The 69,629-nt window shown below is 41.8% G+C and overlaps 6 protein-coding genes and 1 long non-coding RNA gene across 11 annotated transcripts in view; 4 read left to right on the top strand and 3 right to left on the bottom strand.

The window, feature by feature from the left end:
• The window catches only part of lipea (lipase, hormone-sensitive a), a 13,106-nt gene extending 3,664 nt beyond the window's left edge, over positions 1–9,442 (top strand). For all 4 annotated transcript variants that reach the window (XM_048230209.1, XM_048230212.1, XM_048230211.1 and 1 more), the window contains 8 exons: positions 244–334; positions 874–1,019; positions 2,693–2,878; positions 3,551–3,709; positions 4,141–4,285; positions 5,031–5,258; positions 7,511–7,896; positions 8,589–9,442. In XM_048230209.1, the coding sequence (XP_048086166.1) occupies positions 244–334; positions 874–1,019; positions 2,693–2,878; positions 3,551–3,709; positions 4,141–4,285; positions 5,031–5,258; positions 7,511–7,896; positions 8,589–8,909 (1,662 nt within the window). In that variant the 3' untranslated portion in view covers positions 8,910–9,442. The remainder of the gene's footprint in view (positions 1–243; positions 335–873; positions 1,020–2,692; positions 2,879–3,550; positions 3,710–4,140; positions 4,286–5,030; positions 5,259–7,510; positions 7,897–8,588) is intronic.
• Positions 9,443–10,990: 1,548 nt separating this feature from the next.
• On the top strand, positions 10,991–13,499 carry LOC125285638 (trypsin-2-like). Its single transcript, XM_048230169.1, has 6 exons — positions 10,991–11,030; positions 11,540–11,696; positions 12,030–12,286; positions 12,824–12,960; positions 13,151–13,252; positions 13,452–13,499. Exons 1-6 carry the CDS (start codon positions 10,991–10,993, stop codon positions 13,497–13,499), a joined length of 741 nt encoding a protein of 246 aa, XP_048086126.1.
• Positions 13,500–15,365: 1,866 nt separating this feature from the next.
• Positions 15,366–29,392, top strand: LOC125285050 (probable ATP-dependent RNA helicase ddx6). The gene is made up of 14 exons (XM_048229253.1): positions 15,366–15,633; positions 17,155–18,306; positions 18,678–18,741; positions 19,207–19,311; positions 20,307–20,436; positions 24,524–24,670; positions 24,818–24,912; positions 25,560–25,682; positions 25,838–25,966; positions 26,107–26,223; positions 26,471–26,534; positions 26,658–26,759; positions 27,061–27,300; positions 27,581–29,392. Exons 2-13 carry the CDS (start codon positions 18,116–18,118, stop codon positions 27,273–27,275), a joined length of 1,482 nt encoding a protein of 493 aa, XP_048085210.1. The 5' UTR covers positions 15,366–15,633; positions 17,155–18,115; the 3' UTR covers positions 27,276–27,300; positions 27,581–29,392.
• A 3,082-nt stretch (positions 29,393–32,474) lies between these two features.
• Positions 32,475–39,239, top strand: tomm40l (translocase of outer mitochondrial membrane 40 homolog, like). Its single transcript, XM_048230217.1, has 10 exons — positions 32,475–32,894; positions 33,531–33,739; positions 34,414–34,481; positions 34,778–34,870; positions 35,600–35,701; positions 35,979–36,084; positions 36,282–36,404; positions 36,930–37,006; positions 37,283–37,385; positions 38,201–39,239. Exons 2-10 carry the CDS (start codon positions 33,532–33,534, stop codon positions 38,338–38,340), a joined length of 1,020 nt encoding a protein of 339 aa, XP_048086174.1. The 5' UTR covers positions 32,475–32,894; position 33,531; the 3' UTR covers positions 38,341–39,239.
• Positions 39,240–44,201: 4,962 nt separating this feature from the next.
• Positions 44,202–52,999, bottom strand: LOC125285372. Of its 2 annotated transcripts, XR_007192019.1 has the most exons (3): positions 52,846–52,999; positions 46,287–46,410; positions 44,202–44,762 (listed from the first exon to the last, which is right to left on the bottom strand). It is a non-coding gene; the product is annotated as an uncharacterized LOC125285372 (long non-coding RNA). The 2 variants fall into 2 exon arrangements; XR_007192018.1 differs by lacking the exon at positions 52,846–52,999 and having other exon boundaries at positions 46,287–47,506.
• A 4,224-nt stretch (positions 53,000–57,223) lies between these two features.
• Positions 57,224–58,902, bottom strand: LOC125285479 (apolipoprotein A-IV-like). The gene is made up of 4 exons (XM_048229935.1): positions 58,832–58,902; positions 58,641–58,696; positions 58,347–58,497; positions 57,224–58,142 (listed from the first exon to the last, which is right to left on the bottom strand). Exons 2-4 carry the CDS (start codon positions 58,678–58,680, stop codon positions 57,563–57,565), a joined length of 771 nt encoding a protein of 256 aa, XP_048085892.1. The 5' UTR covers positions 58,681–58,696; positions 58,832–58,902; the 3' UTR covers positions 57,224–57,562.
• A 4,129-nt stretch (positions 58,903–63,031) lies between these two features.
• On the bottom strand, positions 63,032–64,629 carry LOC125285492 (apolipoprotein A-IV-like). Its single transcript, XM_048229954.1, has 4 exons — positions 64,559–64,629; positions 64,368–64,423; positions 64,074–64,224; positions 63,032–63,869 (listed from the first exon to the last, which is right to left on the bottom strand). Exons 2-4 carry the CDS (start codon positions 64,405–64,407, stop codon positions 63,290–63,292), a joined length of 771 nt encoding a protein of 256 aa, XP_048085911.1. The 5' UTR covers positions 64,408–64,423; positions 64,559–64,629; the 3' UTR covers positions 63,032–63,289.
• Between the last annotated feature and the right edge of the window lie 5,000 nt (positions 64,630–69,629).

The following is a 69,629-nucleotide window of genomic DNA, read 5'->3' as shown; positions in this document are numbered from 1 at the left end:
GTGTGTGTGTGTGTGTGTGTGTGTGTGTGTGTGAGGATGTATAATTGTTATGTGTGACAAGAGTTTCTTTTTTTTTTTCAATATTTTTTATCAGGGTCAGATATAATGTTTTATACTTTTAGAAGTTTTGCATAAGTGGGAAACCCTGGGTACAGAAAGTGAAAATCCTAATATCTATTGTTCTATCTGAAACGAGATGGTGTGTGTGTGTGTGTTAAACTCTTGTTTTACACTCTGCTTTAGTTTTCCCCAGCCTTGAGGCCATTCTTTCAGACTGTGGTCATCAGTATGGTGTCCTTTGGAGAAAACTGGAAGAAGCCGCAAACTGGTATAGGTCAGTGCCATCACTGCTCGCTACAAAAAGTACAAGCTAACACAGCTACTTCAGTTGATTTTTAAAGCTACATTCCATGTAATAGCCTGAAGCTTAGTCTAATATGTCAATTAATATGTGAGTTTTTTTTATGTAGAGGTTTGTCAACAGAAGGTGACATTGACAATTTTGTTATGCGTTTGGTGTCTTTTTAGGTGTATATTTATATAATATGAAAATGCTGAAATCTTTGAGCCCTTTGCATTGCATTACATAATTTTCATTTAACAGTCTCTTTTATGATCCCTTAAATGAGGAATAACATTCAAGCTACAATGCATAGGAGACCTTAGGTAACAATAAATATTATATGTATTGGTCGTTTCCACTCCGTGATGTCTGTTGTCTCTTGGTCCTCATTATTGAGTTGATTGTGTTGCAAGTGAAGGCACTGTAAACCTAACACAGCAGTGAAACACTGCAGAACAGTTAGGAAATGTAATGCTCTCTTGTGGGAAGAGAGTTCCTGAGTTAAATGAACTTCCTGTTATTGTTGTTAGGGAGGGCTGCCTTGTCCATACTCACGTCAGGGAAGTACGTGGTTGACCCGGAGCTCCGAGGGGCCGAGTTTGAACGCATTACCCAGAATTTGGACATGCACTTCTGGAAGTCCTTCTGGAACCTCACGGAATCAGAGTTACTCTCAGTGAGTGTGTGTGTGTGTGTGTGTGTGTTTGTGTGTGTGTATGTCTGTCTGTGTGAATGCAAGAGTGTTTATTTAATTTCTTGTCATTCTGGAAAAAATCCAGTTCTCAGTTCAATTCAGATTCACAGAACCACATGATCAGAATGCAGTTTTGTATGTCATAGTTGTGAGTAGTAAAATCCATGTTATATTTTCACACGTAAATTAGGTTTCTGGCAAATAGTTGCAGTTACCTTTTGGCAATGTAGCAGCAAATTTGCACCAATGTGACATGCAAATTAAGTTTGCCATTATTGGCTAAGGTGGTGGCAAATCACTGGCGAACACATTTGCCACTAGTGGCAAACTTCTCATTGTTCAACGTAACAGAGAAGGTCCGCACACTTGCTCTCCGGTTTTTTTATTTATTTGATTTCAATCCCCCAAAGAGATAAAAACAAAAAACTTCTCTGTTACGCTGGATCTTGGACTTCTGGCTCCTGCACCTTAATTTGGATGTGCAGATGTGAAGTAAACAACAAAGGGATTAATCTGTTGGTGGACTGGTTTTGTTGACCTTCTCAAGATTGGACATACTGAACTGTACAGGAAACAGTTGAAATTATCCTGTACTTTCTGTTTGTGGTAATTGTGACTGATGTGCAATGTGCATCCATTAAATCTTTTTTAGGAGGGCAGAAAGTACAGCTTTATATTAAATATAGATCACATTTATAGGTGCAAAAAGCATAATTCATCTTGGATTAATTTGGATTGTTTACATTACAATCCAAAAATACCCACATTACATAAGGCCTACTGTATAGATTAAACATTCCGTTGAAGAGCAAAGAGATCACACTGAGATTAAAGCTACCTCTGTTCCTAAATTTGATGTAAGGCTTTTTGGAATAGGGAAACATCACCTAAAAATGACAAAGACCATTGTCTACTTAGCTCTGTGCCTTCAGTGGCCCATAAATGGTTTTCTTGTCAGAAGAGAACAGTGAGTTATTCAGCGAAATGTCACTGATCACAGCGGCCACTATTCCCCTGTATTCTATTGGAAAAGATCTCTGCCCCACAATGAAAGACACTCTGATTTTTGAATCCTTTTGTATTTTATGAGTTGAGGAAACTAATCTCATATGGGCCTCCACTAAAAAGAAAACTAAGTTGTTGTTTTTTTGCAGCTCTCTAATTTTGCTTCTTTTTTTTTAGTTCCAGTCTCCCCAGAGTAACTCAGGGTTAGGTGCCTGGTGCAAGGCCACAACAGCGGCGGTCAGGAATCAAACCCTCTTTTTTACTTTTCAAGCTAATGCATGCTAGCCCAGCTCCTTAGCCACTACGCTACCACCAAGTAGAAGAACGTTGAGTCCGCACACCAGAATCTGCTGATTTAACCCTTGTGACGGGAATGTTGGGAAATTAACATTCTAAAGAATATCTGGGTTCATTGAATTCAACATAGAATTTTAGAACCTTCAATTGTTGTGGAACTTAGAATGTTCAAAAACCTACACCTTTAAGGGTTAAGCAGATTCTGGTGTGCGGACTCAACGTTCTTCTACCTGCTTGTGCCTTCCTGTCCAGCGCCCAGTACTCAACTATTTGGATGTGCATGCTGCACCCTTGAACTCTCGCTACGCTACCACCACCCATTGACATTCGTTTTTTTCTTTTTCCCTCACCAGGGTTTGTCCAGTATAGTAGCGCAAACGGTCCAGGTGAACCTGACTCTGACTATACCTCCGGTCACCCTGCGGATGCCGCTGGCCTCTGACTCGCGCCTCTGCGTGGCCGTCCACCCACCCGTGGCCCACTGGGGCCCAGGACACGTCAAGATGAGGCTCATCTCACACACACTCCGAGAAGGACAGGTGAGGAACGTGCAATGGTGATGGTGCTGGTGTTGCTTCTGGTAGTAGAAATACTAAGTAGTGGGAACTACAGTAGTAGTAGTAGTAGTAGTAGTTACTGTAGTAGTAGTGGTGGTGGTAGTAGTAGTGGTGGTAGTTACTGTAGCAGCAGCTGTAGTAGGATTAGTAGTAGTAGTAGCAGTAGTAGTACTAGTAGTAGGAGTAGCAGTTACTGTAGTAGTAGTAGTGGTGGTAGTTACTGTAGCAGCAGCTGTAGTAGTAGTAGTAGTAGCAGTAGTAGTACTAGTAGTAGGAGTAGCAGTTACTGTAGTAGTAGTAGTAGTAGTGGTGGTAGTTACTGTAGCAGCAGCTGTAGTAGGATTAGTTGGAGTAGCAGCAGCAGCTGTAGTAGTAGTTGGTTGGTGGTGTTGTGGTAGTAGGTGTAATAATACATGTAGCTATAGTTGCTAATTCAATAGTTACAGAATGAGTAGGTCATCCAGCAGAAATAGCACCAGTAAAAGTTTATGTAGGCATAGCAGCCTCTGCACTGCAGTTGTAACAGTTCAGAGTAACCAGTTGAAGTGGCACTGTGAATGAGTAGTATTGTTATATGTAATGGCTGCACAACTCATATTGTTGAAGTCTTCATGACCCTTCATGTTGTGTGTATCTTCCCGTATCTGTTTTTAGGACAGTGAAGAGCTGTTGGTGTATTCCCGACCAGAGGGCTCCACCAGCTCCGTGTCATTCCCTTCGGCATTCCGACCTCAGCGAGGCCCCCTCTCTCCCTGGCTCCTCGTGCACTTCCATGGTGGTGGATTTGTTGCCCAGACCTCCAAATCTCATGAGGTGCATTTTTCACCCCCTCTGTATGATTAGCCAACAGTGACCAATAAGCTGTGTCCAGAAAAACAGGGTGCCTCAGTTGAACATTAGGCCTTAGGAGTCAACTGGCACAATAATACAATACTGTCACTGTGTACTGCACACTACACTATGATACGTGATAATTGTGGGACAGAACAGGACAGTATTACCTTTCAAAAATATTTATTTAATATGCCAACTGTCATAATATATAATGATGCTGACATTGGTTAGTGGCAGTTGGCTTGCTGCAGGGATATCTGTATAGAATGTCTGTACTTTTAATGAAAAGATGTTCGTTCATTTAAGTATCAACTAATTATTTATTGATGCATTTTCACTCTCCCTCCCTCTCTTCCCACTCCTTCTCCTCTCCTTTCACCTCTCCTTCCACCCCTTCACCTGTGGTGCAGAGCTACCTGAAGAGCTGGTCCAGGGACCTGGGTGTGCCCATCCTGTCGGTGGACTACTCCCTGGCCCCCGAGGCCCCCTTCCCCCGGGCACTGGAGGAGTGCTTCTACGCCTACTGCTGGGCCCTGCAGAACTGCCACCTGCTGGGTAAGTGCCCTTACTGCACAGCCTAACACCTAAACCACTCACCTGAGTAGCACCTACCTGGTGAGCTGTCTTAGCTTCTTGCCAGTGGGCAGCCGTGGCCTACTGGTTAGCGCTTCGGACTTGTAACCGGAGGGTTGCCGGTTCAAATCCCGACCAGTAGGAACGGCTGAAGTGCCCTTGAGCAAGGCACCTAACCCCTCACTGCTCCCCGAGCGCCGCTGTAGCAGGCAGCTCACTGCATCGGGATTAGTGTGTGCTTCACCTCACTGTGTGTTCACTGTGTGCTGAGTGTGTTTCACTAATTCACGGATTGGGATACATGCAGAGACCAAATTTCCCTCACAGGATCAAAAGAGTATATATACTTATGCTATATATGCTATATATACCTACCTGGTGAGCTGTCTTAGCTTCTATACCAGGTGGGTAGTCTTAGCTGCTCACCTGGGATGTGTTTTCTGAAAGCGCTGTTAAAAAAGTGGTGAAAGAGAGAGAGAGACTATCATTTTGAACACTCTCTTTCTCATGGTCGTTGCTCAGTGATGGTTTTGGGAAACATGCCCCTGAGTAATTAGTGGACAACTGTTCAACTCTCACTTTCATTAAGCTACTTGAAGGGGTAGAGTTGTGCTGTAGTATTTTTTTATGCATCATCAGCTGTGCAGGTTGATGGATGATGTGGTCATTTCAATGTACAATAATGTTAGCATCAGTACTAAAGGCTCGTCTGTGGGGGTTCCCGCAGGCTCTACGGCGGAGCGCGTGTGTCTGGCTGGGGACAGCGCTGGCGGTAACCTGTGCATCACGGTGTCCATGCGGGCGATATCCAACGGCGTGCGGGTGCCCGACGGCATCATGGCCGCCTACCCCGCCACCCTGCTGACGGCGGACGCGTCGCCCTCCCGCCTGCTCACGCTCATAGACCCCATGCTGCCTCTGGGCGTGCTCTGCAAGTGCATCAACGCTTACGCCGGTGAGTTCCACTTGAATTGGTCAACTGTAATGTCCGCTATGCCAAGGGACTGTTTCTGGGGGTTGCTGACATTTGGTATTATTGAGAGGTTCTTGGGGTTGAGGTATTGTAGTGATGGTGGGTGGTGGTAGTGTAGTGGTTAAGAAGCTGGGTTAGCGTGCAGTAGCCTGAAAGTTGTTGGTTCAATTCCCGGCTTCCACCGTTGTGCCCTTGAGCAAGGCACTTAAACCCCAAGTTGCTCCGGGGACAATGTTATTCCTTTGTAATATAGCTGACATATGTAAGTCACTTTGGTCAAAAAGTGTCTGCTAAATGTAATCTATCTATAAAGCAAGAAGCGTCTGTGTGTCTGTCCTAATGTCTGTGGCACGCATATCTCGCTGACCGTTTGTCAGACTGATTTCAAACTTGTCAGGTGTCTTGCTACGGGCATGAGTAAGTGCAGTGACAAAAGATATCGTTAAATATATCAGTAAAAGAAGCACACATTGGCTTTCGCCGCTAGCCACTCCTCCTCCCACACAGCACTGTACTGTAAGCTACCAGTGAGGATAGACTTTGGCAGAACTGGATCAGTGTAGGTTACACGGGTAAAAAGTTAAGCGAGTGTAAGATGTGTTAACATGTCTGATCTCAACAATAAAGACCCCCTGTATGCGGTTTGCTTGCATAAAATGACTCCGCGGATTTTGCAACAACACGCCAACACACACAGGTATGCAGTTGCTCTTCAAAATGATGTAAAAGATGATGTGCAATAAATGGACACTTTGAATAGCCCAGGCGACTGTCTTTAGACTTAATTAGCAAACATAATAAGCAAACAACAATTCCAACTGCAAGGTCCTAAATTAAAACGAGCGATAATGCTCCCGAATTAAAGAACGTCTCAGAATGCCACACATGCAAAGCATAACCAGCGACAAGCAACGAGTGGCAGACAGAGTGTGATGTCACTTATAGGCCACCAGACTGTTTTTTAGTCACACCGTTGCAAATTTCATATGATGATGCATCATTCCACAAAATGGTTTGTTTTCTCTATCATCAAGTTATTCAATAGGCTAAGCAAATAGCCTAAAAAACAGCTGTTAGGATTATGTCATTTTGATTTGTAAAAAATGTCATATGCAGCCATGCTTAAATTCTGCTCACTTCACATTTATTATATTATTATATTATCTGTATTCATTATTGAATGCTTACCTGGAATTATGTTTTTCCCTATCATCCTATTTTTAAAGCAGGCCTACCTGCAGGCATGCAATTGGGCTACAGGAATAGCATGTTTGAACGGGCACTGCACTAGTGTAATGTAATGTAATGTAATGTAATGTAAAGTATTGTTAAAGGAACACGCCAACTTTTTGGGAAATTACCTACCCTCTACCCCATGCCATCTACCCTTAGCCTGGAGATTCCAGACCCTGGTAATCTAGAAAGATTAGGGGTCTGGCCACAAATAATGTAGTGGCCCAACTCGAGGGGTGGCACCAAGCGTGCATTTGAAAATATCACTGCACGCAATTGGATAACACAATACGACCAATGTTTACTAACTGATTCCGGACTTCGACGCAATTGGATAACACTACGACTGTCATCTGTTTAGCTCGATACACCGATGTGATTGGCTCCCCGCGATACAAGTGGCAAAAGTAACGTGCATCATTACCCATTGCCAGAGTGTCTTGCAGGGACAATTCAAATTGTGCTCTTGCGAGAACTCTGGAGTTTCCAGGGTAATCTACCCTAGAGCTACATAAGAGAATACATATCCTTCTCTTCTCCGACATTACAGTAGAGGAGGTGGACTATGAAGGCAGAGGAGCTTAGAATCCAGTCCTGAAGTGTTTTGGCATCACCCACACATAGAACTGCTAAATCTATATTCATTTAACATTTATAGCCATGTCAATAATCATTCACATGCTGAAGAGCAAACAGCCATTCCACAAGATGAAGCATGGGTAGTAGTTAAATGCATGGTGTTGTGTTCTGCAAAAGTTACACAATGTAATGGAAAATGATTTGCTCAACCTTGGAACAAGAGTGTCCGCATACTACCACTGCAACATATGCTTACACCCTTTTTTTTTGGTTGAATTACACCACGGAACACTTCAATTGTGCGCCTGGTGTCAGCCTGTCACCTCTGGAGACATTTCCTTCTTCCCCAATCTCAGGGTTTTTTGTTCTGTATCGTTATTCTCTGCTCATCCTCTCCCGTCCTCCTCTTTGCTGCCTCTCAGGTGTGGAGGGCCAGACCGTTCAGCCCTCTGAGGACCTGGGCGCTCTGGGAGCACTGGGCCGCAACACCGCCCTGCTGCTGACCGACCTCACCCAGGGGGCGTCCAGCTGGTTCCAGTCCCTCCTGGACCCCGTGTCCCTTTCCGTGTCCTCCACGGCGCAGCAGGGTGGTCAAAAGGCAGGGGAGCAGGGCGGCTATGACGACGACGATGACGGCGATGACGGCGGCGACGGGCTGGGGGATTACCCAGAGGGCTTTTCGCCCCTGCGCTCCACACAGCTGTCGGAGGTGCGCACGCCGAGCGCGCCCATCCTGAAGAACCCATATGTGTCGCCGCTCCTTGCGCCCAGCAATCTGCTCAAGGGACTGCCACCTCTTCACATAGTGGTGAGTGAAATGGAGGGGGGATGATAGGAGGATGTAAATAAAGGAGAGCAAAAGAAAGAGGGAGAACAATAATGTAAACAATAATAATAAAGGAAAAGAGCTAGATGGAATATAGTTAGATGGAAAATGCTGCCTTTTAAGATGTCTAACAGGGGAGCGAGGCATGTCCAAATCATATATTTCTGTGAAATGCTGCCTTCTGAGATACCTTCGTAGGCAGCGTAGATGTATCCTTCATGCTGCCTTCAACGGCCATCATTCTATTTAATTGTGAGCAGCTATTGCTGAAGCCGAACGTTACGTTTTTTGCCTTCTGGTATCCTGAAAACGGTGTTCTGTGTTGCTATCTTGCTAGGCTGTCCGAAGCAAAGTTCGTAGCTGGTACCTTGATGCCTGCTACGGCAAGGCAGCGAGACAGCAGACAGCTGCCTTCCGTTACGGACATACCCACAATGTAGTTATTGGGCTGACGCGTGGGCTGCCACAAAGGAGGCCAAAGTGGGAGATTAAGGGGGAAAGGGAGGGTATAAGAGGATATGAATGCTTAATTCCTAACCAGGGCAGCAACACAGATTGTTCTCGTTCTCACTCTCGCTGCCTCAGGGTGTTTGGGTTGAGCAGATTGACGCATTGCTGCATCAGCATTTTTCACAAACGCGTGACCTCTTGACCCTGTGTTCCTCTCTCCACAGGCGTCTGCTCTGGATGCTATGCTGGATGATTCTGTGATGTTTGCCAAGCGCCTCCGAAGCATCGGCCAACCAGTGACCTTGACCGTCGTGGAGGACCTCCCCCACGGCTTCCTCAGCCTATCACAGCTCTCCAAGGAGACTCAGGAGGCCTCGGAGATCTGCACGCAGCAAATAAGAGATGTCTTTGAGCAAGGCCCGGTCACTGTGAACCACGGGCGGCCAAATGCACACCTCAACAATCACAACGCAGCAGTGACGGACCCCTTCGGGTTGGCAAGAAGAGATGCGGACCGAGAGGGGGAAAGTGACCTGAGTGATTAAGTGATTAAATTGGAGGACCAGCTTGTTCGGCAGAGTGAGGCTATATGTGGAATATATACGCCAGTGTGTTAAAAGGGACCCCCATGCATTATATGCTGATGTAGCGAGTAGAACATATAAGAATGTAAATCATTTAAAAAGACATGGAAAACAGGAAGTATGTTAGACTTTCTTGCCTTTGCACATGACCTTCTATATTGATTATCCTTTTTAAGAAATGTATTGGAACTAAATGTTGGGCTTTTAGCCTCTTCTGAAATGGCCAGCTTAAAAGGCACAGACAGCCATAGCTGTCGATGCCCTTTGGAGGCAAACACCTCTTTGCCTTAAGCTATCAGCAATACACTAAAAGTCTTCATGAAAGACTCGACAGTTTACTCCCACTGACATTTCTGTGGGTGTCTGCACTGGTCTTAAAATGTAAAAATGTTAAATGTTTAAATGTGATAATGTTTAAAGTTTAAGTAACTTATTATGTTGTGATTTATTATTGTAATGTAAAAGGAGTACAATTAAATATTTTTGTTAATTGAGTTGATGATTAACTCATAGAGTTATGCAAATGAAATATGCTCTAGTCTAAACGACCTTAAAAGATGTCCATTCTGAGCGCTCCCACCCAAACATTTGCAGCTTGTCTATAAACCCTTCTTTCTGAGTTTATCATGTATCAAAGTCAAAGTCAGCTTTATTGTCAATTTCTTCACATGTTCCAGACATACAAAGAGATCGAAATTACGTTTCTCACTATCCCACGGTGAAGACAAGACATATTTTACCAATTTTAAGTCCACAGACAAACATAACATTCAAGTAAACAAAAAAGTAAGTAAATAAGTAAATAAGAGGGCACATATAATAATGAAAAAATAAGAGCAGCAAAATTTTGTTGAAATTGTGCATAGACAGTCAATAAAAAACTAGTGCAAAGTCAGGCCAATAAGAGGCTTGGGTAGTTCTGTTTGACCTGAGTAATAAAGAAAGTGGCATAGTGGTGCAAGTTATGTAAGAGCAGCAGAAGTGTTGTGTTTTCAGGACAACAACACCAAGTTGTAAAGTGTACAAGTGTGCAAGTGTTCAAGTGTGCAAGTGGAGTAGTGCAGGCGGCCATTGTGGGTCCAATGTCCAGGATGTTATGTAGCTGAGGGTGGAGGGGGGAGAGGAGGGAGAGAGTTCAGCATCCTTACAGCTTGGTGTATGAAGCTGTTGGTGAGTCTGTATGAGAACAATACAGCGTGCACCTTCTGTGTTTCCCAAATCACTCTGAAAGTACACAAACCCCCAGGTGTAGCTCTTCTGGACACGGTGCTGTGTGGCCAGCCAACTAAGGCCCCAGGCCCCATCTACCAGCCACATGTCAAATTCACCAGACACTCAATATTAAATTATTACTTTGTGTCTGATATCTGACGGTCACCTTCCACTTACCACTTTAATATTTTACCAGCATGTGGCTGGTGCTAATTTCCATCCCTGGCCCTGGCACCTCTGCCCTACACCCCCCTCCCTCCCTCCCCTCCCCATCTTGCAGCATCAACAAGCATCTACCGACCTGCAGATGCACTTACAATCATTATAGGGGAAATTAAATCACGTCTGTTGAATTAAAGTGGTGAGCATCCCAATCCAATTTCACAAAGGCCTCTAGGGCAATCGCAGTGTCCATTTGTCCTACTGAATCAGTTTAGGCTCCATCCCCATATTCATCACCTAACAATAGAGTGACAAACTACAATTGGCAACATCCTTACCAGAGAATGCCCCATAGGATGTGACTGCATGCTCTGCAGATTTTGGTTTTGACTGGTACTTTTGTTATCAGGAACATGCCCTCCGATGTGGGAATTGTGGAGTTACTGGGCATATGTGGAATTTTATCATTCTTTGGATTATTGATTAACTGCCATTCCATGTTTAATCTGACATTTTTGGCACCACCTTCACTGTTAGAACTCAGAAGTGGGACTGCTGACTTGGGTCAATGTCATAGGGGCGTGGTAGAGAGAGGAAATTATGGAGGCATCTTAAATGCAAGGGGTGAGACCACCACTCCACTGAGTCATCTGCAGACCACTACAACTATGCACCTGTACATTCACGTGCTCATCCTAGGGGCCTCTGGTGAGTATGTGAGGTTTACCTCTACGGAGTGGGGACTGTACAGTGTAGGAGCTACTCCCTATCAGTACTTCATCAGGTCATTCCTATTTTGAATAGTGGAGAGATTTAGCATAAAATCTAACAATGAGTCATGTTGTATGTGGCTGAGGGGTATTTGACCAGGCAACTGTAATACTACATTTTGGAAACAATGGAAATATTATGCAGATGACATGATACTTTTTTTTATTGTTTTCCTCTTTATTCATTTTCAAATTGCTAAGTCTGTTGTGGACCTTGTTTGCCCACCTCAGAGCATAACTTTCACAGAAGTCTAGCAGTCTCAATCTTGACCCTTGATATGATGTATTTGTGTGTTTTTGTCAATGGCTCTGCACTTCATAAACCATCAGGCTCTTCAAAATCAGTTTACCTACTCCTACTGTTTGGCTATTCTTTTCTCCTACTCTTCATCTCTCTTTTCCATCTGTTCTTCCTTGTACACTCTCTCTCTCTGTCATACCACTCAGTGGCTTTTGGGCTGGATGATGATAAGATCGTGGGAGGGTACGAGTGCAAGCCTCACACCAGGCCTTGGCAGGTGTCTCTCAAGAACAGCTGGCATTTCTGCGGAGGCACGCTGATCTCTGATCGTTGGGTGGTCTCCGCGGCCCACTGCTACAAAGAGTGAGTTCTACACTGTCACTGTTCTCAGATCAATTAGTGGGGGTGAAAGTATATGCAGCTGAGTTTGATTTCGTCTGTGTAGAATTTTTGCATAAGCGAAGAAATCCATGAAGGACTTGTGGTGTGCAGAATGTAACCAATTATTGTCAGGGCCTATCTTCTATTTCTGTGCTCTCTTTCTCTCTTTCCCCATTTTTGATATTTTTTGGTTACACATTTCAACCCTTTTTGTTCTTAATCTTCTGTTACTAATGCACTTTGCATTTTAATCTCTTATTTCACTGTGGTTATAAACAGCGAATAAACTTAACTTGCCTTACCTCCCTCCTCCAGTGCTAGTGAGATCATTCTGGTGCTGGGTGACCATGAGATCCGCTACAACGAGGGGTCTGAGCAGGAAATCTCCGCCGAGCTGGTCATCAGGCATCCTGACTATGACCGCTACAACATCAACAACGACATCATGCTGGTCAAGCTAAAGGAGCCTGCCGTTCTGAACGAGTTTGTGCAGACCATGGCACTTCCCACATCCTGTGCTCCCGCTGGCACTCAGTGCCATGTCTCTGGCTGGGGGTCTACCAATAGCCCCTGTAAGTAGGAGTTACATTAAATTACATTTATTTATTCAGCAGAAGTTTTTATCCAAAGAGATCCACTTACAAAAATGAGGAATAACATTCAAGCTACAATATAGAGGATACCTTGAATTAATACTACATCAATCAATCAATACTGTTAATACTGTGTAAGTTAAAAGTACTAGTCAAAATGTAAGATGGAGAGAAAAGCATTATAGGCAGACAGAACCAGTGTAGGCAGACACAACCAGTTCTATATGATGTGTTCTAAGGCAGAATTCAATCCAGTTGACACCATTTTAACTTCAAGTTGACAGTTTAATGTGCATGTATGTAGCAACATACAGCTGTTGTTGATATTGTAAACAGGTACACCGCAGTGCTGCTAAGATGTAGACTTCTATATCTTCTATACTTCGATGACTTCTGGCTCTATAAAAAAACTTTATTACTCATACCAAAGGGTGACATCTCAATCCTAAGTGCTCTTCAGGAAGAAAATTAACTCTTCTCTCCTTTCTACAACACCACCCTGTGCTCCTGGGCTAGTTGGCTGCAGGTGGTGTCTGAACTGCCTGGATTTGCCCATTCTGTCCCTGAAGGACTGTGAGAGGTCGTACCCCGACAGGATCACCTCGTCCATGTTCTGCGCTGGTTTTCTGGAGGGAGGGAAGGACTCCTGCCAGGTGTGCATACAGTATATGTTTATAAACCACATGCAAATGCATCAATAGTACGTAGAGTTGCCTAAACCACATATATTAGCCAGCTGAACACACTCTTTGACTTCTGAAACAAACTTCTGTGTTCTCTCCCTCTCTCTCTAACTAACTCACTCTCTCTCTCTCACACACACACACACACACACACACACAGGGTGACTCTGGTGGTCCCTTGATCTGCAACAATGAGCTTCAAGGAGTAGTGTCCTGGGGTTGGGGCTGTGCTGAAGCAGATCGTCCTGGAGTCTATGCTAAGGTATCTCAACCACATTATTTCATGCTGTTTTGCAAACCACTTTTGTTTTATAAAATGGTACATAGTCACCCAGTGTTTCAGAGCTCTTAAGACCAATCATCTCATTGTGTGTCAGGTTATTTCATGATTAAACACTATATCTTGCTTTGGCAAACAATGCATACATGTGTCAGTTAATGGTTTGATGTTTCTCTCATAGGTCTGCCAATTCACAGACTGGATTAAATCTACTATGGCCTCCCATTAACCCTCTATACCCCAGTGGAATTCTACAACAATGCTTCAGATTCCTGGGAATTCTAAGAGAAAAGGGCAATTTGAGAAACATTTTAAATAACCAAGAATAACTAAAAATCTAATGAAAAGTGTCAATTGTAAGTTTCTTTCAGTTTAAAGATTAGAAATTGCTCTTTCAAATGATATATGATCCATTAAAAATTATATATTCATGTTTCCCATAGACAGCCATAGGCCTACTCACTTACAGTCTCAAAGTTTTTCACTAACAAAAAGTTATAAATATGGTTCACATATTTCTGTATTAGAAGCTGGGAAACACGATACTATATGAGTACTGATTTCATTGAAATAGACTGGCATATCTTGCACTTATTTGGGATTTAGCTGGACAGTGAGCCTTACAGCTAAAAAAAAAAAATGATGAGGATATGAACTAACGTAGGCCATGAAGCATAGCGTATGAAATCGTGACTCATTTGATAAGCATGTCACCAACAACAGGGACTGTTAATCCTGACATGGATTTACGTTTTGTTTTATATGCACATCATGTTATATAATTTATCTAAACTTGACCAGTTGATGATAATGAACCTGTTGCACTCGTTCACTAACCTTCAACCTATCCTGTGCTAACATTACGAGTCTCAGACTAACGTTAACGTTACATCAGTGAAGGTAGCAAATTAGCAGGCTTTTTTTGTAATCACGAAGATGACGAGACATTGGCCTACTTGTATACAAATACATTTTCCTGACATCCATAAGCAGAAAACACAACGGTGGTTCTCGCTTTGGTTATTAGTCAACAAAAACTCATTTAGAGAGACATACATAAGTAGTAGTTTGCAATAACTATCTGTAAGTGGGATAACGATAATGTTAGCTTTACTGTACATGCCAGAAAGGGGTAATGTTAATGTGATATAACTGCAAATAAACCTGGCATGGGTTTATCATAAACTTTATTGTTAATTAGGCCATGACCCATCATTGAATTATGCCTATATTTTGCTGGTGCTAGCTAAACTCAAACTGACTTTCACAGTGACAGCCATACAATTTTTTTTATGCCAGAGAGGCAGCTAAATCAGTCATGACAAACGGGAGGATGCTAACGTTAAATGTATTACACTTTCATGTTTTTATTTTGTCAATTTCTTACATCAATATGATCGTCACTTACATCAAAACATGGTGGATGCACATCAATACCATCTCATCTAATGAGAAAAGACGCGGACGCTTGTTAGAAGCCATAACTCCAGAGGCACCGTAAGTCCTCAGCCGGTCAGTCAACAGGCTAAACTCAAAAATACCGGAGAAAAGTCAATAGCGACCTAGCCATTTAAGTGTGTCAAAATAAAAGTCTGGTGTTTATTTATCCACTAACGCTGTATTATTTCATGTATGAAGGTTATACTGTAGCAGATGTCTCTTTAAGAATTGCGGCCGGCCGCGGCCGTTACAGGAGAATACAGAACGGCCGTCGACGGCCGCTACGGGGTATAGAGGGTTAAAGCATTGGACCGGTTGAAGGAAATGGCTACAGTACTCTGATGCTTTCTGCACCTGTTTTCGAAAGAACCACAAAGACCTTGTTTTGTGTTCAGATTATTGTTCCATACTTTACCAGTTCCAGTGTTGTGGTACAAAAATAAACAGATAAACATAATTTGCATTCAAACCTACTGACATTTTGGTCACTCATGTGTAGACCTACTGTCACACTGTATTCCATTTCCTACATAGTCGACATTCACTTCAGTTTGGAAGCAACTGAACCATAGACAGTAAACAGACTGAACTGGTAACTGAATAAACACAAAATGGCTTAAAAGATAGTCTACTACTAACAGTATTTCCAGTAGTATTTCATGTATTCACTGTGACGCTCCACCACCTCGATAGATGGCAGTAAGACCAGTAATAAGCTGATGTTGCTGCAATAAGTAGCGACGAAAGACGACGAAGAACCGTAGGAAGAAGAAGACGACGGCGACCATGTTGATTTAGCAAGAACAAACACAATAGAGACCAGTTGGTTAACGGGAGTTTGAGATTTCGTTGAACTATACACACGAAAATTCGATCAGCATCGATAATAACATCAAGATAAGAGTTACAGCAGAGATAAAAAGGTAACATATGTCGACTCACGTCAAATTTCTGTCTTGTTATTGAATCTGAATGACTTCCCTAAAGAGATATTATTGCTAACTGCAGCTAGCTATTAACGTTAGCCAAGAGTAATTGGTAAATTAAGCTAGCAGCTAATGCTAGCCTCGGCAGTCTAACGTTATCGTGGATTACTCTCTTCAAAAGAGATTTGCTGTCTGAATTTCCTGTCATCACGAACAACACAGCTTCATTTTGACCCTTATTATGCTGCGAAGACTTCAATCCGTAGCTTCTACCCTTTGTTCCCAGTTTTGCTAGTAATTTACTAGTGTTGTACGTGAGGTCACTAACGTCAACATTAAATAGGCAATGCAATGTTGAACGTAATGTTACACAGATACTTTTTAGTGCTGTAACGAAAGCGACGGATTTAGCTGAGGCTACCACACTGATCAGATAGACTAGCCAGATAAAACAACGTTACGTTTAGCTACTTTTAGCTAACCAATATTAAGTTAGCTGCAGAGACGGTATTACCAGAGCCCGTCTAGACATTCTCTGGTATTACGATGAAATTGTATTGTCGTATCGAAGTGTGGATTATTAATGCGACTGGTGTATTGAATCAGCATGCACTTTTAAATTTGGATTAAAATGAGGAGCCATCTACGTTAGTCGGCACTGAGGTAATTGATGTACAGTTAGCATACGTTAGCTTCGCCATTCTATTGCGTCGATTTCGACAGCACTTGCAGCTACTTATCAGGTCAAGAGCTAATGGTCTGTATAATACCGTTCATATGAATTACTAACGTAATGCAGTCCTTACTGTATGTAACCGATGTATCTTTTATTTCTAAATTAACCTCGCATTAAATGTGTCCAATGGGGGTTAGTTAACGTTCACTAGCCGCTAGCTCTGTTAGCGGCCCAATGTGGATAATCGGAGCTAATTCATTAATAACATTAGCTATCCAAAGGTTTTGACCTAACCTTGTCCATGGCAATTACACAAATTACTAAATTGCCTCACCTGCAATTAAGCAGGCCAATTATTACAATGTGCGCAACGCCAATCACAGAGGAGATGGTTTTTTCACCCAGCGCAGATGCCATGGCAGTCAAAGTTTGCCCCCTGCTGCAGAACTTTTTAACAGATTTAACATGAAGTGCTTGGCGCCGTCTCGAGACGTGGTTTTTGCATTATAAATATTAGATGGGCTCTCAAACATGGCTCTAATACACGACATAATCAGACGCCTGAGATGTTCGCTTAACATTTTGGTATGCTGTATTCTGTCCATGGTTTTAGTTGCAGATATAATGCCAGTATAACACTTTCAGAATAACATTACATTGGCAGGCATCCTAACAGGATATGTGAGCTGCCAGCAAGCATGCAAGGTCATTAACAGTGAGACTGTCCTTGGCCATGTTTAGTGGAGTTGATGAACTGATGTGTTATTTAGAGTAAAACGGTCTTCCATGTGGTGCTAATTCTTTTCTCCATTCTTTTCTCCATTCCCATCCTTCCTTGTCAGGTGACTGAGATCTGAGTTTCTGGCCTGTTTAGTGGAGGAAACGCGACTCGCTCCTCACCTTGTACACACACACACACACACACACACACACAAACACACACACATATATATATATATACACACATGCTAACTGACATACAAGCGCACACACGCACACAGGTGAAGTCTGTGGAGAACTACTATTACAAGAAAGACTACAAAGTTTAAGTTTGGGCCGTATTAACGCAAAGGGAACTCTTGGCGTTTTGGACTACTGTATCCCAGGATTGTCTCTGTTTTTGAAGCATCAGGAATTTTTGGTATCAGGAAATCCACTTGCAGCATGTCTGCTTGAAAGGAGACGATTCACAAATTCACCAATTCATTGTCAATACAAAACAGGAATAAACAAAGAAAATCCTTTGCAGTTTTTGAAAAGTTTTGAAAAGCAGGAAAAGACTCTATAACCAAGAGAGAGCAACAGCTGTTTTGATGAACTAACTTTATTTTTTTGGAAAACAGACTGAGGAAAAAGAGAGATTGAACTGTTTGAGACAAGAACGTGAATATTTTTCAGACTCTCTCTTCAGTATTGCCTTAGCTGTTCTATTGCAGGATTTGTACTTTTGTGAAACTTGTCTACATATAATTTTCTATATTGTGGTCAGGTCTTCTATATTTATGCATATAAATGCTCATTTCTCTTCTTTTGGAAGAGCTGGAGTGAAACTTATTTTTCATGACGTCAGTTGCTCTTATTGAAAGAGTCTACACTGTACGTCCACTTGTCTATATGTAAATACTAAAGACACTTCTAAGTAAGTTCGGATTTAAGAAATAGAGTGCATTATAAATGCTTTATTAGCTTTTTTTGGTATTAATACTCCACAAAGGGTATTGGAACCTTACAGAGAGAACAAAAACTTTAAGACAAAGGAGTGAACTGAAAAAAAAAAAAAAGAGAAGGAGGATTACAAAAGAAATGGCAACAGCAAGAACAGAAAGCATGGGCCCTGTGGTGATGGGTCTGAACAAGCAGAACGGGCAGCTACGAGGACAGACCAAACCTGTCTCCCAGTCAGGACCCCATGCTGTGAGCACGCCGCCTGGAAAGATGCCAGCGGGAGGAGGTGCCCAGAAACCAGGGGGTGGCACCCAGGAAGGCGGCATTAGGTGGGTCCCTCCCGCACACTTGTTACCCCCACTGCTTAGGTTACTGTTTATCATTAGGCACCTAAAGCTTTGCGTTTGTGAAGCGTATGTTGCAAAAATTTAGCTTCCACTACTGTCAGTGGAACTGGCTACACCAGACGTGATGGCGATGCATACATTTGAAAAAGATTAGACCAATCATTTAAAACAATTTCTATACTCCATTAACCGAATGCTTTAGTTATGCACTTGGTGTAACCTGCCTCTAACCTCAAATATTAATGGTTTTGATCTGACAACAAGTGATCATGCCAGCTCTATCTAAAAAGAAAACTTAAATCTGTGCACAGTGCTGATGTTTGGCATGTCTGCCTTGTTTTGTTTCAAATTAGGTTTGGTGATGACTGGAAGAAGAGCTTACTGCTCCCCCCCAAAGACACTAGGGTCAGAACATCTGTAAGTATATATTTTTTTGCAGACCTAAACGGGGTCCGTATCCCAAAAAGTAAGTTGCTAACTACGATGCATCTTCCCTTGTAGCGTCACTGCCAAATGTGAGTTGACCATATTTGAGTCGTGCGTAAACTATACAGAAATACGGTGTCATTCGGTTGTATTTCGGTCACATTTTAGTAAGAGCTAACGAATATGCTCTTATTTTTTTAATTTTCCTAAATTAAAAACATGATGTGTGACAAAATGAAGTCTATATCGCTTAAGTGTTTGTGCATGCGCAACTGAAATCTATGGACTCACTTTTGGCAGTGACACTACCAAGGTAGTTGCTATCGAAGTTAACAACTATGCTTTTGGGCAACAGACCCCGGAGCAGTATTATTGTTATTGCTACTTATCACTTATGGGCTGAAATACCAACCTTTTTTTTTTTTTTTTTTTAAATCCCTCCTCCTGTCCTCCCAGGATGTGACTTCGACCAAGGGGAATGAGTTTGAAGACTACTGCCTGAAGCGGGAGCTTCTGATGGGGATATTTGAAATGGGCTGGGAGAAGCCCTCCCCCATTCAGGTAACCATTCACAGGGCTGAATCCTCTACACTTTATGGTTGTTATGGTTATTGTGTTTAGCAGAGACACTTTTGTCCAAAATGACATGAAGAATATGAACATTACAGTAGTTAAAATTAACAGTAGATAATAATAATAATGTCAATACAATATCAATAATGAAAATAAACAATAGTTTCAAAAGAAGTTGAAAAGTCTACGCTAAGCACAATAATAAGTAATAATGGGAACTATCAATAATAATATGAATATATGAAAATTAGTTTTACAGTGACATATATTTATAGTTGTCAAACACGGTGGTCAATATCAATGGGAACATGGCCAGAGCCACAACACATAGGAACATAGACCTCTGAAGTTCGCCTACAAAAAAGAACCAAAACGGCCATCTTTGCCCATATAAGGAGATCCGGTTGTTAATTAAAGCTAACTACTTATGGCAAGTTGCATTGCAAGTTAGCTCTGGGGTAGCAAAAATCTAAGTGTGCCGCCTTCACTTACCGGAGATCACAGTATCCACTCGAAGGCAGAGGACAAAAGTGTGTTCAGGAAAACGTCTGCATTTCAGACTTTTTCATCCCCACGAGAGTTTAACAGGTGCGATAATATAAAATCCCCAGATACCGGTTGTCAAAGACGCCAGCTTTTTTGTAGGCAAACTTCAGAGGGCTATTGCCCAGCAACGTTACTCAAAAAGTTGCCTTGTGTATCATCAGCTTAACTTCTTTGAGAGTTTCTGATGCCTTCAGGCACAGAAATGTTCCATGCTTTAAGTCCTGCAGTCAGCTCGCCACTCATTGGCCATAACATCTCAACTCCCAAACCTGTTGCACTCATCAAGACTTATACTCCCTACCATTGTTGTGTATTGTCCATGTCCAAACTGTGACATGTTTACAAACTATCAAGCAATGGTTTTCAATGACACATTTTTGTAACTTGAGTCGCATTTATTAAACTGACCTCCAGTTGTGTCTGTGTCCCCTTTTCAGGAGGAGAGCATCCCTATTGCCCTCTCTGGCCGTGACATTCTTGCGAGGGCCAAAAACGGGACTGGAAAAAGTGGGGCCTATCTCATTCCCCTGCTGGAGAGGATAGACCTGAAGAAAGACCACATCCAGGGTAAGAGCTTGCTTCACATAGCGTTTTTTTTTTTTTTTTTTTTCACGGTCACAAGTACGATAAAAAATGAAAACAATGAGTTTTACCTTGCTCGAGTAGCTACATCCAGCAGCTAAAGTAGCCAGGCAGCTACAGCGCTTCACGGGAGCATATTCGTTGTTAGGCACAACCCCCCCCCCCCTTAGCTGTTCTAAAATCAGTGTAACCTACGGAGGGCTTATTGCTTTTCTAGCGGTTACTACATATATACATATATCTGGTAAGATTTCACGGTTACTACATTCACGGTTACTACATTCATACTAGATTTCATAACGGGTACTACATCTATCAGGTAAGATTTCATGATATAAAGGCACAGCAATGAGAAATGTTACGATTTATTCATAGATAATCATTCTTCCGCCAAGAAATATTTTTTCTTCTATCAAAATGGTTGCCAAGCAACATCGAGACGCAGCTACTCCCAACTTCTGTATCAAGTTGTGGTAGCGCAGTAATATAGAACGAAATGCGGTCAAGGTGTATGTTTGTGCTGAATTTTACAACGGCATCGAACACGATTCAGCCAATCATCATCAAGGACAGGAATGATCCCTGCAATTGCATCCTTACATTTCGATACACATTTCAAAATTCGGGCTGGGATAAACGTTTTTTTTTTTAAACGATTAATCTAGCGATTATATTTTCGATGCATCGATTAATCTAATGATTTTTTTTTTTTTCTCAGTTCGATTCGATTATTGATTATCTCACCATTAATTGACTAATAGCAATTTATACATGTTGATTTACATACAAAAAACATGAATTCCTTAAAATTGCAATATCTGTTTATTGCTCTTAAAATTCCAAAATAAAAGACTATACAAGTGGAAAGTAATGCATTCTTCTAAAGCAGTCAGAGGTAGCAGTCAATAAAGTTCAGTAGTGTATAGGTCTAATTGAGTGCCTGTCACTTTAAGACGTTCGTGAGGGAACCCTTGCAATTAACTAACACAGTTAAAAGGCTGCTGATGTGTGGATGCAATTCATAACGTAGTTCAAATAACAGTTTGTACTTCTCCTTGGTACAAGCACTTTTGAGTCTTGGAAAACACTTTTCCATTTACATCGGGATTTTGCAAACATTCAGTGTTAGAGTCAATAAAATGAGCCCTGCATGAGTAACGAAATTGACAAGTAACTGTAAGTAAGCATGCTAAACTCGACATCAAACAGTATTCTAACGTTAGCGTTTAGATACTGCTTGATTGCATAACTTAACTTAGTACTAAACCATGTTGTGATGAGACTCTTAGCAGAGTTAACTTTAATGCAGCAGTTTATAACAAATTTACGCAGCATGGTCACGATGCTAAGCGGATTTAATAGCAATTTAGCCCCGCCTTGTTCTATGCAATGCTTCTATGTGGCAACAACAATCCTTCAACAATCGTGAATATTTTGTTAAATGCACATGCAGAGGAGGGGCAGCGGGCTCGTTACTAGAGAGAGCGGGCGGGGCAAGGAAAGGCTGCGTGCGTAAAAAGTGCAGCTCAATGAAAGGGTTTTATCTTATCTTTAAATATTTTAAATAGTACAACATAGAATATCAATGTGTGACTGATTTCGTGCGCCCCGCCACAGATTAGTCAATGTATGGGAAACACTGAAGGTGTAAAATTACAAATATTTGGCGGCACACGTTATGCTTGACAAATCGACACGAATATTTGGCGTCATCGATTACGTCGACGCGTTGTCCCAGCCCTACAATTGGTCCCAAAGCAGTTACATAGTAAAGTAAAAAAATATACTATCAGTGCCCCTCACAGTGTAGGCCTAAGTAAGAGGGCAAACATCATTAATACCTCAGGAAAACATGAACTGTTGGTCATGTCACAATGTAACTTTTACATTTACATTTATTCATTTAGCATGTTTTTATCCAAAGTAACTTACAGAATAAGAAATAACATTAGTATAACGTCGGGATCACATTAGCCAGCGGCAGCGGCAAACGTAGCGCAACGCTGAGACCATAATAAGTTGTATCTCGTTCCTAAGCAACACAAACGGTTTGTCAATTGAATACGCTCGCGTTGCGCTTTGAAAGTTGAACCAAGTTCAACGCTCAGGTTGTTCAACGCTAGCGTTACGCCAGCCTTGCCACTTTTCCGTTGCCGGACCATAGAGAACAATAAGAAACCTGCCACTGGCTCATGTGATGACATAAGTACTAGTCATGTGGTAGAAGATGGTAGAGGAGAGATGAAGGGGAAGTGCATGGTAAGTGTTACGGCTCCCACGCAGTTGAATTCCGTCAACGCATGCCATTGGGTGTTCTCGAAGGTGGCTATGCAAATTACTTGGAAGTATAACCGTAATTTGATTGGCTGGTGCCTTCTGTTCTATACAACAGGGGTTTTGCATACCCTCAGAGAACGTCTAATTTAGTGTTGCATGGTGCACCAATACTACAAGTATTGCAATAGCCTGAAAAAAGTTATTTTTATTAGCATTTTTATAGTACATTTTATTAGTATCGATACTTTTAAGAATGACCCGTGTTCTTTTGAAGTAACCTTTGTGTGCACAAGGCATGCTTCTAGTGCCTCCTCCCCTAGCCTGTGGCTGTGCGTCTTTTTTCCTCACACACATATGAGCAGCTGTCGTGCCATAAACAGCGAGACATGGCTGCTAGTTTCAGTGATTCTGTGGTAACACATAATAATAGGCTAATATCAAATTGATTTGCTCGCTTACACCTCTCAAGTTTGTGTTGCTAACCTACCTAGGCTATGAGATTTAGGTAATTTAGGTCTACTATTGGGTTTAATGTCATTTAGAAATAAGCTACAACCTTGGCAGACTTTTACATCTGTAGAGAGCTCCTTGCCAACTAATCCCGCTAGCTCAAATCTTGTCTGTTATTCGTGTTGTGCTCACTAAAATCATTAATGATCATTGCAAGACACTTATCTCTTCTATGATCCCAGAAAGATTTTCTTCAACTTGTTAGTTTTTTTTGAACATCTATTTTATCTAATAACATAGAAAACATAATGAATTGCATCCACATATCCTTATCCACTATGTGCCACTATTATTATTTACATGTAAAAATCAATATGAAGTATTCAAATTACTAAAGATTTTTAGCGACTATCTTTTTAGTAATTATGCAGGTTATAATACTATACATTATTAACAAAAATATACACTTTATATGAATTCCAAAATGTATGAAATGGAAACATATGACATAAGCCATCATTTTCCATATGTGTTGCCATGAAATGAAATAGAAACATATGACATAACACATCATTTTCCGTTTGTGTGTGTGGAGAGCGTCAAGCAGAATCTAGGATGGCCACTGGTGTGAATGATCACACTATATTAAATATTACTGATGACGTCAAGGTGGTGGGGGCCCCCAAATCAAATACATGTTTTAAGAAGTCTCAAAGAAGTATCGAAATCGCAATTCTTGACTTGGTATCGAAACAATAATTTTGGTATTGTGACCAGTCTAGTCAAATTTCTTGGGACTGTGCAAATACTTGTCTCGCCGGTGGCTATGAGTCAACATAATCAGTTGATAGGAGAGACCTTTTAATAGTCTTTATTGGGAAATTGATCTGGTGTTTTACGACCGCATAATGTGTACGATGCATGTCTTAATTTTCATTTAAGTGGTCTTAAAAAGGTCTTAAGGTCCTAAATTTGGGGTGGTCAAACCTGGGGAAACTCTGAATCCGTTGGCTCTGGTGAAAGCTTTCTGCATCCATATTGAATGCATATTCAAATATCGATCTCAGAATGTTATTAATTGATCTCGTATAATTTTTTCTTTTCTTTTTTTAAATATAGACTCCACCTCTTGTATTTATGTTCATAATTTCTCTAGTCCGTTGATGTATGCTCTGCACTGTAAATGTTTTGACCAACCAATCTGTAAATTCTACAAATTTCCTGTATTTATAGTAATAGATTGAGTAGATCAATTTGCGTCATCCAGTCACGCATGGTCTTGTGGTTGTATTTCTCAGGTGGTCTTATGTGTGTGTGTGTGTGTGTGTCCTTGTTCTTCCTTTAGCCGTTGTGATGGTTCCCACTCGAGAGCTGGCCCTTCAGGTCAGCCAGATCTCCATACAGATCAGCAAGCACCTGGGCGGAGTCAAAGTCATGGCAACCACCGGCGGAACCAACCTGCGCGATGACATCATGCGCCTGGATGAGATTGGTAATATACCAAACCTGTAATGATTACTCTTGAGTTGCTCTCATATCAGTGATGCTGTTAAGAGATCTGTGCATCAGATGTGAAATGTAGCTATTTGTTGTTGCTTGCTGCTTAAATGTTGCTCTGCCCTATGTTATCCCCATACAGTTCATGTCGTCATCGCAACACCAGGAAGAATTCTGGACTTGATTAAAAAGGGTGTGGCCAAAGTGGATAGAGTTCAGATGATGGTCATGGATGAAGTGAGTGGTAGTCTTCTGCACTTACCAACTAGTATGTGTTCACTAAAGTTACTGAAAAAGTGAAAATAAGTTCATGTAACAGGAAATTTAGTCATGTTCTTTATTCATGCCACAAACATGCGTTTCCGCAAGCTTTCTGTAATCATACTGTTACGGGCTTCTGTCCCCTGCACTTTATGCTTTGGGAGTGCATTTCTGTGCATATTTGTATCTGAAATTGCATTAAGCCATGGCACTCTAATGTTTGTTTCATGACCGTGTCAACCTTCAGCTATGGTTTTGCTACACATTAACATGCCTGGAAACAATGCAATGCAACTTCTGCTGGAAAGATTGAAAAATAATGTTTCTTGGCTTTATTCTCTGATGAACGCCATATGGCCAAAACATTGGCATACCTTCCACCCTTTTCCCCATTCTCAAACTACATTCACAGAATGTCGGACATTTCTTGCAAAATAAAACACTCGCCTCAAAAGTTTTACTTGTGCTCAGAACCAAACGGTGTCAGAGTACCGATCCAGTGTATGATTGAAGTGTTTCCTTAATTTTTTTGAGCAGTATATGTGAAAATTGGGTGAAGTTTTCCTTTAACGCCATGTTAAGTTGGTGTGAGATTTTATTTTTTTTTTCTCTCTCTCTTCTAGGCAGATAAACTGCTCTCTCAGGACTTTGTGGTGCTCATAGAGGATATCATCAGCTTCCTGGACAAGAAACGCCAGATTCTGCTTTATTCCGCAACCTTCCCCATCAGTGTACAGAAGTTCATGGTGAGAGACCTGCTGGGCTGTGTGTGTGTGTGTGTGTGTGTGTGTGTGAGGGAGAGAGAGAGTGGGAGAGAGAATTTGTTGAGGTTGAATATTTAGAAGTATTTTTCCAAGTTCGTTGTCATGGTGGCTCTTCTAAATTGTATCTCATTCAACAGAGCAAACACCTGCAAAAACCTTATGAAATCAACCTGATGGAAGAGCTCACTCTGAAGGGCATCACCCAGTTTTATGCCTATGTCACGGAGAGGCAGAAAGTCCACTGTCTCAACACTCTCTTCTCCAGGGTAGGTCATGGTGGGCCAACCCATTAAATCTTATTTTCTACTCCCCATGTTGACTCCCTCCCACCCTCCATAGTAACTTGCATCTCCTGTTTTCTTCAAACATAATAACCTTTGCCGTGTGTCTTGTTTTCCTTTCACAGCTGCAGATCAATCAGTCCATCATCTTCTGCAACTCTACCCAGAGGGTCGAGCTGCTTGCCAAAAAGATCACCCAGCTGGGCTACTCCTGCTTCTACATCCATGCCAAGATGATGCAGGTTTGGCATCAATCGTATTGTGTATTATAACACACCTGTATTGCCATAACAGACTCAAGTTGGGTCATGTGGAGACCGAACCACCTCAGCCCTGTCTTGTAAACATAAAACCATTTACGCATCCATCATTACATATATATTAATTTAATCCAAAGCGACTTGCAGAATGAGGAATAGCATTCAAGCTACAGCGCTGCTAAATGCATGTTACATGTTCGCTAAATGCTAATCTTCACTCTCTCCACAGGAGTACAGAAACCGTGTGTTCCATGACTTTAGGAATGGGCTCTGTAGGAACCTGGTGTGCACTGGTGAGCAAAATCTGTCATTTATTCTGAAGACCCATTATTGCAAGGCTTATGTCATGTCTGTGAGGCAATGGCCTGGTATCTTCAAAATGGTAACAAGTGTTGCTGTCTCTGTGTGTGTGCTAGACCTGTTCACCAGAGGAATTGACATTCAGGCAGTGAATGTGGTCATCAACTTCGACTTCCCGAAGAATGCAGAAACATACCTGCACCGCATTGGTCGATCAGGTGGGTAAAACGCATCATAGCTTACAGGAAGGACGCATACCATACCCTTATATATAAGTCCCAATAAGCAGCCCTATTTTGTCATGGCATGTCATGGCTCTCAGTAGCCTAGTTCTTATTGAGCCTTTAAGGTGTATCGTCACATCGGTGTGACGGGAATGTTGGAAAATGAATGTTCTAAAGAATATCTGGGTTCACTGAATTCAACATAGACTTTTAGAACCTTGAATTGTTGCGGAACGGAATCTTATGTTAAAATGTTCAAAAACCTTAACCTTGCATTTTTTTCCTCCGTCTCTAGGCCGCTTTGGGCACCTGGGTCTGGCCATCAACCTGATCACGTCTGAGGACCGCTTCAACCTGAAGGGCATCGAGGAGCAGTTGGTGACCGACATCAAGCCCATCCCCGGCACCATTGACAAGAGTCTGTACGTGGCGGAGTACCACTCTGTCTCACCAGGCGGCGAGGAGGAGGAGGAGTCGAGACGTCCTGTGGCCACGCCCAGCCAGCCCTAAAGCAAAGCAAAGCAATGATTGGCAGGTGAGAGTGGTTGTCTTGGCGACGGCGTTTGTCTCCCATCTGAGTGTTTAGTAAGTGTGTGATCGTCATGTCACTTCTGGGCAGGATTGTGGATTTTAATGTGTAATGGTATTACATACAGAACTATACATTATAACATTTTGTTCCTTGAATCCTTAATCTGGCTGTCCCCAAGTTAGTTATGTAATTATGCTGGTTTCATGTGTCTGTGTGTAGCAGTGATATGAAGTGGAAAGTGAGCCTGGACTAACGATTCTCTTGTTCTTTTCTGTCCCTGCAGGACCACAGGCTTTGGGCTCACTGGCTTTTGCACAGACGTTTGCTTTTGCACAAAGTTCTTCACACTCCTCTATTAACTCCTTTTTTCCCCCTTTTCTTTATTTCTTTCTTTTTTTCCCCCCCTTGGCTTGTTCCCTTCATTCTTTCGTACCCTCAATTTTTCCATTGCCGTGCCAGATTACGTGAAACGTTTCATTCTTGTGCACAAAACTGAGTCATGCAACTCTGGCCCTTTTTATTTTTTTCCTTTCCTTTTCTAACCTTAAACATTCCAGAGTCCTTGAGTGACTTGCAATAAATAAACAGGACCGAGGGCCTGCAGGATGAGGTAGATCACAAGCGTGAGAACGTCATTGACGTGACCAGGGCTGGCTGTTGCTCTTTCTTATATAGCATTTGGTTTGGAAAAGAGAAGAAGAGAACAAATTCTGATTTCTGAGGCGGTTTTAGGAAATGGAGACGTGGTTCCACCTTCATACACACGACATGCATGAGTGTGCACACTGGTGCGCACAAACACACATTTCTTTTTGTTTGTTTTGGTGTGTGTCCTTTTAAAGAAGCACACATTGTATACACACACATGCCCTGTCACTTAAGTGCCTTAATTTCTGACAGGCCAACTGTAGACGTTGAGATGTTGACGGAAAGAAATGCTGACTATCCTAGCTAGCATCTTTGTGATGCCCAGAGTTTAGAAGTCTAACCAAGGCAGAACAGTTAAACCTGCTGTGTTCTGTTGAGAGGAATCCCCTTATGATGTGACACTCTGTGTACTGGCAGCCAATTGGCTTCAAGTTTTAAGTCACACCAAGATCCAAGGGCATCGAAACTATTTTGTTTGGGCTGAAAATAGGTAGAAAGCACAAAAGCTTATGGTGCTTTTTTCTTTTAAAGTGAGACCTCATTCTTTTTTTTTTCTATTACAGGAGTTCTAAAAGGATCCACTATAAATGTGACTCGGTAGATTATCTTTAAGCACCTATTTGCAAGACTCGTCGGTAATTATAATTAATGCAAGGTGATGAGTACTTCCTTTTTTTGTTCTGAATTGGCGCAGGGTAATGCGTGACTGGGTGAGGCTTTGGCCTTTTCATATTGCCATTTTGAGCTCTGAAGGACCTGTCTATGTCTGTTCTCACAGTTAACTATGCATTTGGCTGTCGACTCAGCTCCATGCTTCATTAATCTACGATGCATAACGGCAACAGTCACACACACAAATCAGCCCATCCATGCTCTTCAATGTCCTCCTTTAGAAACATGGCAATAATAATAATAACTCAAGCCTGCTAGCATGATTTCCTGCATTTTGAGTTCTTTCTTCCTGCTTTTGTGAGATCAGTTTCATCATGGAAATGGCAAAGAAACATACATGACACTTTTTTATCGACCGCAGTTCAGTTGACTTGTACCAGGCACGTGTGACTTTCTGGCCTGATGCGTGGGCTTGGATCTTGTGACCTTGCAGGCTTTTATATATTTTTATGCAGCGGAGTGCTTTGCATGCTAGAGTAGAACTTTTGCAGGGCCTGTCAGTCATTGCATGAAGTTTAGCTTCACAAGTGGAGTTCCACCCCACACACAGCTGTCAACCAGTCAATGAGGGTAAGGTTTTATGCTGTCAGTCAGCTAATTGGCATCATGCTTCTGGTCAGGCTCCTGCGGTGATTAGAGGCGATTGGTCAGAGGAGGCTCGTGCTAAGGCAGTTGCTGTTGCTGTTTGAAATAAGAGCCGCCTGCCTCAGTTTTGTGCACAAAAATGGCTTGATTTTTGTTTGCTGAAAAAAAAATCAAAAATCTCCCCTTACTTTAAAAAAAAAAATCCATTTATTTTATCATGCAGCTCCTTTTCTCCTCTTTTTGTTCTAACTGGCAAATGGGTGAATGTATTACAATAGTTTTGCGAGTATTCTGGTGTTTCCATGATTCACAGAAAACTATAAGAAGGTCCTCTGTGTCCCCAAGCTTACAAACCCCCACTCTAGACCCTGTGGCACTGTTGAACAGCTCATATCTCAACAAACATGGTCACATGCTAAAATGTTAACAATTATGTTGTTGCAGTTTGTCCTTTTTTTTTTTTTTTTTTTCTTATTTCTTTTTACTAAGCAGGTAATGTGGCCGGGGTCTTAAAAAGATTTTTTTCTTTGTGTTTTTGTCTTCGTTTTCTGGAACATTTGTCCCTTTTCTGTCCCCCCTCTCTGTGTGTCCAGCTTTGCACTTCATTTTCCTGACCTGTTCCCTCTGTAGTGTGTGTCCTGGCCTGTTCTCTCTGTGGTGTATGTCTTGGCCTGTCTAACGGGCTCTTTGCCCGACACACTCACTGGAGGCTGGTTTTTGCGCTCTTCTCTGAAGCATAAACTGTAGCATCTTCTAACTGGCAGCTGTGACGTTGTACTTTTTAAGTTTGGTCTTTTTCCCTGCTGCAGATAAATGTAGCGGGAGGGGTAGGGTAGGGGGGGGGGGTTATTTTATTTAATTTTTTTCAGGAAGGGGGAGGGGGACATGACATTAAGTGGAATGTCATTTTCTTGATTGGGCTGGGTAATGATGTATTTTGCCAAAAGTGGATAAAGGGGTGAACTAAATGGGATGGGTGGGGGGTGGGTAGGTATTCATGGGAGTCGGAGTGTGTGTGTGTGTGTTTTTGGGGGGGGTGGGGGTGGGATGGTTGCTTGAGCCAAGTATGAGTGCGGGTGGGATTGGGGATTGATCATAGATCGGTTGGGGATTGAGGTGATTTGGTGATGGGAATAGTGAGACTCATCTGGTTTTGTGATTGGGTAGTGTAAGGGATCTTTTGAAAGCAGCCCTTCGCCCTGGTTTGTGTCACCAGTTGTCTGATCTTGGCACTGAGAGTCTCTCCAGAGTATAAATGGGCCTATCCTAGGCTGCCCAAAGTCAACAGCTCTTCATCGGTACTTGTGAAGTATTTCGGTAAACATTCGGAACAGTTCAGGCAAGAATAATTCTAAAAAACTTTAAGGAAAGGGTGGCAACCGGTGTCCTTGTTCTTTCTTTAACCAAATGCCCATTGCCCTGTGCCCTCACCTACCTAAACCAGGGTTTAGATTTAAAAATCTATGTCTGAAAGGGGGGGGGGGGATCGTCATCTGGTGGTTTAGGGCCTGTAAATGATTATCTTTGTTTACAGAGTGTTTGGCGTTTACAGGAGTGAGCTGTTAAGCCTGGATGTAGGGACGTCCATGTTGGGGTTTTGAAAAGCTGATTTTCAAGACTAATTATGAAAACCAAAAAGTATGAATGTATAACATGGACGTGTGTATGAGTATAAAATGGGACGCATAAGTGCGAGTGAAGACTGCTGTGTGTGTGGGTGTGTCTGTGTGTGTGTGGGTGGGAATCAAAAACCAAGAATCTGTGAAAGAATGCTGAATCTTTTCCTACAAAGATGGGCTATGTTGTGAGTGACAAACTGCGTGTGTGTGTGTGTGTGTGTGTGTCTGTAGTAATCAACTGAGTGTGTGAGACTCTTGCCTGAGCTGGTATGTTTGGCTGTGGCAAACAGTTGTGTTTGTGTGTGTGTGTATGTGTGTCCACCCGTGTGGGAGCGAGTGTGTGAGCGCAGGCGTTGTGTGACTTTGGTGTTTACACGCCCTGAGTAGAATCAAAACAATTTCAAACATGATTTAGTTTCAACCCCCAGTTATCCAGTAAACAACCAGAACTACATTAAGCCCAGATCAAACCGTTCCCAAGACCTCAATTGGATCAAGGCTTTAGGATTTCTCAGATGTAATGGTGGACCCATTTTCCAAACCAATGTTAAGATCCTAAAAATTTTGAATTAAGTCAATCCCCCCACTGCAAATTTTTTTTTTTTGGAATAATGGTTTGTTACGCTTAACATTAAATTGAATAAATTTGTGAACAATTCTTTTTGTGTTGAAATCCTACATGCAACTGTCATTAGTATTTGAAAGACATGGGATCTGTTGTAAGTGAACTTGAGAACTACTTTTTTCTTTGAAATTGAAATGCAAATGTCATTAAATTGGAATTCTCAATGACATAAGAACTGTTGTATGTCTATGTATAACAGTATAAGAAAAAACATGGGGGGGTGGGGGGGATTCAGTTCTTTTCCAACTTTTTTTTTCTCATTTTCGGTGTAGTTTTTAAGTGGAAATGGTTACGTTTCGGTGGCAGTTTTTGTTTGTTTTGTTTACGTTTCTATTATTTTCTGTTCCTTTCTCAAATCTGAAACTTAAGCCCGAATGTTAATGAGAATTGTTAAGCCTGAATGTTAAATGAGAGAGGTAGAACCTTCTTCACACGGCCAGTTTTACCAGCTCAGTATTATCTTATCTTTTATTTATCTTCTCCATAGAGAATAATATGGCTTCTGTCAGAGGCCCCGTTCCGAGCACCACTGTTTGGGATGGATAAATCTTGTCAGAGCAAAATTACCCAAACCTTTTAAATACTTTAAATTCCGAAGCCCCAGATGCCATTTTGAATTTTTGCATTTTGATTGGTATAAAAAGCAGTTTTGTATTCGTTTTCCCCCTTAATGGTCATGTCAACATCACCTTTATGCAGCCTCTGTTAATTCCTATGTTACTTGTCTACCTCTCTCATTGAAATGAACTGTGTTCTTAACAAAACATGCAGAGGGTTATCTGGCTAAATAAATAAAAACAATTGACTACAACTCTTGCTTGTGCCTTCTTGTCTTATTAAATGTATGGGGTCAGCAAAGCCTCCATTGGATATGTGGACTGCACCTTTGACAACCTCTCTGTGTTTTAACTACAAATGTCTGTTAAGATTTTGGTTGTTCAGCTGGTTACTTGCTGCATATGATTAATATTTGCTAGAATTGGGCTAAATTATATAAGACGTGGGCTGTTGCCACTGCTTCAATCATATGGGAGGTCCTGTGACCTTCAGGAAGAGTGTCCCCCCTCTGGCAAACCCAAACCAAAAATCCTTCGACGCTTCAACCAAGCTGTCTTGGTGACGTTTTTTGTCACCCAATCAGCAGACGCAAGACTATTTTGACCCGCCTCCTTGAAATTCTTTCGCAAACTCCGTTCATTTTTCACCTCCAGCATGTGAGAGCTATGGTCAAGACACGCCTTCATCTCTGAAATCATGCGCCCATGCTTGCACACAACAGAGATTGACAGGCGAAGACGCGATACATTGTTCATCTGTCTCTTTCCCATCCAATCCAAAGGCCACATTTCCCAAGAAGGCGGTTCCTCTGTTGAAAACTCATGCTGGCTGTAGGATTTCTTCGTTGGTGCTGCCGGGTGTTGTATCGTCCTTCTGTCCTGAGTCACAACGTGAGTATCAATTTTATATCACGAGGTTAGTATGAACATGGCTGTTAAATTAAAAAAACAGCCATGGTCATAAGTCAAAGTTCTGATGATATCTGAGATGGAGGTGCCTGCTTCATATCCTTCCTCTTACGATTGATGTTATTTATAAGCTAAGATAGCTAGCTGGTTAGCTAGCTAATTCATTGGTCATGGTTTGCTAACGTTACCTACTCTCGGATAGGTGATACCTAGCAGGAAGCTAGCTGGCTACATTTGGCATGCCTCGTTTATGTATAAATGACTTTAATGGCCATCGTTTCTAGTCACGTTTGTTTGGTTAGGTAGCTGCCATTAAGAGCACCATGACTAACCTTTATGGCAGTGAAGGTTGGCCTTTTCACCGTCCACAGCCACACCGATTTACAGTGTCCAGCTTCATAGCTAATCATTATCCTGAATGAAAAGACTGTCTGAGCTATGCTCATGAACATTTCTAAGTTTCCTTGCGAGTTTTAAATGTTCTCCCTCTGACTATCCCTCTTTATTGATTCATTCAATGCATTCCTTCGTTCATTATCCTGTCCAGTGCCCTTCTAGTTCACTGCGCTCTCACGGTCATTTATTCATTCATTCTTTGTTTCCTCCTCTATCTCTCAGCATGGGCAGTGTTTTGGCTGCCAGTTCCCCAAGCCCTCCAGTCGGTGGCACCCCTGGCGGGGCAGGTCTTGTGTCTGTGCCCGCGGGCTTCACCATGCCCCCTGTGTCACCGGTTTCGCCCACTGGGGCGCCCACAGACCAGGCCGCCGACGGTGAACCACCGCTGCCCAATCCTGGAGCCTTTGAGGAATGCCACCGCAAGTGCAAAGGTGAGAACAAGGCAACAATTGGTCCTCTTGAGCATCCATTTTAAACAGTATGGTGACCAGGCAATAGCTAGTGTCACATGTTTTTCGCCCAGTCAAATTTGCAGACCTGTGCTATTTGTTTCCACCAACTTGTGCTATCATGCCTCTTTGTAATTATGTTTTTTCAGTTCAAATCTCCTGGTAGTCTTATTCTTTAGTTGCTGTCCAGTGAAAGTGAGCAAATCCTCTGCTTGTACACCTTATACGAGTACAGTCTTGTGTGAAAGGATCTGATGTGATATCTCATTCATTATTTGGGAGCATGTGATAGTCCAGTGTCACTGGCACCAGTGCTAATGATTTTCTAGTGGGCTTGTGGAATCGCTGTGCTCTGTGATGAGAATATAGTATATATTCCATTCTATAGAATATAGACCATTGGATCTGGTTATGTTTCAAAAAGAAAACATTGCAGGCAATTGTAAAATTTGGCAGTTTAGTTACTAGTGACAGTTTAGCTCACAAGCCTATTTTGTCAGACATTCCATACATTTTCTGTAAAAACCTTATTCTGAACATTTGGTTGCTTTTTTTTTTAAAGACTGGAGTCTGTTTAAAGACTGGACTGTGTGCCATAATGATGTGTTTGTGGTATGAGGTGTATGAAGATAAATGTTTTGTTTTTTCTCTTGTAGAGGTCTTCCCCATGCAGATGGAGGGAGTTAGGCTCACGGTTAACAAGGGACTCAGCAATTATTTTCAGGTCAGTCAAGGTCATTCATTGCATCTCAATGCTAATTCTGCTTTTGTCTGTTTTTCACTCCTCTTTTGTCTCGACACTTATTCTTAGCTCCATTTACATCATGAATGTTTTAACATGGCTCAAGGAAAAATGTTGGCTGACAGCTACCATAGCACTGATTTATTTGGTTTCTTTAAGAGGACTGACTAGGACACAATGAAATAGATGGTGATGTTAATCAGGTTTGCCTGTCTGTCTGTCTGTTTGTCTGTCTCCCTCTGTCTCTGTGTCTCTCCCCTTCTGTCTCGGGTCATCAGGTGAACCACACGGTCATGCTGAGCACCATGGGAGATTCCAGTTACCGGTTCGGTGCCACTTACGTAGGCACCAAGCAGATGGGACCTGCCGAGGTATCACGCTTCTTTTAGCTTCATGTGGTCATTTATAAGCGCAGCTGAGGTTAAAGGCTATCTGACTCATAAATTCATTATTGGCTGGTTATGGTGATGATTGACATGCTGTGGCAGTACAGCCTTGATTGATCAACCTTTGTGCTCTCTGATCAATACAAATGCATTATGGAGTTTGTCCAACTCGTGGAATGTCTCTCGGCCAATCAGAAACAAATAAATAGTTCCATAGAACCCAACTGTTGGATAATATTACTTATTATTCATTTGGCTGATGCTTTTATCCAAAGCAGCTTACATATGTCAATTACATTACATTACATTACATTTAGCAGACACTTCTTGACCAAAGTGACTTACATATGTCAGCTATATTACAAGGGATCACATTGTCCCCGGAGCAACTTGAGGTTAAGTGCCTTGCTCAAGGGCACAACGGTGGAAGCCGGGAATTGAACCGACAACTTTCTGGCTACTGCACACTAGCCCAGCTCCTTAACCACTGCCACTACCACTACACTACACTACCAATTACTACAAGGACTGGTCTCCCCAGAGCAACTCTGGGCTAAGTACCTTGCTCAAGAGTACAACGGTGCCACCTGGGAATTGAATCAACTTTTTTGGCTACTGCATGCTAGCCCAGCTCCTTAGTTCTTTGTACAGTGCAGTATATCATAAGTATGGTTGTGAAGAGTGTAATCAGTGAATTTTTCTGTCTGTCCTTAGTCCTTTCCAGTAATGGTGGGTGACATGGACAACAGTGGAAGTCTAAATGCACAGGTCATCCATCAGGTCACAGACGGAATACGCTCTAAATTGGCCTTCCAGGTACAGTATGGACGAGTGTGCGTGCGTGTGTGTGTGTGTGTGTGTGTGTGTGTGTGTGTGTGTGTGTGTGTGTGTGTACGCGCGCGTGTGTCCGTGTGTGCGTGTGTCCGTGTGTGTGTGTGTGTGTGTGTGTGTGTGTGTGTGTTTGTCTGTGTTTGTCTGTTTGTCTGTGTGTGTAAATGTGTGTTGGAACAGTACCACAACACAGATTTATACCTAAAGCCAGTTGCTGGTTTTGCTTTCATCTAACTTGTCTTGTTTGATGATGTCCAATCAGACACAGCAGCAGAAGTTTGTGAACTGGCAGGGAGACGCAGAGTTCCGTGGCAAGGACTTCACAGCTGCTGTGACGTTTGGGAACCCAGATGTGCTGGTGGGATCTGGTAAGGTCTTACAATATAACAGAAAAAGAAAAAAAACATCTCCATTCATATATGAAGAATGAATGTGTTGTCGGCAGTGATGTTTATGGTTCTACTGGCTGTTTTGTCACAAGTACATGTTTTGCCATGTAGATTTCAGACTGCTGATTTGGTTTTCTTTCTTTCTCTCTCACTCACTCCCCCTCCTCCTGTCTCAGGTATTATTGTGACACACTACCTGCAGTCCATCACTCCATCCCTGGCTCTGGGGGGAGAGCTGGTGTACCACCGGCGTCCTGGGGAGGAGGGCACGGTCATGTCGCTCGCTGGACGATACACAGGTGGGTTTGGGTGCATGTTTATGTTTATGCTTCTTTAAAAGGGACAATGCACATTTATTAACATGCTCACTCAAGTCAGTCATGAAAAAAGTGCCATGTTTAAACAGTCAGGATAGTTTTCATCGGCACTCCCTGGCAGGTTGATGTAAAAAAAGAAAAAAGAAACCTGCAAATGGACCCTTTCAACAAGAAAAACAAAAACAATGCTTGAACGTTCTATCTTGTTGCCAATCTACTTTTAAAACGGAAGCCTTGTGGGAACAACTATGATGCTGATAATGGAACTCTCTTGAAACGGTCAAAAGCGCACAGATACTTATTATGTGGACATTGTGCTACAGCACAGAAACGTACCCACAGGATAAGTATACGTTTACCTCTGTCTATATGCCCCTATTATTGAGAACTCTGCAATCATGCAACTGATTAAATTCACTCACCAAACCCTCCGATATGCATGAAGGTCTTGACTCTAGTCTAAACGACCTTGATTGGTTGACCTTATGCTTTTTACTCCACTCCCAGGCGACAACTTTATTGCCACTTTGACACTGGGGGGCGCTGGAGCGCATGCTTCCTACTATCATAAGGCTAATGACCAGGTGAGCGCTCAATCGGTCAGTGGTGTGTGTTTGTGTGTGTGTGTGTGTGTGTGTGTGTCCCAGAGGAAGGAGCAAATTAGGAAATCCTACCAGCTTGTTTGTTTGAACCTTTGTTACCTTTTTGGATGTTCCTGCGTTGTTCAAATGCTACATGCTGTGTTGCTGTCTAAAAAGCACAGACTCATGAACTTCTCATTGCCGATGACCTTTGTATAAATAACGGTAGTGAAAGTTAACATGAGGTTTACCATGCTGCTTTTTTCCTCTCTGTTCTAGCTCCAACTAGGCGTAGAGTTTGAGGCCAGCACCCGAATGCAAGACACCAGTGTGACTTTCGGCTATCAGCTGGACATGTCGAAAGCAAACCTGCTCTTCAAGGGTAAGCCTGAGGCCTCCCTGTTGTAGAGCTGAGCTCTTTGTTTGGCTATGATATTTGTCAGACGCTTTTGCCAGTTTTGCTTGCAGTATATGAACACTACATTACAGCGACTTACAGTATATGAACACTACATTACAGTGACTGACAGTATATGAACACTACATTACAGCGACTTACAGTATATGAACAATACATTAGTTAAAAAAAAGTCTATGTTAAAGCTGCAGTTGGCAAGGCTGACAGATTGAGGGGAAATGTTTAATGTTTACAACTCTCATTCCCCTCCCCCACTTCCACCGAGCACCCTCTCATCGAGTTTGTGCTCGTCAGTGCACAACAGACTGTGATTAACAGTCAGACCTCACACTGCTCTGATTGAACCAGAAGAACCGGGTGCTGTGAATTTTTGCAAAACAAATAACAGGCTCTAGGTGGAGGTAGAAGTGCGGGTTTTTTCTAAAACCGGCTGATTTATGTTGTTCTGTCGGAGCATAGTGTCGGTTTCAGTGAATATGATCAAAAAAATCTTGCCAACTGCAGCTTTAACCCTTAAAGGTGTAGGTTTTTGAACGTTCTAAGTTCCGCAACAATTGAAGGTTCTAAAATTCTATGTTGAATTCAATGAACCCAGATATTCTTTAGAACGTTCATTTCTCAACATTCCTGTCACACCAGTGTGACGGTACTCCTTTAAGGGTTAAGTATTGTAGTAATTATAACAATATCATATCAATATCTTGAATTTCCCCTTGAGGATCAATAAAGTATCAATCCATCGATCATCTAATAAATGTTCTCCTTGTCTCTGTGCGCAGGCTCGGTGGACAGTAATTGGGTCGTAGGGGCGACGCTGGAGAAGAAGCTGCTGCCACTGCCACTGTCTCTGGCTCTCGGCGCCTTCCTCAACCACCGCAAGAACAAGTTCCAGTGCGGCTTCGGCATCACCATCGGCTAGAGCCGAACGCCCTTCCCACCTCAAGGACTCTCGGGCACACAGATGCCCATCTGACTGACTGACTGACAAACAAACAAACAAACAAAAGCAACAGGAAAAACAGAAAAAAGTAGACGGGACTGACTCCACCACAGCAACGTTTAGACTGGTAGCAAACCTCTCTCTATCTCTATCTATCTATCCCTGACAATGCTCATTGTCCCTCCCCCATGATCATCTCCAAACTACTGTGCAGCGCTCTGTTATTGCCACATCTTTTTTCCCCCTCTCCACCTCTTCAAGGAACCCGGAAGACGTGACGGAGCCTCCATCTCTTGTTCTCGTTCTCTTCCCAGGCACATGTTGCCTGCACTTTGTGTCAAGCACCTGACTTTTGTCTCCAGTTGTCCCCCTTGTCTTGTGTAGATGAGCACAGCTGTGATCAGAGGGTCAAGTTGAGCAGAAACAGGGATTGGGTCAGTCAGTTTTGAGGCTAGAGATTTCACAGGGTGGAGCTCGTTACGTAGGCAACACCTGGAAGTCTCGGAGAGATACCCTTACGTACGAATACACACTGGATGCTATCCGGTTACATCATTTTTAATATAACCATTGTTATGTTATGTTGTCTAGTTCATCCATTTTTTTTTTTTTTGTTTCCTGTTTTTTTTTTGTTGTATTGTTGAATCTGTAATGAGCATCAGGGCTTGGTAGAGTTCTACTGGTAGTTTGTTGGGTCAGGCTGTGATAATGTACGTTTTTTTTTTTTTTTCCCAACTTATTATTTTACCTTTTTTTTTTTTTTTTTTTTTTCATCATGGCAAATATATATGACATTATACATAAATATGTATAAATATAAATATATATTACCTGTACATATCTGCTGGGGAACAAAGATAAATGCAGTTTCTTATCAAGTTTTTGGAGTTGGTGTGTGTGTGTGTGTGTGTGTGTGTGTGCGTGTGTGCGTGCGCGTGCGCGTGTGCGTGTGCACTTGTACATCCTTTTCTTGGATGATGTTGAACAGCAATGCAGCTTCCTTCTCCTGCCAATTCCTTGGCCAAGTGCCCAGCAGCACTAAATAAACCATGCTTGCCACATTTCCTGTGGAAACCAAACCAGCCATAAACTATATGGTTTTCATGGCAATGGCCTTTTATACAGATGAGGAACGTTTGTTGTTACATTAGTTTGCTGAGGAACACAACATGACTCACCTCAGGCAGAGGCCATTTAATGAGGAATGATTCCAAAGACTGAAAGAAGCCCCTTGGCAACGGTCACAGGGGTGGACATACTATGACAATGTGTACATCCACCAGCCACTGGTAGAGTTTTGGTCAAATTCACCAGTATTAAATTATTACTCTGTATCTGATCTTCCAGCCACTTTCATATTTTACCAGCATGTGGCTGGTGCTAATTTTCATTCCTTAGCACAGAGTCCGACATTCAATCAAGATGAGATCAAGCCATTTGTACTAGTTTGGTCTACCTAACAAATATAGCATGGCAGAACTAGACAAAATCAAAGCAGCAAGATTATTCTTTTAATGCAATGTTCCAATTGCTCCAATTACTTGCAATTGTTCCAATTACTCATGCTTCTCAGAGTACGGCTGAACTCCTAAACAGCAGAGCAGCAAGATTTTTCTCTCGAAGCATGCTCCAGTTGCTCCAATGATTTCCAAATGTTCCAATTACTATTCGTGCGTGCATCCCAGAGAACTCCTAGACAAAATCGAAGCAATCAAAAACATCAATCATCTTTGGAAGCAGGCCCCCCCCAGAGAGACGCGAACCCTCTGATGAAGGACTCGGTGCTCTTGTGGATGTTCAGGGCCGTCTGGGCCAGCTGGCCGTGGAAGGTGTGTACCACGGGGATGGTGTTGAGCTGGATCTCCAGCAGGTTCTGGTCGATCTTGCGGCGCACCTCCAGCGTGTAGGCCTCGGCGTGGCTCTCGATGGCCACCACGCGGCGGCTCATCTCGTCCTCCAGCTGGCTTGCCAGACGCTCGGTCTGCTCGGAGATCTGCTCCCACATGCTCTCGCTTGTGTCGCGGGCCTCGCTCAGCAGGGACATCCCGAAGCGCACGGCTGTGTCCACACTCTCCGTAAGCTCATTCCTTAGTGGAGATAAGAATGCAGGTGACGGCTAAAGGTACAGACAACAGACCTGGCCTTGCTGAAGGTTATTACTAAAGCAAAAAACTAAATAAAACAAACAATTGTACCATTGTTACAATTGTAAGGAGTGTCAAAACTGAGGTGATGAAAACCTCATGTGTTACTGCATAGCTAGAAAGAATGAATTATGAATTAGTGATATCGTGCGATTGAGTAGTAATAGTATAGTAAAGTTATGTAGTAATAGTAAAGATGCCTTTCATTGCTTTATAGCAAGATAGCCAGGGATGTAGTGGACGTGGCAGTTGTAGTGTGTGTATGGGGGTTGGTATGTGTGTGTGTGTGGGGGGGTTGGTATGTATGTATGTGTGTGGTGTGTGTGTGTGTGTGTGGGGGGGGGTGGTATGTATGTATGTGTGTGATGTGTGTGTGTGTGTGTGGGGGGGGGTGGTATGTATGTATGTGTGTGGTGTGTGTGTGGGGGGGGTGGTATGTGTGTGTGTGTGTGTGTGTGTGGGGGGTATGTATGTATGTGTGTGGTGGGGGCGGGGGGTTGTGGAGTTGATGGGTAGGTCTCACCTGACCTCACTGCCCATGGCGTGTTGGAAGGCTCGTTGCACCTCCACCCCAATCTCCATCAGGGAGTCCCAGGGGTCAGCCTCCTCCAGTCCCCAGGCTTCTGTGGGGTCTCTCTCCAGGGCCTCAGGCTCCACAAAGCCATGGCTTGCCGCTGTGTTGAATGGATGGATGGATACACACACACACACACACACACACACACACACACACACACACTGACTCAGAGGGCCAGGGTGGTAATGCTTTTTGTTGTTGTCTCTAAGATGAGAGATAAAATAATGGGAGAAAGGGGACAAAAGGGCATAGGAGTATCGAAAGTGTGCTTTCTTTTACTGCAGTCGCAGTGGACAGAATTGAAGTGTGTTTATCTAATCTATAATCATATGGTCATGGTGGCACAGTCCATGTGCCAGCAATATGCCACAGTCAAAGTTTATGCCACACAAAAATTGCTGTCAGTTCATTTTCAATATTCCGCAACTGTCAATACACTAATAATACATTATGAACCGTAATTGCCAGCCATTTATCAACTTGTATTTAACTAAGTACCTAATGTTTAGTATTTACTGATTAGTAATTGAGTAATATAGTAATAGAGTGTCCAAACTGAGGTGATGAAAACCTCATGTGTTACTGCATAGCTAGAAAGAATGAATTATGAATTAGTGATATCATGTGCGATTGAGTAGTAATAGTATAGTAAAGTTATGTAGTAATAGTAAAGATGCCTTTCATTGCTTTATAGCAAGATAGCCAGGGATGTAGTGGACGCTAAACACAGTTTATCCACCTCTGAAATTTCAGAAATAGAGTTTATCTACCTCTCAAAAGAGTATTATTCACCAATTGGAACTTTTAACATTAAAAAAAGCACACTGTATTATCCACATTCACAATATATACACTCATCAACACTCTAGGAATCATTTAATACCATTGGTATTGTTATAAACATTGGACAATAACCTCCACCATCATCAAACATGCTCTGAATGCCATAGTTTTATGTCACAAGTTTGTCATAAGTTTATGCCACACAAAAATGGCTGTCAGTTCATTTTCAATATTCCGCAACTGTCAATACACTAATAATACATTATGAACCGTAATTGCCAGCCATTTATCAACTTGTATTTAACTAAGTACCTAATGTGTCTATAAATTATATACATTTTACTGATTTACTGATTAGTAATTGAGTAATATAGTAATAGTATAGTAATTGATATAAGCAATGTAAATATAAGTATAAGTAATGTGTATATATATACAGTATTTACTTGTATAAATATATATATATATATAGTATTTACTTGTATAATGGTTACATAATTACCTTCACAGTATTGTAATCTAGACCACAAATGGAAGCAAACAAATGCCTTATGGCATGTCAAATGCCAAATGCCTTATGCCTTAGTGATATTACATCACAGGCAGAAAACGGATGCAAATACATTGACAAAGTGGTGCAGGATGATAGACAAGGTGTCCACTCTACTTACCACTGGCCAATACCAGCATGACCGCTGACAACACCTTCATCACAGCTTTTCAATCCTTCGGGGAGATAAGAAAGTGTGGCATGTTCAGAGCGGAACCTCTTTCCTTCTGGGTCCCCAAATGGCGAAATCAATGCTCAGTAGAAAGGCTCAGCTCTGTGAATGAATGTTAACTGGTTTGAGTGAGCGTGCAGTTGCAATCGCAAGATTTCTTGAGGCGTTGTGTAACACATACAGTGATTCTGCACGACGGCACAGCGAAGAAAGTCCACTGGCATAAACAGAGATAGCACTTCGTTTGGGGCCTTCCTTCTGTAATGCACTCAACACAGGCAGTGGTGTGTGTGTGTGTGTGTGTGTCTGTGTGTGTGTATGGATGTGTATGTGTCTATGTGGGAACTTATAAGGACAGGATTAGTGATGACAAAAGGGGAAACAGACCTTAGCAAGAAGACCCTTGCCGTAGCAGACTCAACACCTTGGCCTTATCCTACTGGCTGTGCTGCTGACTGGCTGGTTAAAGTCCCAGTGATAGTCTTATCTTGCCTGGATGTAGGTAAATGTCTAGGTGGACTATCTCTCTGATAATTTCTCATTGGGGTTTATGTCAATACAGATAACAGAACTGCACAGCGACAGGGGGGGGGAAATCACAGATTAGGCATGCTTTTCATCGACTACTGTCTTTGAATCGCTGAATGAAATAAATGTATCTAAATGTAGTTGGAATAATACTCGATCAGACAAACAAGTGAGAGGCAGGTGTAGATATTCTTTTTCATTATTTATTTATTTTTATATGTATATTGTATATTATGGGGGCTTTTTGTCTATATTTGGATAGGCGGTTAAGTATGAGAGGAAGTGGGAGAGAGAGATGGGGGAGGGATCAGGAAATCCCTGCAGGTCAGACTTGAACCAGGGTCCCCATGGGTACTTGGACCTGATATGGACACTGTAGCCAGTTGCGCCATAGCATACCTGTCATGTGTAGATATTCCTAAAACATTCACAGTCATTATACTAGGCCCGCTAAAACCAATTTATATTACAAAATGTGATTTTTATTTTTATTTTTGAAAAATGACTGTATTATAATGACTGTGACTGGGTCAGTTTTTAGTTTTCATTTCTCGTCACATTTCCCAATCCCACCCCCATCATTTTCAACTGTCCTATCAACATGAAGGCAAAAAGTCCCTAAAATATGCCTAAAAACATTGTTTTGTATATTTACTTGCAAGAGTTCACCATAACTTGTTGGACATTACTAAGGGTATTTCAATAGAAAGGGAATATCTAAAGGCCTCATAATCATACTTTTACATTCTTTGGCCAGAATCTGATGTTAAAAGCTACAACACAGTGTTATACTCAAGATTATTGTTTTTCACAGGCCAGGCAATTGGACAGTGAGTTCAACCCACCTTAGCCACAGGCATGTTCTGAATTGCATTTTACGCTGTAAATTGTCACACTTATCAATGTCTCCAGTTCAGCATAGCTTCCTTTCTCCCCTCTTTCGCATGTTTCCCAAAATAATAGTCACAAGTTACAGATGTAAAACTTCCAATATTATGTCCTGAATATATACCCTCCTCCAAAGTACCTCCAGGTTATCTATTTGTTTTGTAGCCGATTCATAGAAGAACAGTTTGTGACAGCACATAAGGGTAACTGGTTTATTGCTCCATAGTCAACTTTCAACATAACCCCATTAATTTACTCAGGAATACATAATGAAAGCAAAAAAAAGAAAAAAAATGCTAGTAGGTCAGATCATTTACATCAATAGTTAAGGCAGTTCTGGGTACATGCATTCTAAATTCATTCCTATTGCATGTCATGTATGTGGGCAGAATGGCACTTTAATATGATTGAAATAGAACGTGCAATTAATTCCCTTTTGTCAGTGACTCCCAAAATGCTGCAAGCTGGGTCTGCATGTTTAGTCCGAGCGACTCGATGAACGACTCAGTTTCGTTGCGTATGGCCCCCGCGCCCTGCGTGAGCTGCTCAGGGATGTTCTGGGCGGCATCGGCCGGGTTCGTCTGGATCACCTGAAGAGTCTCATCCATCCTCTTCAGCAAATGGCTTTCCACCTGGGACCGGAAACGCTCGGCGTCCTGTTCAACTTTACGACTCAGCTCATGGAACATGGACTCTGCCTTGGTTCCCACATCTTGAATATATTGACTGATGGTATCCACTTTTCCCAAGACCTTGTCACTAAATAGAAAGAGATTGAAAAGTAGGCAGATTTAAAATAGAGCTAAAAACTTTGCTATGTCTTGGGGGAGAGGGTGTGTGTGTGTGTGTGTGTGTGTGTGTGTGTGTGTGTGTGTGTGTGTGTGTGTGTGTGTGTGAGAGAGAGAGTGTGTGTGTGTGCTTTATAGGATAGGACAGTGAAAAGACTGGTACAGAGATAATTTACATACCCTTATGAGATGGGTGCTTGTGTTTCTTTAGGAATCCACCGTTTTGGTTTGTACAGAAATTAATTATCAAAGGACACATAGGCCTACACGCAAAAGGGTGAAAGTAGGGCATGGGCGGAAATAGGTTTCAGATACAGACAGTTAGATTAGCCTACTTTATTATACGGCTCTTCACAATGCAAGTAGAATGCTCCATTGACTTGAATGGGATTTCCGAAAGTTCTAGCGGTCATTATTTCTTGGGAAAGGACCTCTGAAAACAAGTATGACCGCTGTCAATGGCAACGGAGTTTGTGCTTGGAACTTCATTCAAAAGTGAAAGCAGACGGTCGATCAGCTGTGTTCTAAAGAATGTTTGATACAGGCAGTTAGATTAGCCTACTACATTTGTTATGTCAAAATAGCCTACTTCTAAAACGCTTCGACACACCTGATGCAGGATGTGACTTCACTTGTTTCACTGCACATCTGAGTGACAGATGAACAGTCGGATGAACAGTTTGAGAGATCTGTGAAGAGCGGACCAACAGACATTCAGAGATTTCCTCATAGATCAACACATGACACACTGTATATACTTGTCACGTTAAAGATGAAGTCAATGGTGAAGGGTTGTTGATATTTTAGCTCAATAGCCAACTACTCTGTGGACATGAAGGCCTTTTCTATTGCAAATGGCGGTAACACTTTATAACAACACACAATTCATCATTTATTAAGCCTTTGTTACTTATTAGTTAATGGTTTGTTCATCATTACTAATTTCTTGTTCATACATAATTTATCATCAGTGGAGACAAATTGACATGTGTGATTTATTTTTGCGGAGAGACTGTGCAGGACTGGACGGCGGTCATATTTTGTACCGTTCTGCGGTACATCTAGTTTATTTATTTAGTTACACTTTACTTGACAGTATCGACATAAGAGTAACATGACACTGTCATGAACGTGTCATAAACAAGTCATAAAAGTTTATGACTTAACGCTTCTGTTATTAAGTTACATTCGGTTTTTGTCATAACAAGTTAGGATTTGTTACATGACGTGTTACCATTTATTTTTTATCACAAATACTTGAACGGACATCTAAGCGACTTTGTGGAGGAATTTGCTGAATATGACGAGAACCAGTATTGTGCATTGTACCTTTAATACATGTGTTATAAAATGTCAGTCTACTTGGGTTTTAGTTATAATGTGTATTTACATACAATAGGCCAGTGGATTATCTAGACCCAAATTGTATGAGTATCAACCCTTATGAAATGGGAATGAAACTTAGCTGTGTCTATGGTATATGTGCGTGGCTTACCTGATATCCTTGCCCAGTGCAGTCTGTCTGATTCGAGTCAGGAGGTCATCAGGCCGAATCTCTTCTCCACCGTCCACCCATTCCCAGTCTCTACCGTTCCACACATAAGCACCTTGGCAAACATCTTTAAGAAAATAAAATCCTAAATGATTGTCGGAGTGTAGATTTGTAGAATCGGCAAAGCAGTAATTTCAGGAAGAACAGTTGGAATGTTCTGACACAGGTTCTATGTAAACTAGCCAGGATAGACAAAATGGTCTGGATGTAAAACTGAACAGCAATAACATGCTAAGTTTGGGTAGGATTACATTTTAATTATTTAGGGTCTGATTTCTGATTAGTCTTTTGCACAGATGAAATCTCCTGTCTTAAAAGGCCATTAGGCTACTACACTGAAAATGTAATTCATTAAGCAAGAATATAGGCTAAAGGTACAAATACTGTATCTAATATAGTTATAGTATACAGTAACTGGAAGAATATAAACAAATAAAGATACTTACCACCTATTAGTATCACAAAGAGCAATACCAATGTGGGCTTCATGGTTGGTCACAGATTAAGAGACAGAGATGTAAATAAATGAACAGACTACACAAATGGTAAAATAGAATTTTATGAGTGCAGATCTGAGGTTCCTTCCCTATATGGTGTATGCTTCTGGAGGATATGGGAGTTTGCAATGATTGCAACGTTCTGGTCTGGTGGTGATTTGTAGGTACCAATTTAAGTCACACCCTCTCTATGCAAACTCCCATGGCTATAGTCCCTCTCCTGTACAACTGGAGATTTTTTAGATCAAAACGTTGTCTGTTAAACTGACTCCATTTTACAGTCCACATTTTACAGTCCGTTGAGTCCACAAAAGAGGACTCAGCGGTTAACTGAATGATGTGCACATAATAAACAACTAAATACTTTTATGTTCAATCAAATAAAATAAAAAATCAATCAAAAAATAAACTTCTGAGATTATTGAAGTCAGATCCCCCTGCACTCATCTAAAGGGCTGTATGCTGTGACTACATTTGCAGGCTTCATTCTAACATAAACATTTATATTTATTCATTTAACAGATGTATTTATCCAGAGCAACTTATATGATAATTATGTTACAAGGGCCTTTGTCCCCAGAGAAGCAGATGTGTAAGAACTTCCTTTTTAAATATACTCTCACGCACACAACAATACACTCTCACACACACTAGGCTACTCTCACACACACACACACACTACTATACTTTCTCTCAAACATACAGTACCCTTTATAATTATTGGCACCTCTGCTAAAGTTGAAAGAAATCCAACCTTGAAGGGAAGCAGATTTATTTTTTTTAAAAAAAAGAGAAACACATCGCTCACAACTATTGGCACCCCTGCTTGTAATACGTTCTTAACCCTCCCTTTGTCAATAAAACAGCTTGTAATATTATCTTATTACACCCCATAAAGTTGGATAATACAAAGCAAGGGATTTAAGACCATTTGTCTTTATAAAATCTCCCCAAATCGACCAGATTCATAGGGTCCAGGTCCAAACTTGTGCATTCTCCTCTTTGACTCACCCCACTGTTTTTCTAGATAGACAGATAGATAGATAGATAGATAGATAGATACTTTATTGATCCCCAGGGGAAATTCAAGAAAACTACGGAGTTTAGATCAGGGGAGTGAGATGGTGATGGCCAAAGCTTGATTTTGTGTTCAGTAAACCACTTTTGCCCCTCCACCAAAATTTTTACTAGGCATGGGGTTCATTTCCGTATAGTCATTCTTCGTTTTACACCTAAAACACCTAAAGTGTTTCTTGCCAAAGAGTTTTTAATTTCATCTGACAATAAATCACACTTCCAGTGCACCATTCAGTAACTCCTGCCGTTTACATTTGTAATTAAATGACTGGACAGGCTTACCATCATCCAGATAACCATGGGTCTTTGTCCAAGCATGTTTATCACATTTCCAGTTGATTAGAACCTTTTAATCATTGTTTTAACTGTAGGCATTTTCAACAAAGTGCCTAGTTTGTATAGACCATTTCAAGAGAGTTCCATTATCAGCATCATAGTTGGCCCCACAAGGCTTCCGTTTTAACCCTAGACTGTATAGATTTTCATTTTTCTCAAAATAAATTTGGTTTCCTCCAAGGGTGGATTTTCCCTCTTTGTTTTCATTGTGAGATTATAAATAATGAATTGGCAAAAGATTATTTTTTATACCTGTTTTTTTACAACTATTTGTTTCTCACACACACTGTACTCCTATACTTAGTTTGGAGGCCTCACTGCTAATTTGGGTTTGGCTGCTGCTAAATCACCACCTTACCCTGGAGCCAAACACCATTAGGCCTATGATGGCTTGTTTTTTTAAGGGCTGCTAAGAAAGAGGGTTTTTACATCATCTCCTTGAATATAAAATAGAGAGAACAATGCATTTTTTTAAATATAGTTTGTCATTATTTTAAAATAAAAAAATGGAAGCCTATATGACAATTAAATAAGTATAACGAAAAGATTCAACAGGGTAAACTTCATAATTTTAGTACATGTGAGCTACTGTGACCTGTGACACATCATCAAATCTCATCTAAATATTATTCCCTCTGTATTTTACATGCTGGCATCCAATACAAAACATTCTCCTCCAAATCAGGAATGAGTGATATTTTGCTGTTAATGTTAAAACAGAGGCCACAGTGAAGTCTTTTGAACTAAAATGTAAATGTTTTTAAAATATATACAGTATATTGGGGCCTTTTAGCCTTTGTTTGACAGGGTAGCCAAGAAGATGGTGAGTAGGTTCAGGAAATGACCTCAGGCCAAACTGGAACCTGCACTGGGCCCATTCATTGCACAGGATACTGATGGCCACTGTGTTACAGCTTCCCTCACGTCAACTAGAATTCTAGTTCCAAATGGTGACGTCATAACTATTCTAGTTCCAAATGACAACGCCACAGTGACTGGGCATAGTGAGAACTGTCAGTGGATCCACATTAAGCAAGGTGTGCAATCTTTCTTAAATTATAACAATATTTGTTTCACACAACTCTCTACATGTCTAACTGGTGTATTGAACTGTTGATAACTGTTTATATGTTATATATAATATTCAACTGTCATCATCATGAATAACAGTGCCAAAGAAGGAAGAACGTCAAGACAAACCTGGTTTACAAAACAGTGAGTCTCTTTGTTTAGCATCAATTAAAACAGCCCATTTGTCCTTACCCTATTCCAAATGTAACAACCTCCAGGAAGTCTGCTGGTTTTGCCTCTGTATTTCAGGACATGCTCAGACAAGATGAACCATGTTGGGAACACTCCATAATAAGGTGCCATAATAAATAGCAAATTAGTAATTACCTAACCCTTTGTTAATATTTGTTAATTGTTACTAAAATATCTATTTGGCACAAGTTAATAGTTTTTTCATCATTAATTAAATATTAATTGTTTGCATAAAATCTGTATGTTAATGTTTTAGCAAATCTATTAACTAATATTGTATTAATATATGTTAATAGTTAACTACATATATTTTGGCACTAATTAACAGTTATTTCTTACATCATTTAAATGTTTATTTACTGTATGTAACCTGCGTTGTGTTGAACCTGCGCGATTCAGCCCTGCACATGCCCGGACTCGAACCCGCGAACAGCAGCACCTCGGATCGGGAGGCGAGCGCATTAACAATTGAGCCAATAGCCCGGGCTACTGGCTCGCATGCCAGCAGCACTCTTGAGGCGTCGGGGAGTGAGGTTTACCAACGTTCCACAAGCACAGCTAAGTTAGCTGGCATCCGTTACACTCACCCCCCTAAACCTCACCCTCTAAACCTCACTCCCGATCCGGGTCACAGCACCAACGTAACCTGTGTTGTATTGAACCTGCGCGATTCAGCCCTGCACACGCCCGGACTCAAACCCGCGAACAGCAGTACCTCGGATCGGGAGGCAAGCGCGCTAACAATTGAGCCAATAGCCCAGGCTACTAGCTCGCATGCCAGCACACTCTTGAGGCGTCGGGGAGTGAGGTTTACCAACGTTCCACAAGCACAGCTAAGCTAGCTGGCATCCGTTACATCAGAGAATGTCTAATAAGGGGAGAACCTTCACTCTCGGAACTCTTCCGGTGTGGTACTGCATCTAGAAATTTCTTCGCATGGGCGAGTCCAGAATGAATGGAGGTCTATGGGCTGTACCCCTCAAAATCCACTTTTCTCGGGATATAATTTTTTTTCAAGTAATTTGAATATTGTATTCGAAAGGGGAGGCAAAGACAATACACTTGGTTGTGTATTATATTTTTTAAAGACAGTTTAGTGTTTGTATGTGATTTTCGCAGTAATTAATCAGCTTTATTGAGATTGGTGTTTTGGACCCCCCTTTGGAGAAACCCTATACTGCAGCTCTGCTGCGTTTTGTCCTTGTATTGTTGCCATAGCCGGTCAGAAGCGGTATGCTTTGCACTTTGTTTTAATTTTGTAACTGTAAAATGTTGTTTAAGTTGAAAACTTTTATATATCACCTGTATTATGTTACTTTACATGTATTGTTAAGATTTGGGTGCAATTCTAGCAACTTAGAGAACGTTTATTAATGTTTTCATTATGACCACAAGTTCATACACACTCCGCTAGCAACTTTCCATGCATTCAGTGTAGTTTAGCTTAGTGTGCATGGAAAGTGTAGTTTAGCTTAGTGTGCAGGAAAGTTTTTTCTTGAATTTCCCCTTGGGGATCAATAAAGTATCTATCTTGTAAGGGTCCTATGGAGAGCGGTTCATATTGGGATAGGCAGAAGCACAGTTTAATAACAATTAGTTAAATAATAATAAGTCATTAACTTTTCTATTAACATATAATTTGCAAATAAACATTTAACATTTAAATGATGTAAGAAATAACTGTTAATTAGTGCCAAAAAGACATTTAGTTAACTATTAACACATATTAATACAATATTAGTTCATAGATTTGCTAAAATTTGCAGATTTTATGCAAACAACTAATATTTAATTAATGATGAAAAACTATTAACTTGTGCCAAATAGATATGTTAGTATCAATTAACAAATATTAACAAAGGGTTAGGTAATTACTAGTTTGCTATTTATTATGGCACCTTATTATGGAGTGTTACCCAATGTTTGCATCATTTGAGGGAATAAAGTTTATTGCTCAACTCTTAACATTCAGTAACCCATTCAGTAATTGAGAAATCCAAGCAGCATAGAAATGCTTAAAAAATACATTGATGTAATGTTACGGAGTAGGCCCAATGACAAGACTCAAACTCAAACTCAATTCTATGTAAATATCTATTTAATGAGCAAGCCTTTGCATAGAGCTTTAAGGAATATTTGTTCTCATCAGCCAGGCTTGATACTGGATGAGTTTTCCTGTTTTCCTATTAGTTGTAGCCTACATAACTAAATGAATCAACTCCACCACACAAATGACAAAATACAAGTTGTCTCTTTTCCTACATTAACCATTCTACAAACAGGCCCAGTCTGCAAACAGGTTGGAGATCATAGAAGCATTCTTAGGGGTGTGAGGATTTACACATGCAACTAGCATGCTAGCTCAGTTCGCCTCCATTACACTCACCTCTCTAAATCCTCACTCCCATGATCCGGGTCACGGCACCACTGTAACAGAGGTCGTAATTCGTCTGTCGCTCACGGCCCTCAAACCCGCCACCTCAACACACACCAGCATGGGAGTGGAACGCTCTAACCACTGAGCTAAAAGCCTAGGCTTCCAACTCAGCGGTTAGAAGCATTCTTTAGGGGTGTGAGGATTTACACGTGCAACTAGCATGCTAGCTCAGTTCGCCTCCGTTATTTTTTAATCAGTTATTTTTTAATCAGTTATTTTTTCTCAAATTAATTAATCAAAATTAATCAGTTATTTTGACAGCCCTAGTTTTTTCTGATACCAGAAAAATTAAAAAGAAATGGAACAGACATAGCAAAAATGCGCATTTTGAGAACTAGATTTTGCATTTTGTTGTCCAGTGTGTAATGATTGATTGAAATCACACAGCGATTTGATGACAGGGTCCAATCTTTGTGGCCAGAGTGCTTTTGTTCAGACATGGGTGCTAACTGTTTTGAGAATGTGATGTCAGAGTTGACACAAGCATCAAAACGATCGAGAAAAAAATGTAAGAAACAGAAGAACAATGCGTCCAACTTTTAATAACAAAATAACCCCGATTGTGGACTGGACACACCCCTAAATGTAATTTAGCTTTTTACCACTGACCATGCGTTTCAGATCGCCAAGATAGGGGAAGTGTTTTAGGTGAATGACATCAGTATTTTTCAGAACAAACACCACATAGCCTTTCAGTTACTAAACAATCACAATCTACTTTTCATATTAATTCATGTTGTTAAGATGTGGCCTGCTTGGGGTTGACTGTTGTAATTTACATGATGTCTGGATTATACTTACAAATGTATTGTCATAAGGACACATAGAGTGAAATTGAAACCTGGCAGTTGTCTTGTAGACAAAAACAAAATCAGTTTGCAGTGAGCCTTACCTGATTGCCTTGCCCAATGCAGTCTGTTGGATCAGTTCCAAGACGCCAGGGCCTTCAGTCCCGAAATAATAATCTACCATATATTCTTCCCAGAGAAGACGCATTTCTGTGTGGGTAGTGCCCAAAAAGTGTTGCAATATGGCCACCGAGTGGAGGTACTTGCCTGATAAGGATGTTGAGAAATGGAGATCTATGTGAAAAATCACCGGAGTTCTCCTTTAAGTTTGAGCAGTAGTTGATTTTCAAAGTTAGTTGCACTCATCCTTGGGTCGCTTTGCAGTGAACAGTAATCCAGCACAACTGAAAAGCCCCTCACAGGCAGCTAGGCCAATGTTGAGTTGCAGAGAGTTTTTTTTATATTTGGAAACGAGCAGAAGGTTCAGCAGATTAAAGTGGGAAAGTGGGAAGTATAGGGCAATGGAGGAAAGGGCCCTTGAAAAGTGGAATACAGGGGGCACAACACTTTCATCAGTCATGTGTAATGAATTGGCATAACACAGGGACACACGCTACACGCTAAGAAAAAGCACTAAGGCAAGGAAAGGGAAGGAACGAGCTGGAAGTAGTTAGAGAGTAGTTATCCTTTATATCTGTGCAAATTAATATAAGCTTGGTTAGTAGCTTACATATTGATGGGCTATAAAAAGGTTTTTCATTACCAAGGTGTCACACAAGAAACATTTCATGATGGATAAAAGCAAAAAGCTCTCCCAAGACCTTTGCAACCTTATTGTTGCAAAACATATCAATGAAACTGGTTACAGATGCATTTCAAAACTTCAGAATCTTCCAGTAAGCAGCATGGGAGCCATTATCTCCAAGTGGAAGAAACATCACTGCATCATCAACCGGCACAGGGCACAGGATCTCCTTGCAATATTTCTGACCAGGGAGTCAGAAGGATAGTCAATTCTAAGAGCCAAGGACCACTCGGAGAAGGCTCCAGAAAGACTTGAAGGCAGCCAATTCAATTAAATTCAATTCAATTAAACAGTTCTGGAAGTAATCTGGAACTAAAGATTAGGATTCACAAGAGGGACCCCTGGAATCTGTTTAGAACAATGGACCAAAATCACACCTAATACTGCGACTAATAGGTTTTGTCATACAGGAAATGTCTTGAAGCTGTCTTTACAAACAAAGGCTTCCACAAAGTATTGAAGAAATTTCAGTAGGCACGTTCAATACTTTTTTCCTGTGTCATTTCACTTTAATACACAAAACTCTTTATGTTTGGATTTTTTTATATGTGTGTTAATATATGTGTGGTGAAAATTTCAAATAGACTCACTGGAAGTTTGGGCTAATTACTGGGAAAAAATTAAGCGTTCAATACTCATTTCCACCATATATTTATTTTAACTGAATATTTTAACTTCCAAATTAAATGTAAAATGAATGTCAGACGAAATGTAAAAGTTTGACTGATTGGATTTTGTATACAAAACATAGTGAAAACTGTCTAAGGTCACTCTCACTCTCCCTTGCTAAAGAGCTAAATGGTTTTAGTCCGCCTGCACGATTAAGGTAGTCTATCTTTTGTTTATTTAGTTGGCGTCGCTAGTAGTGGACCGCTAATTGTTGTGCTGCTGGTGCAATGTCTTTCTCCAAGAAAGCCAAGTCAAGTTACTAAAAACAAAAGCCAAAACAGGAAAAAGAGAGACATCAAAATGAGGGGAAACAACTGCTAATAAACTTCTTTCCAAAGAAAGGTGAGCACAAAGCGTCAAAACACGAAATCCCATGGTGTTTGCTTGAATATCTCCAATAATAATAATAATCATTGGTGATAAAACGAACTGAGACAACCCATTGGAATAGCGGAAAATACACTTTCATAGGTTAGGCTAATCTGATGCATCTCGTGATCCAGCTCCATCTCCATCACTTTCAGAAAGACTGCATGGCGTCAGCTTGATTCATGTCCTGTTGTAGGCTACATGCTGATCTTTATCACTAGGCTAGTGGTTTAGGGCGCGATTTTTTTTCTCTCCCTTTCTGTTTCAGTTAGTCTTAACTTTTTTTTTTTACTCAAGTAACGGATGGGATTTTTGATGTAGCGAAGTACAATACTTCACTCAAAAAGTAATCAAGTAAAATTTAAAATACCGATTTTATAAACTACTTAAAAAATACAAAATACACAGAAAAACTACTCAATACAGTAACGTGAGTAAATGTATTTCGTTACTTTCCACCTCTGATTCTTCCCATACCGGCCCTAAACCTAGAGATCTGCTTTGACAAATGCCTTCAGCAAAAAAATAAATAAATTGATTATCATCATGAGGAGAAGGTGTTGATTTAGCATTTGCAACAGAGAGCGGGTTACGTTGTCATAGAGCAATAGACCCTTTCAAGAGAGTTCCATTATCAGCATCATAGTTGGCCCCACAAGGCTTCTGTTTTAACATTCCATGTTATCTTAATGCAGAGGAAGTAGATTGGGAACCAAATAGAATGTTCAAGCATTGTTTTTGTTTTTATTGTTGAAAGGGTCTATAGTGTGAGGATTAATTCTGATGGAATATTCGGTAACACTTTACGGTAAGGGTACATGAATTATCATGAATTCATGCATTAATTAATTCATGATTTATGTATTACTAATTCCTTAATATCTCATGAATCATCAGAAATGTACATGGGTTCATATTCTGTCATTTGTGACCTCATACATGAACAACACATCAACTAAAGCATTAAGTATGGTGCACACATCATTATGATTATATGATTTATTAAGAATCATTTATTTTTCTGCCAAAAATGTGGTCATCACTACTCAAATTCTGATTTGAGCACACCTTGTGCAGTTCTCTAAACACAAGCCATAAACATGATGATGTTAATAAACCATAAATTATAATGATGTACCTATCGTACCTAATGCTTTAGTTGATGTGTTGTTCATGCATGAGGTCATGAATGAGAGACTATGAACTCATGTCAATTCCTGATGATTCATAAGATATTAAGGAATGAAGTAATGCATAACTCATTAATTAATTCATGCATGAATTCATGATATTTCATGTACCCTTACCGTAAAGTGTTACCGAATATTCTAATTCTGCAGTAGCAGGAATTAAGAATAGTATGTTGACTAGCCGTACATGCTGAATGCAAAACTGAGCAGAATTAGGTCAGGTTTTGTGTGGGTCTGCGTACTGTGTTTTGCAAAGAACAAATAAAATGTCCTAAAAAGTCAATTCTATTTATTTATTTCAGGTCCGGTAGCAAGAATGTATAATCCAAACATGGAAGAAATGTATAGTCTAACAATGTGTGAAAGGTTTGTTTCCAATAGACCGCTGGGTTATATAGGAGAAAGGAAATGATACATTCACAAACATTCTTCAATGTCCATAGAATTACTTTTTTACCTACAAAAAGGGTTAAGGCCAGGTAAGCCAACAGTCTCATGATTGCAATATCTGTAAAGGGGGTAGGTATTAAAGTAATCAGGACAAAACCAATACTTTCTGCACAAATTTAGTAAAAAAAAATAAATGCACTGATACACTTACCAATGTTATATTAGTCCAAGATAAGTTTGTGAGTGCACCAGTGAAGGGAAGTGAAATGGGGGAGGTTCTCTTCAGAGCTCCAGAGGTGGAGGGGTGGAGGGTGGTGTTTGGGTATGGTGTGTGTGTGTTTGGGGAGTATGGTGTAATGGTGTGTGTGAGTGTGTGTGTGTGGAGGAGGGGGTGTACCTGTGATAGAGATGACTACTGTAAAGAACTAAGGCACTATTGTTTCGTTATAAGATATGATACAGCTTTACACCCTACATTAAAAAAACAAAACAAAGTCAGGATAACACAATAAAGCCCTGGGGCTTATTTCCATTGTGGTCCCTTGGGGGGCGGGGTTTGCAGCAGATCAAGCATCAATCATCACATCCATACATAAAATACATACATCAAGACAATACAGTAGTAAAAAAATAGCATCTGAGCCATTTTTTCAGTGCCTGCTTAAAACCTCCTAAACTTCTGACCATCTTTAGATTTCCTGGCAACCTGCTTGTTTGTAAACAGTGACTTTAGCATTGCCCACAGCGGGTTAAATGATTGCAAAAGACATGTTGAGGTGAGTTTAACAAGTGTCAATTCATGTGCATATTATTCAGGCCTATAGCCTACTAGATGGCTAGTTGCCAAGGCTACATGAAAAGACCAAACTACCAAAATCTACATATTTTATTTTCACAATTTCTATCTGTAGGCCTTCCTTATTTGTTGTACTGACATTATTGTATAGTATCACTCTGGCAATCTTGAGATCATTGGGTAAATGTCCTTGTTCTATAGACATATCACCTTGCTCTATAGATTCTAGACTATTAAGCAAGTATGAGAAAACAAAAGTAGGGTATGATATAAATATTGTTTATTTAATTTAGTTTACATCAAACAACAATATGAAAAATAAATACTCTTAGTGAGTGCCATGTATCACAAATGGATAATGCACATAAATATTTTCCTGTTTATAGCACATACACCCATTTAATTATGTCTTGAATTCTCATTATCCAAATCACTGACTTCCACAGTGAGAAAACATTTTATTCCATTCCATTCCAAGTTTGAGTGGACGAGCAATAAAGACATCTAATAGGTAGGCTATAGTTGGTCAAATTTGAGCCAGTAAATCTCTTTTACAATAAATTAACTGTTCATTGACAATGGTCAGATCTGGGAGACTGTTCTTACTGGCGGTTCTTGGTGAAGGATTCCCACAGAGTGCTGAGCTGGCTCTTCAGGTCCTGCGCTAAGGGATCCAGCTTCCCCTTCAGCTCCTCTGCGTAGGGAGCCACATTCTGCTGGAGCTCCTGGCTCTTCTGAACCAGCTGCATTTGGATGCTGTGGGACAGGGGAGCGACGCTCTTCTGGAAGTCCTGCAGGTGCTGGTCCACCCTTTTCTTCAGCTCATCAGTATGGGGGCCCAACTGGGACTGCAACTCAGCCAGGCTCTTCTCCAGGCTCCCCCTCAGCTCCTCAGTCTTCTGCTGCAGGGTGGCCTTCAGTGCCTCAGAGTCCAGGGCCTCAGCGTAGGGGGTCACATCCCTTTTCAGGTCCTCCACCTGCTGATGGAGGTCCAACCTCAGCTCCTCAGTGTAGGGCTCCAGATGGGTCTTCATGGCGCTCAGGTCCTTCTCCACGCGGGCCTTCAGCTGCTCGGCCTCATGGGATAGCTTCGCCAGCAGGTCCTGAGTCAGAGGTGTCACCTGACTGCTAATAGCTACAGTGTATTGGTCAACAGCACCAGCACTTTCAGCAATTCTGGCACTGCAGAGAGAAAGACACAACGTTTAAAGTAGCTCTTGAAAACAACATACTTTTGCTGAAACTCATTTGGATTAAGTGGATGTGATTGTGAACTTGCATTTGATCTGCATAGTGTTGGTTTAAAAGACAAATGAAGTACACAGCTAAAAGTGCAATGTATTTAAAACAAACTAAGAGATAAAAGACATGACAGGTGTCACTCACTTTACTTCTTGGCCCAGTTCAGACTGCCTGATCTTCTGCAAGGCTTCCTCAGTAGTGAATGTTGCCTTGGCAACATAATCCCAGAATGCATTTTTCACCATGTCCATATTGGGCATGGGTTGGTCCTGCCACATAAGGTTGGCATGGCAACCTGTAGAACAATAGGATTATGGTTATGGATATACTTTTGTCCAATAAGCAATAGATTCATTATCTCATTTTAAGCTCACGAAAACACATATCAGTTGGTGTTATTTTATGTTTAAAAAACCTTTGAGAGAAAATCTACCTTACCAGAAACAACAGCAAATGCAACAATCAGGAAAGCCTTCATGATTCCTCCTTAGCTTCTAAAATGGTACCAAATGATATGTTCTGTTAGTAAAACAATGGCAGATGATTACATCATACACAGCAAAATAGCGTGCTGAAATGAAACAAATATTGTTGATTAGGCTAATATAACAGCACATCTGGTCCCTTACCTGTAACAGTGAGCTTGTTTAGGTTCTTTCTCAGAGTGAGCTGGAGTGAGTGCCCAGTAGCTGATACTAACGCAGTATATATGCATATCAGAGTACTATGATGTAGGCTGCAAAGTCCACGGTTGGATGCCCTTCTGTCAATGCATGTGGTGACACTGCTGAGTTATCAAAGCACAGTCCCCTTCTTTTACGATCTGTCTAGTCACACATTCCACATCACAGGCATGTTGGTACTCTGGAGACAAAGGTGTCAGAGAATATTCAGGGGACAGTGACCTTCAAAAACCAGATTAGCAGCCCATTGACAACATTGTTATGATCTGAAGTAAAAGGCAAAAATGTAAGAAATGCCATTAGTAGAGCTTCGCATAGCCTATATGGGCCAGGCTGTGGTAGCGTAGTGGCTAAGGAGCTGCGCTAGCATGCAGTTGGAGAGGGTTGAAGCGGAAGTAATCAAGGATCTTTGACGCAGTAGCCTGAAAAATTGTGGGTTCGATACCCGGCTTCTGCTGTTGTGCCCTGGAGCAAGGCATTTACTGTAACCGCGAGTCGCTTCAGGGACAATGGCCCTTGTAAAGTAATTGACATAGGCCTAAGGTATGTAAGTCGCTTTGAACAAAAGTGTCTGCCAACTGAATGAATGTAAATGTAATATACACCTATGTACTGTATGTAATATGAGAGAATATTTCTACGCCATCCATCCATCAAGCTTAAAGAACAAATACACTGCTTGTGTGTTATACATTGTAATATATTTCAGGGATTATCTGTCCATATTGGCATTGTAGCCCTCAACAATAATCGCATGGTGAACACAGGATTGAAATGATGTGAAATGTAAGAAGGATCTTTCTTTTTTTGCAGTGATGTGATTATAAACCGTTAGCTTTTTTTTTATTCCTGAGAGCCAAAGTTTTGCAGTCTAACTTAACTTTCAGGAAACAGTGGACTGAGTTTTGCTATTGGTTATTCATGCTAAAACAAACAGCATATGATTCTATCGCTGAGTCTGTTAGGAGCAGCACACTAATTTGTTTGCATTATCTACGCAGTTTGCTTATCACTAACACAAAAGTCCACACTCATACGGTCATTTCATTCACTGAAAATGTCGGATATACAGTAGACTAGAGGGGGGTCACATAGACATTCCTGCCCAGGTCATCAAACAGATAATCTCTATGGATTCTTTATGTGAGCAATGCTGTCTCACACAGTAGGTGAAAGAGCAGCTGATAAGGAAAGGTATATTAAGTTCAGCGTATGTGGCTTATATGCTGTACTTTGCTATGCATCCAGCATATGCGCATAATCACCCATAGCAGTTATCAAATAGCAGTCATAAAAATACCTGTACATTGACGTGGACATGTACATGTGACACGTTGTGTATGTGTGAATCACTCAACATATTGGCCACTTTGGCTGTGATGAGCTGTTTGCTATTGACTGAATATGGGATGATGTGGTGATGTGCTTTGGCCTGATAAAGCCTTAGAATTGAGATGCATTTCATCAGGTATATGTGTCGGACTACCCGAGGGCATAGAAATGATGGAAAGCAGCCCATCTCTAGCTGATAGGGTTAAAGGATGAACCCAAGAAAAGGATGAGCATTAGTCCCCTAAAATCACTGAAATAAAATCTGGTCCTCCTACCACTGGATGTTTAACTGATTAACTGGTCTGCACCTCTCTGGACAGACAGATACATCTGTCTCTCTGCATCACATCCAAATGCAAATTTTTGCTAAGGTCCTTCAAGTCCAAGGTCAGATCATCCCGTCAAAGCCTAGTCACATCACTGTGGATTCAGGTGAACTAGAAAGAAAACCTTATCTGCAGCAACAGTTGACTGCTTTAATTTAATTCCTTTGGACACTGGGGTTAATACACGGTTGCAGTCATGGACGGATTTTGAGCCACTGTGAAAAAAAACACAGATGACACACAGTACACATAACAAACAAATTAATAATTAATTAAAAAAAAAAAGTCCATGGAGAGTGGTCACTTGGCATGTAACACACAGCAGGATGTAGAGCACACATTGAAGGCCACTGTTCAGTCCATGGTTCAGAGTAGGAGTGCCATCCACTGTAGTGATGTTGCATCTCCGGCAGATTATCCCTGCAGCGCACATGCATAATAAACACAGTCCTCACGGGTTCATGAACATCCTCACAGGTTCATGAACATCCAACGTTAAAATAATTGATTAAATATTTGGTGACAGCCCCATGCACAGTCCTATGTACCATGCACAGGTGCATCTGAGAGACTCGGTCTTCTACTTTTAACCACCCAATAGTCTCAAAATGAGAAGTGTCAAGATGACATCTCATGGGGAGGTTAAAAATAATCCTTATAACCTTATTTTGAGCAGTCTGAAGCCTAGTTTCAGGTGCGTTAAGACACCATTGTACCATGAGCAGCATGCATAGTCAAAATAAGGCTGAATTACAGTCTTAGCATCACTTTCTTGTCCAGAAACCTTGAGATTCTGGCCAAGAAATGTACTCTTTTATTTACCCTGCCAAGTACCACTCCAGACAGGTGGCAGCCCAGCACACAACCAAGGTAACCGAGTCCTTTACAATAATCTCATTATCTCCAACTAAAACCAAAAAACCAGGGGATCTTTGCCGTTTTATCTTTGACCCAAACAGTATGGCTTCCGTTTTCCCAAGATGAAGCAATAGCCTATTGTCTGACATCCACCTGCTGACATTCAATTGTTCTACACTGAGAGTTCTTTCAACAATTTTCTTATCTTTATGTGAAACCAATAATGCATAATCATCTGCATATAAAAAAAAGTTCACATGAATATAAAGACTTAAGGTAATTTATATATAGAAGGAAAAAAAGTGGACCCAAGACACACCCTTGAGGGGCCCCACAGTCTATGCATTGTGGTTGAGACATTGTTCCCTCAATATCCACCACCTGCTTCCTATCCTTCAGATAAGAACTCATCCATTGATAGCAATAATTTTACGGTTAAAATTAATAATAATTTAATTTCTAGACTAGTTTCAGTTGGCCATGTGGCCCTTCTTGATTTAAAACAGACACCCTCCCCTCCCCCAATGAAATGCTAATGTAAGTTCTAAGGGCTATCAGGTCCACAAGACAAAAGATGTTACCTTGATATAATGTATCCATGTGTCGAAATGTAAATATATTCATGTTTGGTATCATTGTACTAGTCTCAGTACAAGGATTGTAATGATTTGATTGTGAGAATGTTTGGAGCATTCTATAAGTGATATGTCTGATATATATGATATCTCTCCTCATGCTATTCTGATAAGAATGGATAGGTGTGAAATAGGTGTGTGAGTAGGTGTGTCCGATGCCAACTGGAGAACCAATCATGTGGGCTTGTTTTGGCGCCATTTCTTTCTTTGTTTAACCCATACAAAAGTAATTAACTTGCAATGTTTGTCAGACTAAGACTAGAAGGATGGAGAACTGAAGAGAGGGAGAGGTTGGCTACAGGCCCTACAGGCCTAGGCTACATAGACCATAGACCATTTTTGTACCCTCTCTGCTTGTAACAGAATAAACCTGATTCCTGAGTTTTTCCTGAAGTTTGCCAGTCTAAGATTAATATTAAGTAATTATTCACCACAATTACTTTCACCATCTGACTGCTAAGTCAGATGGTGAAAGTAATTGTGGTGAATAATTACTTAAAACCAATGGCTTTTAATTTGCCATGGTCAACGGTATCAAAGGCCTTCTGTATGTCTAGCATGACCATACCACAAAAATGACCTTTCTTTACTTCCCTCCTGATGTAGTCGGTTATCTAACAGGTGTGCAGTAAACAGGTGTCAGTGGAATGTGATTTACGAAAGCCAGACTGGAATTCATATAGATTGTGTGATACTACATACTTAATCTGTTCAAAAATGATCCTTTCAATTTTCTTTGACAGACTACACAGAATAGAAACAGGTCTATAGTTTCCATGGTCTAGTTTACTCCCTTTCTTGTAAAGTGGAATCACTCTGGCAATCTTGAGATCATTGGGGAAATGTCCTTGTTCTATAGACATATCACCTTGCTCTATAGATTCTAGACTATTAAGCAAGTATGAGAAAACAAAAGTAGGGTATGATATAAATATTGTTTATTTAATTTAGTTTACATCAAACAACAATATGAAAAATAAATACTCTTAGTGAGTGCCATGTATCACAAATGGATAATACACATAAATATTTTCCTGTTTATAGCACATACACCCATTTAATTATGTCTTGAATTCTCATTATCCAAATCACTGACTTCCACAGTGAGAAAACATTTTATTCCATTCCATTCCAAGTTTGAGTGGACGAGCAATAAAGACATCTAATAGGTAGGCTATAGTTGGTCAAATTTGAGCCAGTGAATCTCTTTTAGAATAAATTAACTGACAATGGTCAGATCTGGGAGACTGTTCTTACTGGCGGTTCTTGGTGAAGGATTCCCACAGAGTGCTGAGCTGGCTCTTCAGGTCCTGCGCTAAGGGATCCAGCTTCCCCTTCAGCTCCTCTGCGTAGGGAGCCACATTCTGCTGGAGCTCCTGGCTCTTCTGAACCAGCTGTATTTGGATGCTGTGGGCCAGGGGAGCGACACTCTTCTGGAAGTCCTGCAGGTGCTGGTCCACCCTTTTCTTCAGCTCATCAGTATGGGGGCCCAACTGGGACTGCAACTCAGCCAGGCTCTTCTCCAGGCTCCCCCTCAGCTCCTCAGTCTTCTGCTGCAGGGTGGCCTTCAGGGCCTCAGAGTCCAGGGCCTCAGCGTAGGGGGTCACATCCCTTTTCAGGTCCTCCACCTGCTGATGGAGGTCCAACCTCAGCTCCTCAGTGTAGGGCTCCAGATGGGTCTTCATGGCGCTCAGGTCCTTCTCCACGCGGGCCTTCAGCTGCTCGGCCTCATGGGATAGCTTCGCCAGCAGGTCCTGAGTCAGAGGTGTCACCTGACTGCTAATAGCTACAGTGTATTGGTCAACAGCACCAGCACTTTCAGCAATTCTGGCACTGCAGAGAGAAAGACACAACGTTTAAAGTAGCTCTTGAAAACAACATACTTTTGCTGAAATTCATTTGGATTAAGTGGATGTGATTGTGAACTTGCATTTGAACTGCATAGTGTTGGTTTAAAAGACAAATGAAGTACACAGCTAAAAGTGCAATGTATTTAAAACAAACTAAGAGATAAAAGACATGACAGGTGTCACTCACTTTACTTCATGGCCCAGTTCAGACTGCCTGATCTTCTGCAAGGCTTCCTCAGTAGTGAGTGTCGCCTTGGCAACATAATCCCAGAATGCATTTTTCACCATGTCCATATTGGGCATGGGTTGGTCCTGCCACATAAGGTTGGCATGGCAACCTGTAGAACAATATGATTATGGTTATGGATATGCTTTTGTCCAATAAGCAATAGATTAATTATCTCATTTTAAGCTCACGAAAACACATATCAGTTGGTGTTATTTTATGTTTAAAAAACCTTTGAGAGAAAATCTACCTTACCAGAAACAACAGCAAATGCAACAATCAGGAAAGCCTTCATGATTCCTCCTTAGCTTCTAAAATGGTACCAAATGATATGTTCTGTTAGTAAAACAATGGCAGATGATTACATCATACACAGCAAAATAGCGTGCTGAAATGAAACAAATATTGTTGATTAGGCTAATATAACAGCACATCTGGTCCCTTACCTGTAACAGTGAGCTTGTTTAGGTTCTTTCTCAGAGTGAGCTGGAGTGAGTGCCCAGTAGCTGATACTAACGCAGTATATATGCATATCAGAGTACTATGATGTAGGCTGCAAAGTCCACGGTTGGATGCCCTTCTGTCAATGCATGTGGTGACACTGCTGAGTTATCAAAGCACAGTCCCCTTCTTTTACGATCTGTCTAGTCACACATTCCACATCACAGGCATGTTGGCACTCTGGAGACAAAGGTGTCAGAGAATATTCAGGGGACAGTGACCTTCAAAAACCAGATTAGCAGCCCATTGACAACAGTGTTATGATCTGAAGTAAAAGGCAAAAATGTAAGGAATGCCATTAGTAGAGCTTCGCATAGCCTATATGGGCCAGGCTGTGGTAGCGTAGTGGCTATAAGGAGCTGCGCTAGCATGCAGTTGGAGAGGGTTGAAGCGGAAGTAATCAAGGATCTTTGACGCAGTAGCCTGAAAAATTGTGGTTTCGATACCCGGCTCCCGCTGTTGTGCCCTTGAGCAAGGCATTTACTGTAACCGCGAGTCGCTTCAGGGACAATGGCCCTTGTAAAGTAATTGACATAGGCCTAATGTATGTAAGTCGCTTTGAACAAAAGTGTCTGCTAAATGAATGAATGTAAATGTAATATACACCTATGTACTGTATGTAATATGAGAGAATATTTCTACGCCATCCATCCATCATGCTTAAAGAACAAATACACTGCTTGTGTGTTATACATTGTGATATATTTCAGGGATTATCTGTCCATATTAGCATTGTAGCCCTCAACAATAATCTCATGGTGAACACAGGTTTGAAATGATGTGAAATGTAAGAATGATCTTTCATTGGGTCTTTTTTTGCAGTGATGTGATTATAAACCTTTAGCTTTTTTTTTATTCCTGAGAGCCAAAGTTTTGCAGTCTAACTTAACTTTCAGGAAACAGTGGACTGAGTTTTGCTATCGGTTATTCATGCTAAAACAAACAACATATGATTCTATCGCTGAGTCTGTTAGGAGCAGCACACTAATTTGTTTGCATTATCTACGCAGTTTGGTTATCACTAACACAAAAGTCCACACTCATACGGGCATTTCATTCACTGAAAATGACGGATACACAGTAGACTAGAGGGGGGTCACATAGACATTCCTGCCCAGGTCATCAAACAGATAATCTCTATGGATTCTTTATGTGAGCAATGCTGTCTCACACAGTAGGTGAAAGAGCAGCTGATAAGGAAAGGTATATTAAGTTCAGCGTATGTGGCTTATATGCTGTACTTTGCTATGCATCCAGCATATGCGCATAATCACCCATAGCAGTTATCAAATAGCAGTCATAAAAATACCTGTGCATTGACGTGGACATGTAAATGTGACACGTTGTGTATGTGTGAATCACTCAACATATTGGCCACTTTGGCTGTGATGAGCTGTTTGCTATTGACTGAATATGGGATGATGTGATGTTGTGCTTTGGCCTAATAAAGCCTTAGAATTGAGATGCATTTCATCAGGTATATGTGTCGGACTACCCGAGGGCATAGAAATGATGGAAAGCAGCCCATCTCTAGCTGATAGGGTTAAAGGATGAACCCAAGAAAAGGATGAGCATTAGTCCCCTAAAATCACTGAAATAAAATCTGGTCCTCCTACCACTGGATGTTTAACTGATTAACTGGTCTGCACCACTCTGGACAGACAGATACATCTGTCTCTCTGCATCACATCCAAATGCAAATTTTTGCTAAGGTCCTTCAAGTCCAAGGTCAGATCATCCCGTCAAAGCCTAGTCACATCACTGTGGATTCAGGTGAACTAGAAAGAAAACCTTATCTGCAGCAACAGTTGACTGCTTTAATTTAATTCCCTTGGACACTGGGGTTAATACACGGTTGCAGTCATGGACGGATTTTGAGCCACTGTGAAAAAAAAACACAGATGACACACAGTACACATAACAAACAAATTAATAATTCATTAAAAAAAAAGTCCATGGAGAGTGGTCACTTGGCATGTAACACACAGCAGGATGTAGAGCACACATTGAAGGCCACTGTCCAGTCCATGGTTCAGAGTAGGAGTGCCATCCACTGTAGTGATGTTGCATCTCCGGCAGATTATCCCTGCAGCGCACATGCATAATAAACACAGTCCTCACGGGTTCATCTCAAGTCAGGCAACTTCAACATCTTGTGTTGCTCTAGTGTGATACTCTGCTATGGGCCCGCAGGACTTGGGCTACATTTCCCACAGTCTATAGTTGTGTTGTTACAACTAACAGTCTATAGTTGTGCTGTTTCAGCTAACAAATCTTTTGCAAATAATCACCATAACAGTGTATTTTCTGACCCTACATGATGGTAATGATTCCACATTCAGAGGTACTAGAGTGTATTCCATTGCTGTAGCTAGCTCGGTAGCCTAAATGTTTTTCTATTGCTGTAAGATGCTCTGGATAGAAGTGTCTGCCAAATGAATGAACGTAAATGTAAGTGTAGTAAACTGAGGTTCTCTCTGGGTGATTCAGAGGGCACTCGGGCGTGCTGTGCCAGCTAAGGTAATGACAGCACTCGGGCGTGCTGTGCCAGCTAAGGTAATGACAGCACTTTCGGTGCTGTGCCAGCTAAAGGTAATGACAGCACTTTCGAGGCGTGCTATGCCAGCTAAGGTAATGACAGCAGGGCACTCGGGCGTGCTGTGCCAGCTAAGGTAATGACAGCACTCGGGCGTGCTGTGCCAGCTAAGGTAATGACAGCACTCGGGCGTGCTGTGCCAGCTAAAGGTAATGACAGCACTTCGGGCGTGCTATGCCAGCTAAGGTAATGACAGCAGGGCACTTTCGGTGCTGTGCCAGCTAAGGTAATGACAGCACTTTCGGGGTGCTATGCCAGCTAAAGGTAATGACAGCAGGGCGCGGGCGTGCTATGCCAGCTAAGGTAATGACAGCACTCGGGCGTGCTGTGCCAGCTAAGGTAATGACAGCACGGAAGGTGCTGTGCCAGCTAAGGTAATAGTGACAGCACTTCGGTGCTGTGCCAGCTAAGGTAATGACAGCAGGGCGGGCGTGCTGTGCCAGCTAAGGTAATGAGCAGCACTCGGGCGTGCTGTGCCAGCTAAAGGTAATGACAGCAGGGCACTTTCGGGCGTGCTATGCCAGCTAAAGGTAATGACAACTTTCGGTGCGTGCTGTGCCAGCTAAAAGGTAATGACAGCACTTTCGGGCGTGCTATGCCAGCTAAGGTAATGACAGCAGGGCTTTTCGGGCGTGCTGTGCCAGCTAAAGGTAATGACAGCACTTCAGGCGTGCTGTGCCAGCTAAAGGTAATGACAGCTTTTCGGGCGTGCTGTGCCAGCTAAGGCCAATGACAGCGCACTCGGGCGTGCTATGCCAGCTAAAGGTAATGACAGCAGGGCACTTTCGGGCGTGCTGTGCCAGCTAAGGTAATGACAGCACTCGGGCGTGCTATGCCAGCTAAGGTAATGACAGCAGGGCTCGGGCGTGCTATGCCAGCTAAGGTAATGACAGCACTTCGGGGCATGCTGTGCCAGCCTAAAGGTAATGACAGCACTTTCGGGTGCTGTGCCAGCTAAAAGGTAATGACAGCACTCGGGCGTGCTGTGCCAGCTAAAGGTAATGACAGCAGGGCACTTCGGGCGTGCTGTGCCAGCTAAATAATGACAGCCTTTTCGAGGCGTGCTGTGCCAAATAAAGGTAATGACAGCAGGGCACTCGGGCGTGCTATGCCAGCTAAGGTAATGACAGCACTCGGGCGTGCTGTGCCAGCTAAGGTAATGACAGCACTCGGGCGTGCTGTGCCAGCTAAGGTAATGACAGCAGGGGGCACGGTGGGTGCTGTGCCAGCTAAGGTAATGACAGCAGGGCACTTTCGGGCGTGCTATGCCAGCTAAAGGTAATGACAGCACTTTCGGTGCTGTGCCAGCTAAAGGTAATGACAGCAGGGGCTTTCGGTGCTATGCCAGCTAAAGTAATGACAATAAAGATGCTATGCTAGCTAAGGTAATGACAGCACTTTCGGTGCTGTGCCAGCTAAAGGTAATGACAGCGAGGGGCACTTCAGTGCTATGCCAGCTAAAGGTAATGACAGCACTTTCGGGCTATGCCAGCTAAGGTAATGACAGCATTCGGGCGTGCTGTGCCAGCTAAGGTAATGACAGCACTCGGGCGTGCTGTGCCAGCTAAGGTAATGACAGCAGGGCACTCGGGCGTGCTATGCCAGCTAAGGTAATGACAGCAGGGCACTCGGGCGTGCTATGCCAGCTAAGGTAATGACAGCACTCGGGCGTGCTATGCCAGCTAAGGTAATGACAGCACTCGGGCGTGCTATGCCAGCTAAGGTAATGACAGCAGGGCACTTGGGCGTGCTATGCCAGCTAAGGTAATGACAGCAGGGCACTCTCCGGTGCTATGCCAGCTAAGGTAATGACAGCACTTTCGGGCGTGCTATGCCAGCTAAAGGTAATGACAACCAGGGCACTTTCGGGCGTGCTATGCCAGCTAAGGTAATGACAGCACTCGGGCGTGCTATGCCAGCTAAGGTAATGACAGCAGGGCGGGCGTGCTATGCCAGCTAAGGTAATGACAGCACTCGGGCGTGCTATGCCAGCTAAGGTAATGACAGCACTCGGGCGTGCTGTGCCAGCTAAGGTAATGACAGCACTCGGGCGTGCTGTGCCAGCTAAGGTAATGACAGCAGGGCACTCGGGCGTGCTATGCCAGCTAAGGTAATGACAGCACTCGGGCGTGCTGTGCCAGCTAAGGTAATGACAGCACTCGGGCGTGCTGTGCCAGCTAAAGTAATGAACAGCACTCGGGGTGCTGTGCCAGCTAAAGGTAATGACAGCACTTTCCGGGCGTGCTGTGCCAGCTAAAGGTAATGACGAAAAGCAGGGCACTTTCGGGCGTGCTATGCCAGCTAAAAGGTAATGACAGCACTTCGCGTGCTGTGCCAGCTAAGGTAATGACAGCACTCGGGCGTGCTATGCCAGCTAAGGTAATGACAGCAGGGCACTCGGGCGTGCTATGCCAGCTAAG

The sequence above is a fragment of the Alosa alosa genome, chromosome 20 (assembly GCF_017589495.1).
Source record: "Alosa alosa isolate M-15738 ecotype Scorff River chromosome 20, AALO_Geno_1.1, whole genome shotgun sequence".
Taxonomy (NCBI): domain Eukaryota; kingdom Metazoa; phylum Chordata; class Actinopteri; order Clupeiformes; family Clupeidae; genus Alosa; species Alosa alosa.
The sequence above is the reverse complement of the archived record's forward strand: the minus strand, read 5'-3'. Positions and strand labels throughout refer to the sequence as shown.

Excerpts from the sequence above, each read along its gene's own strand:
- LOC125285492 (XM_048229954.1), bottom strand. The coding sequence starts at position 64,407 with ATGAAGGCTTTCCTGATTGTTGCATTTGCTGTTGTTTCTG. Across the intron at positions 64,225-64,367 it reads TGCATTTGCTGTTGTTTCTG|GTTGCCATGCCAACCTTATG; the intron begins GTAAGGTAGATT and ends ATTGTTCTACAG. Across the intron at positions 63,870-64,073 it reads GAACTGGGCCATGAAGTAAA|TGCCAGAATTGCTGAAAGTG; the intron begins GTGAGTGACACC and ends TTCTCTCTGCAG.
- LOC125285638 (XM_048230169.1), top strand. The coding sequence starts at position 10,991 with ATGCACCTGTACATTCACGTGCTCATCCTAGGGGCCTCTG. Across the intron at positions 12,287-12,823 it reads GGGGTCTACCAATAGCCCCT|TTGGCTGCAGGTGGTGTCTG; the intron begins GTAAGTAGGAGT and ends CTCCTGGGCTAG. Across the intron at positions 12,961-13,150 it reads GAGGGAAGGACTCCTGCCAG|GGTGACTCTGGTGGTCCCTT; the intron begins GTGTGCATACAG and ends ACACACACACAG.
- LOC125285050 (XM_048229253.1), top strand. The coding sequence starts at position 18,116 with ATGGCAACAGCAAGAACAGAAAGCATGGGCCCTGTGGTGATGGGTCTG. Across the intron at positions 18,742-19,206 it reads ACACTAGGGTCAGAACATCT|GATGTGACTTCGACCAAGGG; the intron begins GTAAGTATATAT and ends CTGTCCTCCCAG. Across the intron at positions 26,760-27,060 it reads GCACCGCATTGGTCGATCAG|GCCGCTTTGGGCACCTGGGT; the intron begins GTGGGTAAAACG and ends CTCCGTCTCTAG.
- tomm40l (XM_048230217.1), top strand. The coding sequence starts at position 33,532 with ATGGGCAGTGTTTTGGCTGCCAGTTCCCCAAGCCCTCCAGTCGGTGGC. Across the intron at positions 34,871-35,599 it reads AGCAGATGGGACCTGCCGAG|TCCTTTCCAGTAATGGTGGG; the intron begins GTATCACGCTTC and ends GTCTGTCCTTAG. Across the intron at positions 36,405-36,929 it reads GCTCGCTGGACGATACACAG|GCGACAACTTTATTGCCACT; the intron begins GTGGGTTTGGGT and ends CTCCACTCCCAG.
- LOC125285479 (XM_048229935.1), bottom strand. The coding sequence starts at position 58,680 with ATGAAGGCTTTCCTGATTGTTGCATTTGCTGTTGTTTCTG. Across the intron at positions 58,498-58,640 it reads TGCATTTGCTGTTGTTTCTG|GTTGCCATGCCAACCTTATG; the intron begins GTAAGGTAGATT and ends ATTGTTCTACAG. Across the intron at positions 58,143-58,346 it reads GAACTGGGCCAAGAAGTAAA|TGCCAGAATTGCTGAAAGTG; the intron begins GTGAGTGACACC and ends TTCTCTCTGCAG.